General features: G+C 45.0%; 1 protein-coding gene across 1 annotated transcript; it reads right to left on the reverse strand.

Annotated features, from left to right (window-relative positions):
- Positions 1-36,325: 36,325 nt before the first annotated feature.
- LOC123151501 (uncharacterized) lies at positions 36,326-39,273 on the reverse strand. Its single transcript, XM_044571197.1, has 3 exons — positions 38,448-39,273; positions 37,976-38,273; positions 36,326-36,772 (listed from the first exon to the last, which is right to left on the reverse strand). Exons 1-3 carry the CDS (start codon positions 38,946-38,948, stop codon positions 36,732-36,734), a joined length of 840 nt encoding a protein of 279 aa, XP_044427132.1. The 5' UTR covers positions 38,949-39,273; the 3' UTR covers positions 36,326-36,731.
- Between the last annotated feature and the right edge of the window lie 32,816 nt (positions 39,274-72,089).

A 72,089-nucleotide genomic window follows, 5' to 3' on the forward strand; every position in this document is an offset into this window, starting at 1 on the left:
GATACTAATATTTTGCAGGAGCCTATGGAAGAAGAAATTAACGACATTGTGAGCTCATTGGATGAAAAAGATGATGAGGAGAGCGAAGAACAAAAGGAGGAAGAGCGGATTAGCTACCCGTGCCCACCTTCTAATGAGAGTGACTCTTCAACTCATACATTGTTTAATTTCCCTTCGTGCTTACCGAAGGATGATTGCTATGATAACTATTATGATCTTGTTGATTCTCTTGAAATATCCCTTTTTGATGATGCTTGATATGCTTGTGGCCAAGATGCCAATACGAATTATGCTTATGGAGATGAACTTGCTATAGTTCCTTATGTTAAACATGAAATTGTTGCTATTGCACCCACGCATGATAGTCCTATTATCTTTTTGAAATCTCCCAACTACACTATATCGAAGAAGTTTACCCTTCTTAAGGATTATATTGATGGGTTACCTTATACCGTTGCACATGATGATTTTGATGAATATAATATGCATGTGCTTGCTGCTCCTACTTGCAATTATTATGAGAGAGGAACTATATCTCCACCTCTCTATGTTTCCAACATGATAAAATTGCAAGAAACTGTTTATACTATGCATTGGCCTTTACTTTGTGTGCATGAATTGTTCCTTTATGACATGTCGATGCATAGGAAGAGAGTTAGACTTCGTTATTGCATGATATATGTTACTTTGTGCTCACCACTAAATTATAAATCATTGTTAATTAAAATTGGCTTTGATATACCTTGGGATCTGGGTGGATTCAATTCTTGAGCATAATATGCCTAGCTTAATGGCTTTAAAGAAAGCGCTGCGTGGGAGACAACCCGGAAGTTTTAGAGAGTCATTCATTTCTGTTGAGTGCTTCCATATAGTTTAAAAACAACAAAAATAAAGAGGGGAACCCAAAACTTTTTCAAAAAGAAAAGCGAAAGTGAGAAAGACAAGCATTGTTGAAGTGGGAGCTAGCCTTGAACTTTGTTCATGCTCACGGAAACTTTGTGAATCTTGATTACAGAAACTTTTCAATAAAAATAATTATAACCTTGTACAATTTCATTGTATTATAAAAATAATGTGCCAAGGTTTGCCTTTAGGATGTCTACAATGCTTGTTGGTTTGTACGGTGCAGGACAGAAACTTTGGCTGTAGTGCGCGATTTTTAAGTTTTTACTGGAACGTCAAACGGTTATGACTCTTTTTGCACTGTCTTTCTATAAAAATTGTTTATTTTTGCTAATTTTTGCAGAATTATTAACGTATCATAAGTATGGTGAATGTTCAGACTATTACAGACTGTTCTGTTTTAGCCAGATTTTGTTTTTGATGCATAGTTTGCTTGTTTTGATTAAACTATCGATTTATATCAGTGGATTAAGCCATGAAAAAGTTATATTACAGTAGACACAATGCAAAAAAATATGAATTGGTTTGCAACAGTACTTAGAGTAGTGCTTTGCTTTATTATACTAACGGATCTTACCGAGTTTTCTGTTGAAGTTTTGTGTGGATGGAGTGTTCGATGATCGAGAAGGTCTCGATGTGAGGAGAAGAAGGAGAGGCAAGAGCTCAAGCTTGGGGATGCCCAAGGCACCCCAAGTAAATATTCAAGGAGACTCAAGCGTCTAAGCTTGGGGATGCCCCGGAAGGCATCCCCTCTTTCTTCAACAAATATCGGTATGTTTTCGGATTCGTTTCATTCATGTGATATGTGCAAATCTTGGAGCGTCTTTTGCATTTAGTTTTCACTTTTATTTTATGCACCATGCTTGTATGAGATAGTCCTTGGTTTATTTATAGAATGCTCTTCGCACTTCACTTATATCTTGAGTATGGCTTTCTACAATGCTTCATGTGCTTCACTTATATCATTTGAAGTTTGGATTGCCTGTTTCTCTTTACATAGAAAACCGCCATTTGTAGAATGATCTTTTGCTTCACTTATATTTGTTAGAGCATGGGCATATCTTTTGTAGAAATAATTAAACTCTCCTGCTTCACTTATATCCATTTACAGAGATGACAGGAATTGGTCATTCACATGGTTAGTCATAAAATCCTACATAAAACTTGTAGATCACCGAATATGATATGTTTGATTCCTTGCAATAGTTTTGCGATATGAAGATGGTGATATTAGAGTCATTCTAGTGGGTAGTTGTGGATTAGTAGGAATACTTGTGTTGAGGTTTGTGATTCCCATAGCATGCACGTATGGTGAACTGTTATGTAACGAAGTCGGAGCATGAGGTATTTATTGATTGTCTTCCTTATGAGTGGAGGTCGGGGACGAGCGATGGTCTTTTCCTACCAATCTATCCCCTAGGGGAATGCGTAGTAGTACTTTGCTTCGAGGGCTAATAAACTTTTGCAATACGTATATGAGTTCTTTATGACTAATGTGAGTCCATGGATTATACGCACTCTCACCCTTCCATCATTGCTAGCCTCTTCGGTACCGTGCATTGCCCTTTCTCACCTCGAGAGTTGGTGCAAACTTCGCCGATGCATCCAAACCCCGTGATATGATACGCTGTATCACACATAAGCCTCATTATGTCTTCCTCAAAATAGCCACCATACCTACCTATCATGGCATTTCCATAGCCATTCCAAGATATATTGCCATGCAACTTCCATCATCATCATATACATGACTTGAGCATTTATTGTCATATTGCTTTGCATGATCGTAAGATAGCTAGCATGATGTTTTCATGGCTTGTCTGTTTTTTGATGTCATTGCTACGCTAGATCATTGCACATCCCGGTACACCGCCGGAGGCATTCATATAGAGTCATATCTTTGTTCTAGTATCGAGTTGTAATATTGAGTTGTAAGTAAATAAAAGTGTGATGATCATCATTATTAGAGTATTTCCCAAAAAAAGAGAGGCCAAAGAAGCCTAAATAAAAAATGGGGCCAAAGAAGCCCGCAAAAAAAGAAAAAGGGGCAATGTTACTATCCTTTTACCACACTTGTGCTTCACAGTAGCACCATGTTCTTCATATAGAGAGTCTCTTGAGTTATCACTTTCATATACTAGTGGAAATTTTCATTATAGAACTTGGCTTGTATATTCCGATGATGGGCTTCCTCAAATGCCCGAGGTCTTCATGAGCAAGCAAGTTGGATGCACACCCACTTAGTTTCCAGTTTGAGCTTTCATACACTTATAGCTCTTAGTGCATCCGTTGCATGGCAATCCCTACTCCTCACATTGACATCAATTGATGGGCATCTCCATAGCCCGTTGATTAGCCACATCGATGTGAGACTTTCTCCTTTTTTGTCTTCTCCACATAACCCCCATCATCATATTCTATTCCACCTATAGTGCTATATCCATGGCTTGCGCTCATGTATTGCGTGAGAGTTGAAAAAGCTGAAGCGCGTTAAAAAGTATGAACCAATTGCTCGGCTTGTCATCGGGGTTGTGCATGATGTGAATATTGTTGTGTGGTGAAGATGGAGCATAGCCAGACTATATGATTTTGTAGGGATAACTTTCTTTGGCCATGTTATTTTGAAAAGACATGATTGCTTTATTAGTATGCTTGTAGTATTTTTGTCTTAATGTCAAATGATAGACTATTGCTTTGAATCACTCGTGTCTTAATATTCTTGCCATGATTAGATTACATGATCAAGATTATGCTAGGTAGCATTCCACATCAAAAATTATCTTTTTTATCATTTACCTACTCGAGGACGAGCAGGAATTAAGCTTGGGGATGCTGATACATCTCCGTCGTATCTATAATTTTTGATTGTTCCATGCCAATATTATACAACTTTCATATACTTTTTGGCAACTTTTTATACTATTTTTGGGACTAACATATTGATCCAGTGCCTAGTGCCAGTTCCTGTTTGTTACATGTTTTATGTTTCGCAGAAACACCATATCAAACGGAATCCAAACGGGATAAAAACGGACGGATAATATTTTTGGAATATTTGGAAAATTCCGGAAGAAGAATCAATGCGAGACGGTGCCCGAGGGCGGTACGAGGCAGGGGGTGCGCCTGTCCCCCTGGGCGCGCCTGCCCCCCTCGTGGGCCCCCCGTAAGACGGTTGCTACTCTACTTTGGCCGCAAGAAAGCTAATTTTCGGAAAAAAATCTCGGCGAAGGTTTCAATCCAATCGGAGTTACGGATCTCCATATATATACGAAACGGTGAAAGGGCAGAATACCAGAATGCAGAAACAGAGAGAGACAGATCCAATCTCGGAGGGGCTCTCACCCCTCCCATGCCATGGAGACCAAGGACCAGAGGGGAAACCCTTCTCCCATCTAGGGAGGAGGTTAAGGAAGAAGAAGAAGGAGGGGGCTCTCTCTCCCTCGCTTCCGGTGGCGCTGGAGTGACACCAGGGGCCATCATCATCACCACAATCTTCACCAACAACTTCACCGCCATCATCACCAACTTTTCCCCCCTCTATGCAACGGTGTAACCCCTCTTTTACCGCTACTTAAACATGGTGCTCAACACTATATATTATTTCCCAATGATGTATGGCTATCCTATGATGTTTGAGTAGATCCGTTTTGTCCTATGGGTTAATTGATGATCGTGATTGGTTTGAGTTGCATGTTTTATTATTGGTGCTGTCCTATGGTGCTCTCCGTGTTACGCAAGCGTGAGGGATCCATGCTGTAGGGTGTTGCAATACGTTCATGATTCGCTTATAGTGGGTTGCGTGAGTGACTGAAACACAAAGCCGAGTAAGGGGGTTGTTGCGTATGGGATAAAGAGGACTTGATGCTTTAATGCTATGGTTGGGTTTTACCTTAATGATCTTTAGTAGTTGCGGATGCTTGCTAGAGTTCCAATCATAAGTGCATATGATCCAAGTAGAGAAAGTATGTTAGCTTATGCCTCTCCTTCAAATAAAATTGCAATAATGATTACTGGTCTAGTTATCGATTGCCTAGGGACAAATAACTTTCTCGTGACAAAATGCTCTCTACTAAAACTAATTTGGTTGTGTCCTTATCTAAACAGCCCCTACTTTTTATTTACGATCTCTTTATATTCTTGCAAACCTATCCAAATACACCTACAAAGTACTTCTAGTTTTATCCTTGTTCTAGGTAAAGCGAACGTTAAGCGTGCGTAGAGTTGTATCGGTGGTCGATAGAACTTGAGGGAATATTTGTTCTACCTTTAGCTCCTCGTTGGGTTCGACACTCTTACTTATCGAAAGAGGCTACAATTGACCCCATATACTTGTGGGTTATCAGGTAGTACTTTTCTTGTAGAGCTCTCCGTCGTGAACCTTGTAGGCCTTCGAACGCCGGACAATGCGGCGAGCCTCATTCTGATCTTCGGGTAGTTCTTTCCAACTATGGTAGGCCAAGAAGGGTTCGGTCCATGGGGCGATGACTGCCATAATGAGATGGGCTGACGGTGTTATTTCTGTGGCTGAGCCCCCGATGATATCGGTGTGTTCGGAATCTGGGGCTGTGTTCGGATCTGGACTGTTGTTGCCGCCCTCCCCTTGCCACACCACGGATGGCTTAAAAAGCCTTTCCAAGAAGATGTTAGGTCGGACGGGGTCGCGCTTGGCGCTAATGCGAGCAAGGACGTCCGCCGCCTGATTACTTTCTCGGGCGACGTGATGAAATTTGAGCCCCTCGAACCGAGCCGACATTTTTAGGACGGCATTATGATAAGCTTCCATCTTTGGATCTTTGGCATTAAAGTCTCCATTTATTTGAGATATTGCAAGGTTTGAGTCCCCGCGCACCTCCAGGCGTTGTATGCCCATGGAGACAGCCATCCGGAGACCATGCAATAAGGCCTCGTATTCGGCTGTGTTATTGGAGTCTGTGTATAATATTTGGAGTATGTACTGGACGACATCTCCAGTGGGGGACGTTAACACGACGCCCACTCCTAGCCCTGCCAACATTTTGGAGCCATCAAAATCATGACCCAATTGGAATATGTGCCGTACTCTTTAGGGAGTTCGGCCTCTGTCCATTCGGCGGTGAAGTCAGCCAGTACTTGGGATTTAATGGCTCGGCGTGGTTTGTATGTTATGTCAAATGGAAGGATCTCAATGGCCCATTTGGCGATTCGACCTGTAGCGTCGTGGTTGTTTATTATGTCATTGAGTGGTACTTCAGAAGCCACCGTGATCGAACACTCCTGGAAGTAGTGTCGTAGCTTTCGGGATGCCATGAAGACCATGTATCCTATCTTTTGATAGTGGGGGCACCGGGATTTGCATGGTGCGAGAACAGTAGATACGTAGTATACTGGTTTTTGGAGCGGGAATTTGTGTCCGTCCTGTTCTCGTTCAATGACGAGCACGACGCTCACCACCTGATGTGTTGCCGATATGTATAGTAACATGGGCTCGACGATGTTTGGCGCGGCCAGGATTGGGTTGCTTGCTAGAAGGGCTTTTATTTCTTCCAGTCTGGTCGTCGCCGCGTCAGTTCACTCAAAGTTATCAGTGCACCGTAGAAGGCGATAGAGTGGTAGTGCCTTTTCTCCCAATTTGGAGATAAAGCGGCTTAAAGCTGCCACACAACCAGCGAGTTTTTGGACTTGTTTAAGGCCTATTGGCGTAGCCAATTGTGACAGAGCTCGGATTTTGGCTGGATTTGCTTCAATTCCTCTATTGGAAACAATGAAGCCCAGCAGTTTTCCAGCGGGTACGCTGAAAACACACTTTTCCGGATTGAGCTCATTGTCATACGCGCGGAGGTCGTCGAATGTGAGACGTAAATCGTCTATTAGTGTTTCGACGTGCCTAGTTTTGATGACGACATCGTTAACATAAGCTTCAACTGTCTTGCCGATCTGTTTCTCCAGGCATGTTTGAATCATGCGTTGGTATGTGGCACCGGCGTTCTTGAGCCCGAAGGGCATGGTGTTGAAGCATAATGGCCCATATGGGGTAATGAATGTTGTTGCAGCTTGATCGGACTCCTTCATTTTGATTTGATGGTATCCGGAATATGCATCAAGGAAACACAATGAGTCATGTCCTGCGGTAGCATCAATGATTTGATCAATGCGGGGGAGGGGGAAGGGATCCTTAGGGCAAGCCTTATTGAGGTCTTTAAAATCGACGCACAGGCGCCAGGATTTGTCCTTCTTTGGTACCATCACCCGGTTTGCTAGCCAGTCCGGCTGTTTTATTTCTCTAATGAATCCGGCCTCAATTAGCTTGGCTAGCTCCTCCCCCATAGCTTGGCGTTTGGGTTCGAAAAAGCGCTGAAGTGTTTGTTTGACTAGTTTGTATCCCTTTAATATATTGAGGCTATGTTCGGCCAGCTTGCGTGGGATTCCAGGCATATCAGAAGGGTACCAGGCGAATATATCCCAGTTTTCGCGAAGGAAATCCCGTAGCGCGGCGTCGACTGTTGGGTCTAGTAGTGCTCCAATAGATGTTGTCTTCTTGGGGTCCGTTGGGTGGACCTGGAATTTGACTATTTCTTCTGCCGGTTTGAAGGAGGTGGATTTGGGTCGTTGGTCTAAGATCACATCGTCCCTATCCACAGAGGAGCACGGCGTGGTTAATTCTTCGGCCGCGAGGCCTTCAGATAATGCCTCAAGGGCCAGGGATGCGGTTTTGTTTTCGGCGCGGAGTGCTATGTCCGGATCACTGACAAGAGTGATTATGCCATTGGGCCCGGGCATTTTGAGCTTCATGTATCCGTAATGAGGTATAGCTTGGAAGCGTGTAAAAGCATCTCGCCCCAACAGGGCGTGGTATCCACTGTTGAAAGAAGCCACTTGGAAGGTTATTTCTTCGGACCGATAATTCTCCGGCGTGCCGAATACTATGTCAAGTGTGATTTTTCCCGCACACCGCGCCTCCTGACTGGGAATGATTCCTCGGAAGGTCGTGCTGCTTTGCTCGATGCGGCTCCTGCCTATTTCCATTTTGTTGAGTGTATCCTCATAGATGAGGTTTAGTCCACTGCCGCCGTCCATGAGGACCTTGGTGAGTCGAAAGTCGTCCATGATAGGACTGAGGACTAATGCAGCTGGCGCTCGGACTGTCCTGTATTTTGGTTCGTCACCGGCATTAAAGGTTATAGTCGTGTCGTTCCAAGGGTTTATTGCGGCGATTTGACAGACTTCAGCAAGGTCGCGGAGTGCCCTTTTGCGCTTGTTGTTTGAAGCGAATGTCTCAAAGACCGTCAATACTCTAGGGTCATCATCTTCTGGAGGGTGTTGCTCTGGGGCGTTTTTGGTAAGGATGTCCTCGCCGCTCTTGGCTACCTGTCGGAGTATCCCACATGCTCTAAGGCTGTGGGTTGATATGGTATCCGGTGTTGTGTGTATTTTGCATGGGCCATCGAGCCATCCCTCCAGCACGGTTCCGTGCCGCGTAATGGGTTTATATTTCCTGGCTATTGGACTAGGCGTGCCACGAGGGTGCGCCCTTTTCGCCTGGACAAGAGGTTGAGTTGGGACCGGCGGCTCCCAGCGAGCTGCCTGAGCTTTCCAGGCGCTTTCAATTGCATTGTACTTCTGTATGATAGTTGCCAAGTCAGTGAAGTGTAGTATGCAGCGGCGATTAATGGCGTTGAGGATTCCTTCGTCCGTGCAATTGTTGCAAAACGCTGATATCGCGTCCTCGTCGCGGCAATCCTTAACCTTGTCCTTGACAAAGAGGAATCTGGCCCAGAAGAGGTGGAACATTTCCTGAGACTACTGTTGTATGCACATAAGGGCGCTTATGTCTGGGTGGGTGGGTGGAATTGAATCCTGACCCGATCGATAATCCGGAGTCCGAAGATCTTCCCGGCTTAACAGTCCGGGCTCCGGAGTATCTTCTGATTGCTTAGGCCCGCCATCCGATTCTATGTTCGGAAGGCAGGTCACATCCTTTCGCTGGTGGGTATCTGGCTCTTCAGGGTCGGCAATCCGAACATAGTCCGTCATGGGTATAGAGGAAGAGTCTCCATATTGCTCCTCGACTACCGTTATCTGGAGGGTGACCGGTGGAGATTTGATTTCTCTCTAATCGGGTTTAAGCCCAATCCGATCGTAATCTATGGCGATTCCCAGGGCGGCGATGTGATCAAGGAGCTCGTTTAAAGACGAAAACTCCGTCGGATCCATCTGCTTGGAGTTTTTGGAGTCGATACGAAGGGGATTCTCGATAGCCCGAGAGGTCATCGTCGGCTTAACGGTCGAACGGGCGGTCATGGTAAAGCCGCCTAGCCGGAGGGTTTGGCCTGGGGCCAGTCCTCGTCCGGCGGCGATATTGTCTTTAAGGACGAGGCGAGTCATTGATCTTGTCGTCAATGTCACAGTGGGACTCTCAATGAAATCACCAATGTCGGTGTCAAAACCGGCGGATCTCGGGTAGGGGGTCCCGAACTGTGCGTCTAAGGTCGATGGTAACAGGAGACAGGGGACACGATGTTTACCCAGGTTCGGGCCCTCTCTATGGAGGTAATACCCTACTTCCTGCTTGATTGATCTTGATGAATATGAGTATTACAAGAGTTGATCTACGACGAGATCATAATGGCTAAACCCTAGAAGTCTAGCCTGTATGACTATGGTAATGAATCTCCCTCCTTCCGGACTAAGTCCTCCGGTTTATATAGATACCGGAAGGATCTAGGGTTTACACCAGGTCGGTTACAAAGAAAGGAATCTACATATTTGATCGCCAAGCTTGCTTTCCACGCCAAGGAGAGTCCCATCCGGACATGGGTGCAGTCTTTGTATCTTCACAGCCCATCAGTCCGGCCCATGGCTAACAGGCCGGACGCCCGAGGACCCCTTATTCCAGGACTCCCTCGGTAGGTAATTAAGGCGGTGGCTTTCCCTAAGCATAATGTGAGCAAATATAGCGAAACTGACAAAAATATGAGTTACACCTTATATAAAACGAAGGGGTGAGGGGAGGAGTGCTTTCTCTGACTTTGTGACCATTGAGAAAATAAAAATAGGCAGATGGGTAAACCACCTGAACAGTGGCACTTTAGTCGAAGAGATCCAGATTTGTCAAACACTAACTCGACTAGCTCCGCAAGGACACTATAGAACACACCACAAATACTAAAATGAAGCCGAGAGGTTCTTATTGGTTGAGTCATTGCCCCACCGCCATAGCCATGTCATACTGAATAGAAAACTTGAAAGTCTACAACTAAAAACACACCAAACAAGTTGATCCATGACCTGTTCCTCCTACTGGGGCCAAAACGACCACTGAAGGCGACAAATACCAATCAAAGAATAGCTTCCTGGCAATGCCCTTGATAATCCCATGCGAGCGGTCTGGTTTATCACTAAGCAGAATACATCAAATTAAAGAAACATAAACAAATATCAAAACAATTCAAGAAACTAAAATACACATCAACATTTGTGTAAGACATTGTCCATCTACCCCTGACCTTTCGCATCTCTACTTTCCTAATATTTGGTAAGGCAAAAGGTCAGCATGCATGTCTTGGATATACATGGAATCTACATGAGTCACCGACTCATGAATTCTAAGATTGTTGGCGCTTTTTCCTTTGAATTGCAAGCCACCAAATCGGTTTTGTCGCTGGGGAGTTGTGACGCCCGGATAATTAAGCTACAGTGATCCCTCACTAAGGATGGCACGTCACCTCGGTTACTGTAGATAAACTCGTGTCAATTCGAAACCCAGTTCAAATTTCAAATTTAAAACAAAGGCAAACAAATAAAAGTTTTCAAATATTAAAACCAAATTGTTCTAGTAGTAACAGATAATGCATAAGTAGTAATGGTGGAGAAACCAACATCTTTAAAAGTGTTTGAATGTTCTAAAATAAATAAAACAGTAGCAAAAGAATTAATTGAATGCCTTTTATAGTTATTAAAATGTTAAACTATTTTAATTAGAGGTTTAAAATTTTTGTAGTAGAGGTATAATTAGTGGTACTAATTTAGGTACAAACTTTATGATTTATAAATCTAAAATAAAATAATAGAAAAGGGTAATAATAAATAAAAGGTAAAAGACAAAATAGTAAACGAAAAGAAAAGAAAAAGAGAACCCCTCCCCCCCCCCCACCACTAGGCCTCGGCCCAGCTGGCCATCGGGCCAACCAGGCCAGCCCATCCGCGCCTACGAACCTCCCCCACCCCCCGAAACCCTAGCGCACACCACCCCACTTCCCTCGCTCCTCCCTCTGCTCCGCCCGATCCAGACCGGATCGGGCGCTCGACCCCGTCGCCCCTGATCCCGCTCGACCCCGCAGCTCCTCCCGCTAGCCACGCCCTGCTCCTCCCCTGAGCTCGCCTCTCCCTCCCCTGCACCCACCTCCGTCGCCATTCCCGCGCCAGAACCCTCCCCCGCCGACGCATCGCCAAGCCCGACGCCGCGCGTCGTCATCGCCGGTGCTAGGGCTGCCTCATCGGACTGCCTCCCCGTCTACAACGCCGTCGTCTCCGTCCTCCTCCCCGCGCCCCGCTGCCCGGTCCCCTATGAACGCCCGTGAGGCCCCCTCCTTCTCTTCTTCCCCGCACCACGCTGGTCGCCATCGCCGCGGACACCGCGCCCCTCGTTCGCTCCCGAGCACGTGCCCGCCCGCTCCCTACCTTGTTCTGCTCACTTCCTAGCCGCCCCGTGCGCGTCCCCAACTGCGCGCCCATGTGCCTGCTAGGCCCCGGCCAAGCCCTGCATCGCGCCCGTGCGCGGACGGTCGTACTCATCCGCCGTCGCCGCTGCCGCACCCCCCCCCTGCACCCCCTGCTTGCCGCGCCATGGCCGGCCCGAACGCGCCGCCCTGGTCCCTGTGTCCAGCTACCCGCACTGCTCGCCTCCCCTGCTGCAGGCGCCTCGCCACCACTCGTCGCCGGCCCCGCACTCCGTTTCCCCCACGCCGGCGGGCCACCGCGGCCGCCCTGGCCACTGGCCTCGTCCCGCCGCACTCCCTGCGGGCGAGCGCCCGTCCAGGCGCCCGTAGCCCCCTTCCCGTGTGGACTCGAGCGCACGCCCGGATGCCCGTAACCGCGTGCCCGCTAAGGCCTCCCCAGGCCTATGACAAGTGGGCCCAGCCCCTGTGAATGTTTTATTAAAAAAAGAATTAAATTAATAATAACTAAAATAATTAATTAATTAATCTTGTTTAATTAATCTAATTAACTAGTTAGTTTAATTAAACCGTAATTAGATTAGTTAAACCGTAATTAGACTAAACAGTCAATGACCAGTGGGACCCACACGTCAGCGACCCAGTCAGCACCTCTGTTGACTGCTCACGTCATGATGACGTCAGCAAACACTGTTCTGGATAATGTTGTTTTAAAATAATTAAATAAATCCGAAAAATGAATTAAATCTTTTAAAATTAAAATAAACGAATCCGGATACGCAACCCGTTCGTCCGCCATACATCCCTAACATATCGAAGTCGCAACTTTCCCCCTCCGGTTCGTTTGTCCAAAACGCAAAACACCGGGAATACTTTCCCGGATGTTTCCCTCCTTCACCGGTATCACCTCATACCGTGTTAGAACACGTCTAGCTCTGCGTGTTGTCCTGTTATGCACTTGCTTGCTATGTATTTACTGTCCCCCCCCCTCTTCTCTTCGGTAGACCCCGTGACGATGCTGATGCCCCTGTCATCGACTACGTCACCGACGACCCCTCCTTCTTGTCTGAGCAACCAGGCAAGCCCCCCTGGTCACCAGATATCGCCTATTCTTCTCTATACTGCTTGCATTAGAGTAGTGTAGCATGTTACTGCTTTCGGTTAATCCTATTCTGATGCATAGCCTGTCATTGTTGCTACAGTTGTTACCCTTACCTGCTATCCTACTGCTTAGTATAGGATGCTAGTATTCCATCAGTGGCCCTACACTCTTGTCCGTCTGCCATGCTATACTATAGGGCCGTGATCACTTCGGGAGGTGATCACGGGCATATACTATTCACTTTGTACTGATACATTACTTATGATACTGTTCGAAGATGGGGGTTGAAGGGGCAGGTGGCCCCATCCCGGTAGAGGTGGGCCTGGGTTCCCGACGGCCCCCGACTGTTACTTTGTGGAGGGGCGACAGGGCAGGTTGAGACCACCTAGGAGAGAGGTGGGCCTGGCCCTGGTCGGCATTCACGGATACTTAACACGCTTAACGAGATCTTGGTATTTGATCTGAGTCTGGCCATTGGCCTATACGCACTAACCAACTACGCAGGAACAGTTATGGGCACTCGGCGTCGTGGTATCAGGCGAAGCCTTCGTGACGTCAGCGACTGAGTGGCGCGCGCCGGATTGTTCTGGAATGCCTGCTAGGCTATGTCTGCTTCCGGCCGCGTTCGCAACGTGCAGGTGTGCTAAGGGCGATGGGCCCAGACCCTTGTGCGCTTAGGATTAGACCGGCTTGCTGACCTCTCTGTTGGCCTAGGTGGGACTACGACGTGTTGATCTTCCGAGGCCGGGCATGACCCAGGAAAGTGTGTCCGGCCAAATGGGATCGAGCGTGTTGGGTTATGTGGTGCACCCCTGCAGGGAAGTTTATCTATTCGAATAGCCGTGATCTTCGGTAACAGGACGACTTGGAGTTGTACCTTAACCTTATGACAATTAGAACCGGATACTTAATAAAACACACCCTTCCAAGTGCCAGATATAACCCGGTGATCGCTCTCTAACAGGGCGACGAGGAGGGGATCGCCGGGTAGGTTTATGCTATGCGATGCTACTTGGTGAACTTACCATCTACTCTCTTCTACATGCTGCAAGATGGAGGTGGCCTGAAGCGTAGTCTTCGACAGGATTAGCTATCCCCCTCTTATTCTGGCATTCTGCAGTTCAGTCCACCGATATGGCCCTTTACATATACCCATGCATATGTAGTGTAGCTCCTTGCTTGCGAGTACTTTGGATGAGTACTCACGGTTGCTTTTCTCCCTCTTTTCCCCCTTTCCATTCTACCTGGTTGTCGCAACCAGATGCTGGAGCCCAGGAGCTTGACACCACTGTCGACGATGACTCCTGCTACACCGGAGGTGCCTACTACTACGTGCAGGCCGCTAACGATGACCAGGAGTAGTTTAGGAGGATCCCAGGCAGGAGGCCTGCGCCTCTTTCGATCTGTATCCCAGTTTTGTGCTAGCCATCTTATGGCATTCTTGTTTAACTTATGTCTGTACTTAGATATTGTTGCTTCCACTAACTCGTCTATGATCGAGCACTTGTATTCGAGCCCTCGAGGCCCCTGGCTTGTATTATGATGCTTTTATGACTTATTTTATTTTTAGAGTTGTGTTGTGATATCTTCCCGCGAGTCCCTGATCTGGATCGTACACGTTTGCGTGTATGATTAGTGCACGATTGAATTGGGGGCGTCACAAGTTGGTATCAGAGCCGACTGCCTGTAGGAATCCCCCTTCCACACTCCTTGGCCCAAGTCGAGTCTAGACATTGCAAATACTTTTACTAACATGGTTGTGTGTCTTACGGCCCCACGTCGCCATTGGCTGGAGTTAGGATCTTTTACTCCTCGTCTATACTCTGGGACTCTAATCTCTCTTCTAGTCGGGTTAAATGAATTTTGCTAAATCTAACATTAGGATCTCATTATCACTTTCACCCGGAGAGCCCCTTATTACTGATGATCGTCTGCTGCACGTGAAGACCCTGAAGATACTCTCCGCTGTTAACCCGAGAACTTGTGTTCATCGCGTTTGCAATTCCCCTCCCACCGTCAACCCTTATGGATAACTACATGCACTTGTTATTATTACATTCATCCCCAGTTGGTCTTGTTATTACGAGATACCCTGAAATACTCGTCGTTGTTTCGGTAATCCTTTGAGCTTACTGCCTTGCTGCTCTTTGTCACCTGAATACCCCTACGGATAATTCTCGCACTTATCGAGTATCCACTCATCCCCTAGTACTTCATGTGTTTCACAATGGTCTTCGAAATATTCGATCCTCCAAAAGTCCTTAGCAGCTTATTGCTCTGCAATACTTGTCTGCTTGCATGATGGATGCTTTCCATATGTCTGGCAATATTCGTTAGTATCCTTAGGCACCGTCATTTTGATCCTATTGATTCAACATGAGTGCGAATGCACGCAATCATCAGTTGATCCTTTTAAATTATATTTCCGGCTCAGACGTCATTTTAAAAATGAGCTGGTTCTCAACCAATCGTCGATTGTACCCCTAAGGCTATTCAATTTATCCATCCCTAATCAGAACATTGCTTCTGATCCCTTGATTTGAAAATCATAATTCCTTTGCATTTGAGCTCTGGATTAGTCAGTTGTTTCTATAGTCTGATCTCCTTGCATTGTTTTTTTCCTCTAGGTGAGTACCGATGCTCACATCAGATCCCTTGAGGCCCACCGGGTCCTTTGTGTTGGAAATATGCCCTAGAGGCAATAATAAAAGTATTATTATTATATTTCCTTGTTCATGATAATTGTCTTTTATTCATGCTATAACTGTATTATCCGGAAATCGTAATACACGTGTGAATACATAGACCACAATATGTCCCTAGTGAGCCTCTAGTTGACTAGCTCGTTGTGATCAACAGATAGTCATGGTTTCCTGGCTATGGACATTGGATGTCGTTGATAACGGGATCACATCATTAGGAGAATGATGTGATGGACAAGAACCAATCCTAAGACTAGCACAAAGATCGTGTAGTTCGTTTGCTAGAGCTTTGCCAATGTCAAGTATCTCTTCCTTTGACCATGAGATCGTGTAACTCCTGGATACCGTAGGAGTGCTTTGGGTGTATCAAACGTCACAACGTAACTGGGTGACTATAAAGGTGCACTACAGGTATCTCCGAAAGTATCTATTGTTTTATGCGGATCGAGACTGGAATTTGTCACTCCGTGTAAACGGAGAGGTATCTCTGGGCCCACTCGGTAGGACATCATCATTTGCGCAAATGTGACCAAGGAGTTGATCACGGGATGATGTGTTACGGAACGAGTAAAGTGACTTGCCGGTAACGAGATTGAACAAGGTATTGGATACCGACGATCGAATCTCGGGCAAGTAACATACCGATAGACAAAGGGAATTGAATACGGGATTGATTAAGTCCTTGACATCGTGGTTCATCCGATGAGATCATCGTGGAACATGTGGGAGCCAACATGGGTATCCAGATCCCGCTGTTGGTTATTGACCGGAGAACGTCTCGGTCATGTCTGCATGTCTCCCGAACCCGTAGGGTCTACACACTTAAGGTTCGATGACGCTAGGGTTATAAAGGAAGCTTGTATGTGGTTACCGAATGTTGTTCGGAGTCCCGGATGAGATCCCGGACGTCACGAGGAGTTCCGGAATGGTCCGGAGGTAAAGATTTATATATAGGAAGTCCTGTTTCGGCCATCGGGACAAGTTTCGGGGTCATCGGTATTGTACCGGGACCACCGGAAGGGTCCCGGGGGCCCACCGGGTGGGGCCACCTGCCCCGGGGGGCCACATGGGCTGTAGGGGGTGCGCCTTCGCCTACATGGGCCAAGGGCACCAGCCCCAAGAGGCCCATGCGCAAGGAAACTTGGAGAGGGAAGAGTCCTAAAGGGGGAAGGCACCTCCGAGGTGCCTTGGGGAGGATGGACTCCTCCCCATCCTTAGCCGCACCCCTTCCTTGGAGGAGGGGGCAAGGCTGCGCCCTCCCCCTCTCCCTTGGCCCTATATATAGTGGGGAAAAGGAGGAGCAATCATACCCAAGGCCTTTGGTTGCCTCCCTCTCCCTCCCGTGACACATCTCCTCTCCCGTAGGTGCTCGGCGAAGCCCTGCAGGATTGCCACGCTCCTCCATCACCACCACGCCGTTGTGCTGCTGCTGGATGGAATCTTCCTCAACCTCTCCCTCTCTCCTTGCTGGATCAAGTCGTGGGAGACATCGTCGAGCTGTACGTGTGTTGAACGCGGAGGTGCCGTCCGTTCGGCACTTGATCATCGGTGATCTGAATCACGACGAGTACGACTCCATCAACCCCGTTCACTTGAACGCTTCCGCTTAGCGATCTACAAGGGTATGTAGATGCACTCTCCTTCTACTCGTTGCTGGTCTCTCCATAGATAGATCTTGGTGTTACGTAGGAAATTTTTTTTTTTTGAATTTCTGCTACGTTCCCCAACAGTGGCATCATGAGCTAGGTCTATTGCGTAGATTCTTTGCACGAGTAGAACACAAAGTAGTTGTGGGCGTCGATATTATTCAATATGCTTGCTGTTACTAGTCTTATCTTGATTCGGCGGCATCGTGGGATGAAGCGGCCCGGACCAACCTTACACGTACGCTTACGTGAGACCGGTTCCACCGACAAACATGCACTAGTTGCATAAGGTGGCTGGCGGGTGTCTGTCTCTCCCACTTTAGTCGGATTGGATTCGATGAAAAGGGTCCTTATGAAGGGTAAATAGCAATTGGCATATCACGTTGTGGTTCATGCGTAGGTAAGAAACGTTCTTGCTAGAAACCCATAGCAGCCACGTAAAACATGCAACAACAATTAGAGGACGTCTAACTTGTTTTTGCAGGGTATGCTATGTGATGTGATATGGCCAAAAGGATGTGATGAATGATATATGTGATGTATGAGATTGATCATGTTCTTGTAATAGGATTCATGACTTGCATGTCGATGAGTATGACAACCGGCAGGAGCCATAGGAGTTGTCTTTATTTTTTGTATGACCTGCGTGTCATTGAAGAACGCCATGTAAACTACTTTACTTTATTGCTAAACGCGTTAGTCATAGAAGTAGAAGTAGTCGTTGGCGTGACAACTTCATGAAGACACGATGATGGAGATCATGATGATGGAGATCATGGTGTCATGCCGGTGACGATGATGATCATGGAGCCCCGAAGATGAAGATCAAAAGGAGCAAAAATGATATTGGCCATATCATGTCACTATTTGATTGCATGTGATGTTTATCATGTTTATGCATCTTGTTTACTTAGGACGACGGTAGTAAATAAGATGATCCCTCATTAAAATTTCAAGAAGTGTTCTCCCCTAACTGTGCACCGTTGCTACAGTTCGTCGTTTCGAAGCACCACGTGATGATCGGGTGTGATAGATTCTTACGTTCACATACAACGGGTGTAAGACAGTTTTACACAGCGAAAACACTTAGGGTTAACTTGACGAGCCTAGCATGTACAGACATGGCCTCGGAACACAGAGACCGAAAGGTCGAGCATGAGTCGTATAGTAGATACGATCAACATGAAGATGTTCACCGATGATGACTAGTCCGTCTCACGTGATGATCGGACACGGCCTAGTTTGACTCGGATCATGTAATCACTTAGATGACTAGAGGGATGTCTATCTGAGTGGGAGTTCATAAGATGAACTTAATTATCCTGAACATAGTCAAAAGACCTTTTGCAAATTATGTCGTAGTTCACGCTATAGTTCTACTGTTTTAGTTATGTTCCTAGAGAAAATATAGTTGAAAGTTGAAAGTAGCGATTATGCGGACAGTAGAAAGCTTATGTCCTTAATGCACTGCTCAATGTGCTGAACCCCAAACGTCGTTTGTGGATGTTTCGAACATCGAACATACACGTTTTGATAACTACGTGATAGTTCAGTTAAATGGTTTAGAGTATAGGCACCAAAGACGTTTTCGAAATGTCGCGGAACATATGAGATGTTTCGAGGGCTGAAATTAAGATTTCAGGCTCGTGCCCACGTCAAGAGGAATGAGACCTCCGACGATTTTCTTAGCCTGCAAACTAAGGAGAGAAGCTCAATTGTTGAGCTTGTGCTCAGATTGTCTGAGTACAACAATCACTTGAATCAAGTGGGAGTTGATCTTCCAGATGAAATAGTGATAGTTTCTCCGAAGTCATTACCACCAAGCTGCTAGAGCTTCGTGATGAACTATAACATATCAGGGATAGATATGATGATCCTTGAAATATTCGCGTTGTTTGACACCGCGAAAGTAGAAATCAAGAAGGAGCATCAATTTTTGATGGTTGATGAAACCACTAGTTTCAAGAAGGGCAAGGGCAAGAAGGGATACTTCATGAAACGGCAAATCAGCTGCTGCTCTAGTGAAGAAACCCAAGGTAAAACCCAAACCCGAGACTAAGTGCTTCTGTAATAAGGGGAACAACCACTGGAGCAGGATTACCCTAGATACTTGGTAGATGAGAAGGCTGGCAAGGTCGATAGAAGTATATTGGATATACATTATGTTAATGTGTACTTTACTAGTACTCCTAGTAGCACCAGGGTATTAGATACCGGTTCGGTTGCTAAGTGTTAGTAACTCGAAATAAAAGCTATGGAATAAACGGAGACTAGCTAAAGGTGAGCTGACGATATATGTTGGAAGTGTTTCCAAGGTTGATATGATCAAGCATCGCACGCTCCCTCTACCACCGAGATTGGTGTTTGCGTTGAGCATAGACATGATTGGATTATGTCTATCGCAATACGGTTATTCATTTAAGGAGAATAATGGTTACTCTATTTTTGAATAATACCTTCAATGGTCTTGCACCTAAAGGAATGGTTCATTGAATCTCGATCGTAGTGATACACATTTTCATGCCAAAAGATATAAGATAGTAATGATAGTACCACTTAATTGTGGCACTGCCATGTAAGTCATGATGGTATAAAACGCATGAAGAAGCTCCATGTTGATGGATCTTTGGACTCACTCGTTTTGAAAAGTTTGAGACATGCGAACCATGTCTATTGGTATATATGCATGAAGAAACTCCATGCAAATGGACCGTTTGAACTCACTTGATTTTGAATCACTTGAGATATGCAAATCATACCACATGGGCAAGATGACTGAAAAGCCTCGGTTTCAGTAAGATGGAACAAGATAGCAACTTGTTGGAAGTAACACATTTTGATGTGTGTAGTCCAATGAGTGCTGAGGCATGCAGTGAATATCGTTATGATCTCACTTCACAGATGATTCGAGTAGATGTTGAGAATATTTACTTGATGAAACACAAGTCTGAATTATTGAATGGTTCAAGTAATTTCAGAGTGAAGTAGAAGATCATTGTGACAAGAGGATATAATGTCTATGATATGATCATAGAGATAAATACCTGAGTTACGAGTTTTGGCACACAATTAAGACATTGTGGAAATTGTTTCGCAATTAATACCGCCTGGAACACCATAGTGTGATGGTGTGTCCGAACATCATAGTTGCACCCTATTGGATATGGTGCGTACCATAATGTCTCTTATCGAATTACCGCAATTGTCCATGGGTTAGGCATTAGAGACAACCACATTCACTTTAAATAGGGCACCACGTAATTCCGTTGAGATGACACCGTATGAATTATGGTTTAGAGAAACCTAAGTTGTCATTTCTTAAAGGTTTGGGGGTGCGACGCTTATGTGAAAAAGTTTCAGGATTAAGCTCGAACCCAAAGCGGATAAAATGCATCTTCATAGGAAACCCAAAACAGTTGGGTATACCTCCTAATTCAGATCCGAAAGCAATATGGATTGTTTCTAGAATCGGGTCCTTTCTCGAGGAAAAGTTTCTCTCGAAAGAATTGAGTGGGAGGATGGTGGAGACTTGATGAGGTTATTGAACCGTCTCTTCAACTAGTGTGTGACAGGGCACAGGGAGTTGTTCCTGTGGCACCTACACCAATCGAAGTGGAAGCTTATGATATTGATCATGAAACTTCGGATCAAGTCACTCCCAAACCTCGTAGGATGACAAGGATGCGTACTACTTCAGAGTGGTACGTAATCCTGTCTTGAAGATCATGTTGCTAGACAACAATGAACCTACGAGCTATGGAGAAGCGATGGTGGGCCCGGATTCCGATAAATGGCTTGAGGCCATAAAATCCGAGAACGGATCCATGGACTTTGGTGGACTTGCCCGATGATCGGCAAGCCGTTAAGATAAATGGATCTTTAAGAAGAAGACGGACGTGGATGGTAATGTCACCGTCTATGAGGCTCGACTTGTGGCGAAGAGTTTTTCACAAGTTCAAGGAGTTGACTACGATGAGATTTTCTCATCCGTAGCGATGCTTAAGTCCGTCGGAATCATGTTAGCATTAGCTGCATTTATGAAATCTGGCAGACGGATGTCAAAACGAGTTTCCTTACCAGTTTTTCGTAAGGAAAGGTTGTATGTAATACAATCAGAAAGTTTTTGTCGATCCTAAGGATGCTAAAAGGTATGCTAGCTCCAGCGATCCTTCTAAGAACTGGAGTGAGCATCTCGGAGTTGGAATGTATGCTTTGATGATGATCAAAGATTTTGGGTTTATACAAAGTTTATGAGAAACTTGTATTTCCAAAGAAGTGAGTGGGAGCACTATAGAATTTCTGATGAATACATGTTGATCAGAAATGATGTAGAATTTCTGGAAAGCATATAGGGTTATTTTGAAAGTGTTTTTCAATAGAAAGCCTGGATTAAGCTACTTGAACATTGAGCATCAAGATCTATAAGGATAGATCAAAATGCTTAATAATACTTTCAAATGAGCACATACCTTGACATGATCTTGAAGGTGTTCAAGATGAACCAGTCAAAGAAGGAGTTCTTGCCTGAGTTGTAAGGTACGAAGTTAAGACTTAAAGCTCGACCACGGCAGAATAGAGAGAAAGGACGAAGGTCGTCCCCTATGCTTAAGACGTAGGCTCTTCAGTATGCTATGCTGTGTACCGCACCTGAGGTGTGCCTTGCCATGAGTCAGTCAAGGGGTACAAGAGTGATCCAAGAATGGCTCACAGGACAGCGGTCAAAGTTATCCTTAGTAACTAGTGGACTAAGGAATTTTCTCGATTATGGAGGTGGTAAAAGAGTTCGTCGTAAAGGGTTACGTCGATGCAAGCTTGACACCTATCCGGATTGCTCTGAGTAGAGATACCGGATACGTATAATGGAGCAACAATTTAGAATAGCTCCAAGTAGAACAGTTATTAGGAATAGATCCAAATAGAGCGTGGTAGCTGCATCTAGGAGATGACATAAAGATTTGTAAAACACACACGGATCTGAAAGGTTCGGACCCGTTGACTAAAACCTCTCTCACAAGCAACATGATCAAACCTAAAACTCATTGAGTATTAATCACATAGTGATGTGAACTAGACTACTGACTCTAGTAAACTCTTGGGTATTAGTCACATGGCGATGTGACCTGTGAGTGTTAATCACATGGCGATGTGAACTAGATTATTGACTCTAGTGCAAGTGGGAGACTGTTGGAAATATGCCCTAGAGGCAATAATAAAAGTATTATTATTATATTTCCTTGTTCATGATAATTGTCTTTTATTCATGCTATAACTGTATCATCCGGAAATCGTAATACACGTGTGAATACATAGACCACAATATGTCCCTAGTGAGCCTCTAGTTGACTAGCTCGTTGTGATCAACAGATAGTCATGGTTTCCTGGCTATGGACATTGGATGTCGTTGATAACGGGATCACATCATTAGGAGAATGATGTGATGGACAAGACCCAATCCTAAGACTAGCACAAAGATCGTGTAGTTCGTTTGCTAGAGCTTTGCCAATGTCAAGTATCTCTTCCTTTGACCATGAGATCGTGTAACTCCTGGATACCGTAGGAGTGCTTTGGGTGTATCAAACGTCACAACGTAACTGGGTGACTATAAAGGTGCACTACAGGTATCTCCGAAAGTATCTATTGTTTTATGCGGATCGAGACTGGAATTTGTCACTCCGTGTAAACGGAGAGGTATCTCTGGGCCCACTCGGTAGGACATCATCATTTGCGCAAATGTGACCAAGGAGTTGATCACGGGATGATGTGTTACGGAACGAGTAAAGTGACTTGCCGGTAACGAGATTGAACAAGGTATTAGATACCGACGATCGAATCTCGGGCAAGTAACATACCGATAGACAAAGGGAATTGAATACGAGATTGATTAAGTCCTTGACATCATGGTTCATCCGATGAGATCATCGTGGAACATGTGGGAGCCAACATGGGTATCCAGATCCCGCTGTTGGTTATTGACCGGAGAACGTCTCGGTCATGTCTGCATGTCTCCCGAACCCGTAGGGTCTACACACTTAAGGTTCGATGACGCTAGGGTTATAAAGGAAGCTTGTATGTGGTTACCGAATGTTGTTCGGAGTCCCGGATGAGATCCCGGACGTCACGAGGAGTTCCGGAATGGTCCGGAGGTAAAGATTTATATATAGGAAGTCCTGTTTCGGCCATCGGGACAAGTTTCGGGGTCATCGGTATTGTACCGGGACCACCGGAAGGGTCCCGGGGGCCCACCGGGTGGGGCCACCTGCCCCGGGGGGCCACATGGGCTGTAGGGGGTGCGCCTTCGCCTACATGGGCCAAGGGCACCAGCCCCAAGAGGCCCATGCGCAAGGAAACTTGGAGAGGGAAGAGTCCTAAAGGGGGAAGGCACCTCCGAGGTGCCTTGGGGAGGATGGACTCCTCCCCATCCTTAGCCGCACCCCTTCCTTGGAGGAGGGGGCAAGGCTGCGCCCTCCCCCTCTCCCTTGGCCCTATATATAGTGGGGAAAAGGAGGAGCAATCATACCCAAGGCCTTTGGTTGCCTCCCTCTCCCTCCCGTGACACATCTCCTCTCCCGTAGGTGCTCGGCGAAGCCCTGCAGGATTGCCACGCTCCTCCATCACCACCACGCCGTTGTGCTGCTGCTGGATGGAGTCTTCCTCAACCTCTCCCTCTCTCCTTGCTGGATCAAGGCGTGGGAGACATCGTCGAGCTGTACGTGTGTTGAACGCGGAGGTGCCGTCCGTTCGGCACTTGATCATCGGTGATCTGAATCACGACGAGTACGACTCCATCAACCCCGTTCACTTGAACGCTTCCGCTTAGCGATCTACAAGGGTATGTAGATGCACTCTCCTTCTACTCGTTGCTGGTCTCTCCATAGATAGATCTTGGTGTTACGTAGGAATTTTTTTTTTGAATTTCTGCTACGTTCCCCAACACTTTGTTGGATTTTATCTGATAGTGTCCTTCATATTCAAATAACCTTGTGAGTCTTTCCACGGATATATAAAGCCTTGGGTAAATTGTATCCTCTGTTTTCTCAACCATGCTCTGTTTTCGAGCTGGTGGTATTTACTATTGAAGCTTGTGGTATATGTTTCCACGATACCCTGACGGGTTGAACCTATGCCTTCCTTAATATGTGTGAACTTGGAAGTTCTCACGAGTCATACTCATCTGGTATTTCACCAGGTAAAACTTTTAACACTAATGCCTTTATCAAAGCGAGAAGTGAATGGAAGGTTATACATTGAAGAAGTGGGAGTCAACCTCGAACCTTGCATTGATGCCCATGGACATGATGTATAACTTATCATGGAAGCTGCTCGTAAAAATAATTACCCCTTGTTATAAGTTCATCTTGTATCCGTGGTTCGATCATTTATGATCGTGGTTTCCGACCATGTTCTCCTTTAAATACCATTTTCTCGTGCAAGTTTGAGCACTTGTCTTCTGCAGAGTAATACCCCAGTCCAACCTCTACTTTGATTTGGCGTCGAGTATTACCCCCTGGTATCTCAAGATTATCACGGAACTGCATAACTTCTTATGAGTTCTTCATCAAGTGCTACATTCTCATTGATTCCAATTTTTCACGGGCTCTGAGTTATTAAACACTCAAAGACACCGATAACTGATTCGAGTCCGCATCGTGATTAAGCAACTCTTGGTAACCTTCATTACTTACGAGTTTGAACTCAATCACGTCATTCCTAGCCAGTTTGGCTATATCCTTGTCGTGCCGATTTTAACTGTGCTACCTGGTCCTTCCTGGAGCACAATTTTCGACGATGAGCTAAGCTTACGTCGATTTTCCTTGTCATGTCATTTCACCTTGAACGGCAAGCTTGATTTCAAGTTTGTATCGTACCTGTGCTTCCATTAACCTCCTGCTTCATCATTCCTTTGACTTGATGTCATCGCTGATCGATTACATCCTCATGAAATCTCTCGACAAAAATTGTCGTGGTCATCATCAACATTTTGAATCCTTCTAGGATACCAATGGAATTCTTGATGATAAGAGCCATCCTCGTTCCATGGTAATTTGGGTTACCATCGACAACATCCTTAGTTCCTTACCTTCCCTTCATCACAACTTGATCATGTTATGGAGCTCCTTGCTAACCAGCTTATGTTATGTTCTACCTTGGAGTATTACCATCTTTTATGTCAAGGATATTGTGAGAATTGCACCACCCTTAAGAATTCTTGATACAAGTGATACTTATTAACATCACCATTCTATTCTTGGTCCCCGTGTTGTTTCTAACCGGAATACCGACAAATGGTCTGTGATGTGTAAATTCTAAACTTCTAGCAACCCTATTTCTTAGAAGTTATTGGTCTATAGTTTCATTCTACGTCTATGGCTTATTGAATCATCATTCGAACATTGATCGTGCTACCTAGCCCATATTTCGGGTGCACATTTCAACCAATGTTTAACTGTGTATGGTTTCCTCGAGCATACATCATTAAGTCATTTGATCTAGATAATGGTATCTCCTTGTTCACATAGTTGGGGAAATCCATCTTTTGGAAGCCTCAATGGATTGTCGTTGAGTCATTCAGTCACCTCCTCACCTCTCCTTGATTTAATGGTGAACCCTTGTTCGGAACTCGCTCCCATAGTTCATTTCCCGAGAATCGTACAATGTCACCTCGACAATTTGTGTTGCACCTTTCTTCTCAGGCATCCTGAGTCTAAGGTATCTTGACACCAATCAGATCTGAATCTCGGTCAGATATGATGGTTGGAACATATTTCCAAGAGTTATAACAATGGTCTTTATGTGACCCGGTAAGGTGATGTCATGCCTAGCACACCTAGCCGGAGGCCCTATTGTTATAGATTCCTTTTCAGCAAGGTTATCCATTCTTCCATGAGGAAATCGTAAGACTTATTCTACAAGTTATTCCTGATGGATCCTTTGTGTATCCAAGGTCTGACCTTTGCTTGAAGACCCTATCAATGCTATCTCGAAGCATGTCCATGGTACTCCGTTTTTCAACAAGCACATTTGAAGCCCAATGCTAAAATTTTCTTTATCAATTATCCAAACACCGTTGTATGGGTAATGTCATGAAATTTCTCTCCCCTTTCCTAATTGGGTTTCTACTTTAAATCATGTCATGGATATATCATGCCCTACTTGTCCGTGGGAAGGATATACCCCGGGAATATGTGTTTTAACACATTTTTCTTTCCATTGTTCTGTCAATTTCGTAATCATATTTTCCTTTCCATTGTTTGGTTTAACCTTTCTTGTGATATATATGATCTAAGAAGTAACATCCTCCTGCTTATGTAAACACCTCGTCGTACAATTCTGTCGGCAAGACCCTGTTACTATTGTTGATGACATTCCAGTAGCCACCGATGGACGAGAACCTTGCTTATTGGTCCGCCTCGTTTCAACGAGCAGGAAAATGGTTCTCTTCGTTCCTCGCCCTTGGTACCGATGTTGTTGCTGACATAACTGACAGGCTACCCTTTGACATGCCTTGCCACCCTGACCGTGCGAGATGTCAGCGCCCTTCCTACTTTTAACCCACATGGTGGGCCCATAACCCATAGTTCCACAGGATTGAAACCTGACTCTCCTGTACAACCCTGTTTCTAATGGTTATTCTCCATGCTTGGCTTCGTACATAATTCATGGGCCAGCTTCCTAGTGCTCTATTCTGGTATCAGACGCAATACTTACTCTCGCTACTCTGAACCCCTTTCTCACTCTGGTTCAGACTTCGAGCAACTATCTATCCGCTTGGAACCTCTTATTGTACCTTCATACCTTACTCTCGATGTATTTCATATGTTCAACTCGAGAGATAATCTTACGCTCATTCATGGGTTAACCCCAGATTGTTTCCCTCAAAAGCATTCTGTCGTAGCTGAGCTGCCCCTTATCCTTTCGTAAGTACGATGGAGTTCCCGAAGAAATGACGACAAGTTTATCATGATGCATTGGAATAAAGAATTGAAGACATCAACGAAAGGATTAACTTCTTCGAGAAGATCCGTTAGAATATCGTAACCAGAACTTTCCCCCTTACTCCCCTCTTAAATCTCGGGACGAGATTTCTTGTGGTGGTGGAGAATTGTGATGCCCGGATAATTAAGCTACAGTGATCCCTCGCTAAGGATGCCACGTCACCTCTATTACTATAGATAAACTCGTGTCAGTTCGAAACCCAGTTCAAATTTCAAATTTAAAACAAAGGAAAACAAATAAAAGTTTTCAAATATTAAAACCAAATTGTTCTAGTAGTAATAAATAATGCATAAGTAGTAATGGTGGAGAAACCAACATCTTTAAAAGTGTTTGAATATTCTAAAATAAATAAAATAGTAGCAAAAGAATTAATTGAATGCCTTTTATAGTTATTAAAATGTTAAACTATTTTAATTGGAGGTTTAAACTTTTTGTAGTAGAGGTATAATTAGTGGTACTTATTTAGGTACAAACTTTATGATTTATAAATCTAAAATAAAATAAAACAGAAAAGGGTAATAATAAATAAAAGGTAAAAGACAAAACAGTAAACGAAAAGAAAAGAAAAGGAGAACCCCTCCCCCCCCCCCCCCCCCCCCCCCTCCCACTAGGCCTCGGCCCAGCTGGCCATCGGGCCAACCAGGCCAGCCCATCCGCGCCTACTAACCTCCCCCACCCCCCGAAACCCTAGCGCACACCACCCCACTTCCCCCACTCCTCCCTCTGCTCCCCCCGATCCAGATCGGATCGGGCGCTCGACCCCGTCGCCCCTGATCCCGCTCGACCCCGCAGCTCCTCCCCTGAGCTCGCCTCTCCCTCCACTGCACCCACCTCCATCGCCATTCCCGCGCCAGAACCCTCCCCCGCCGACGCATCGCCAAGCCCGACGCCGCCCGTCGTCATCGCCGGCACTAGGCGCCGCCTCGACCACGCCTCCCCACCGGACTGCCTCCCCGTCTACGACGCCGTCGTCTCCGTCCTCCTCCCCGCGCCCCGCTGTTCGGTCCCCTACGAACCCCCGTGAGGCCCCCTCCTTCTCCTCTTCCCCGCACCACACTGGTCGCCGTCGCCGCGGACACCGCGCCCCTCGTTCGCTCCCGAGCACGCGCCCGCCCGCTCCCTGCCTTGTTTTGCTCACTTCCTAGCCGCCCCGTGCGCGTCCCCAACTGCGCGCCCATGTGCCTGCTAGGCTCCGGCCTAGCCCTGCATCGCGCCCGTGCGCGGACGGCCGTGCTCGTCCGCCGTCGCCGCTGCCGCACCCCCCCCCCCCCCCCCCCAGCACCCCCTGCTTGTCGCGCCATGGCCGGCCCGAACACGCCGCCCTGGTCCCTGTGCCCAGCTACCCGCGCTGCTCACCTCCCCTACTGCAGGCGCCTCGCCAGCGCTCGTCGCCGGCCCCGCACTCTGTTTCCCCCACGCCGGCCGGCCACCGCGGCCGCCCTGGCCACTGGCCTCGCCCCGCCGCACTCCCTGTGGGCGAGCCCCCGTCCAGGCGCCCGTAGCACCCTTCCCGTGTGGACTCGGGCGCACGCCCGTAACCGCGTGCCCGCTAAGGCCTCCCCAGGCCTATGACAAGTGGGCCCAGCCCCTGAGAACGTTTTATTAAAAAAAGTAATAAATAAATAAATAAAATAATTAATTAATTAAATAATCCTGTTTAATTAATCTAATTAACAAGTTAGTTTAATCAAACCGTAATTAGATTAGTTGAACCCTAATTAGACTAAACAGTCAATGACGAGTGGGACCCACACGTCAGCGACCCAGTCAGCACCTCTGTTGACTGCTGACATCATGATGACGTCAGCAAACACTGTTCTGGATAATGTTGTTTTAAAATAATTAAATAAATCCTAAAAATGAACTAAATCTTTTAAAATTAATATAAAATAAACCGTAGCTCGGATGGAAAAACTTTGTACATGAAAGTTGCTCAGAACGACGAGACGAATCCGGATACACAGCCCGTTCGTTCGCCACACATCCCTAACATATCGAACTCGCAAGTTTTCCCCTCCGGTTCATTAGTCTGAAAACGCGAAACTCCGGGAATACTTTCCCGGATGTTTCCCCCCTTCACCGGTATGACCTCATACCGTGTTAGAACACGTCTATCTGCCTGTTGTCCTGTTATGCACTTGCTTGCTATGTATTTACTGTTTCTCCCCCCTCTTCTCTTCGGTAGACCCCGTGACGATGCTGATGCCCCTATGGTTGACTACGTCACCGATGACCCCTTCTTCTTGTCTGAGCAACCAGGCAAGCCCCCTCCCCCCCGTTGATCACCAGATATCGCTTATTCTTCTCTATACTGCTTGCATTAGAGTAGTGTAGCATGTTACTGCTTTCGGTTAATCATATTCTGATGCATAGCCTGTCATTGTTGCTACAGTTGTTACCCTTACCTGCTATCTTACTGCTTAGTATAGGATGCTAGTATTCCATCAATGGCCCTACACTCTTGTCCGTCTGCCATGCTATAATACAGGGCCGTGATCACTTCGGGAGGTGATCACGGGCATATACTATTCACTTTATATTGTTACATTACTTATGATACTGTTCGGAGATGGGGGCTGAAGGGGCAGGTGGCTCCATCCCGGTAGAGGTGGACCTGGGTTCCCGACGGCCCCCGACTGTTACTTTGTGGAGGGGCGACAGGGCAGGTTGAGACCACCTAGGAGAGAGGTGGGCCTGGCCCTGGTCGGCATTCACGGATACTTAACACGCTTAACGAGATCTTGGTATTTGATCTGAGTCTGGCCATTGGCCTATACGCACTAACCAACTACGCAGGAACAGTTATGGGCACTCGGCGTCGTGGTATCAGGCGAAGCCTTCGTGACGTCAGCGACTGAGTGGCGCGCGCCGGATTGTTCTGGAATGCCTGCTAGGCTATGTCTGCTTCCGGCCGCGTTCGCAACGTGCAGGTGTGCTAAGGGCGATGGGCCCAGACCCTTGTGCGCTTAGGATTAGACCGGCTTGCTGACCTCTCTGTTGGCCTAGGTGGGACTACGACGTGTTGATCTTCCGAGGCCGGGCATGACCCAGGAAAGTGTGTCCGGCCAAATGGGATCGAGCGTGTTGGGTTATGTGGTGCACCCCTGCAGGGAAGTTTATCTATTCGAATAGCCGTGATCTTCGGTAACAGGACGACTTGGAGTTGTACCTTAACCTTATGACAATTAGAACCGGATACTTAATAAAACACACCCTTCCAAGTGCCAGATATAACCCGGTGATCGCTCTCTAACAGGGCGACGAGGAGGGGATCGCCGGGTAGGTTTATGCTATGTGATGCTACTTGGTGAACTTACCATCTACTCTCTTTTACATGCTGCAAGATGGAGGTGGCCTGAAGCGTAGTCTTCGACAGGATTAGCTATCCCCCTCTTATTCTGGCATTCTGCAGTTCAGTCCACCGATATGGCCCTTTACACATATACCCATGCATATGTAGTGCAGCTCCTTGTTTGCGAGTACTTTGAATGAGTACTCACGGTTGCTTTTCTCCCTCTTTTTCCCCTTTCCATTCTACCTGGTTGTCGCAACCAGATGTTGGAGCCCAGGATCTTGACACCACCGTCGACGACGACTCCTGCTACACCGGAGGTGCCTACTACTACGTGCAGGCCGCCGACGATGACCAGGAGTAGTTTAGGAGGATCCCAGGCAGGAGGCATGCGCCTCTTTCGATCTGTATCCTAGTTTTGTGCTAGCCATCTTATGGCATACTTGTTTAACTTATGTATGTACTCTGATATTGTTGCTTCCGCTGACTCGTCTATGATCGAGCACTTGTATTCGAGCCCTCGAGGCCCCTGGCTTGTATTATGATGCTTGTATGACTTATTTTATTTTTAGAGTTGTGTTGTGATATCTTCCCGTGAGTCCCTGATCTTGATCGTACACATTTGCGTGTATGATTAGTGTATGATTGAATCGGGGGCGTCACAGGAGTTGAGGAAGGTGAAAAAACACACACCAATGTTGAATCAAGATGGCAATGGGGCGTGTTACCTTATCCTCGACGAGGATTTGTTCTATTAGGGAACATGTTTGTGCTATTTTGCTTCCTACGGGGTGTTGATGGTCCAAAATGTCCTCCCGTCAAGTTGGCGGGTTCGAAGGTGTTCCACTGTCTCTCATATCCGGTCCTCTAATGCCCCGTAAAGATGGGCCACGATACACACAAAGCTCATCTGCCCCAATGACCAAACAATAAATCCTCGTGAATCCACCTGCTCACACATAGTCATACTTCGCATCCATATGCCATCGCTGGCCACTACTTCCCCTTTTCCTTTCCCTCCCAAAGTATGATGCCTAGTCCTCTCAAGCTACGCTATTGGCCCTGCCATGCTACCCGTTGCTTCCCTAAACCACCATCAACAAAGAGCTACCCAAGTCCCCGTCAATGATGTCATCATGTCGCCTCTATTTTTTTGCTTCTGATCTCAAGCCTCCAAGTGTATGCACGTGTATCACTACCGGGGCGGGTCTCCCCACGGGGACCTAATACGCGTCAAGTGTCCAAGACGAGAAGAAAATGGCCCCAATGTCGGGATACGAGGTAGGTAAGGGGGCACTTTTACTAAGGGGGATGGGGAAGCAAGAGTGATCCCCTGGTGGGGATGCCCTTAATTGTTGCCATCTAGAATAGTGACACAAGATCACTAGACACCATGGCAATCTTAGCTGCAGAACCAATGACATTATTGTTGCCAAGATAGTCCGAGACAACCCATAAACATCCATGGAATATCAATAGTTGAGTCCCACTTCGGTACAACCCCCTCCTAAAATGTATAAAAGGGCAATATAGTCTTTTCGCACCTCCCCTATACATGCATTAGATGCCCCCCCCAATACAACGTGTGTTCTGTTCGACCGATGTCGCACAGGGAGAGCCTCCCGACTGGGCCGGACCATTATCCCGTGAAAACTGTGAAAACAAACACCCATAAAAAAATGACAAACACAAGGGTTCGAACCATGCACCTCATATGGTAACCGTTCATCGCTAGCCATTCCACCTGATAAACTCGCTGACAATAAAGAAACGCTAGCTACAAGAATGATCACAGCAACCGGTAGTGTAGCAAACCATTTTCCCCTGTTTCTTTTTTCCTCTTTCAAGTTTTTTCCAACAAAATGTTGATGCTTTTAATTTTGTTCAAAATTTCATAAAATGTTCATTTTTACCAATTTTGTTCATAAATAGAAAATAAATCACATTTTCAGAAAAAGTACATGAATTTTTTAAAAATATTCGTGTACTTAAAAGATTGTTCAGAATGATAAAACATGAATGTTTTTTGAAAAGTACGAAAAAATAAATTAAAACTAACAATTTTTGGAAAACACGAACAACAATTGGTATTTTCAAACATTTTTTCAATAAGTGAAAAAATATTGAAACCAAAAAGGTTTATTAAATTTCCTCAAACATTTTGCTGAATTTGCAAACAAAAATTGAAAGCATGAACATTTCTTAAATTCCAAAGAAATTTTGAAAGCGCGAATGTAATTTGAAACTCCACGAACATTTTTTGAATATGTGAATAAATTTTGGAAAAAGTGTACTTTTTGACTTTGTGAGAAAATTTTGTAAACTAGAACGTTTTTAAAATTGTGATTTTTTTTGTAAACATTTTGAAAGCATGAAATTTTTTAAACTAGAACGTTTTTTTTAAACTAGAACGTTTTTAATTTTGTAAACTAGAACGTTTTGAAAGCATGAACATTTTTTAAGAGTAAAATACACTATAAGTCTTAAAACTGTTCGGTGTGTGTCATATTAGTCCGAATACTATGAAAATGCATATATGGGTCCTAAAAGTTTGCCAGCTGTGTTGCCCACGGTCCTATCCACCCTGCATCAGTTTTGACTTGCATGGGGTGGGAGGTTGACTACTTCGGTGTGACACTTTTTGCACACCCCCTCCCAAAAGGTCATATGTTCTATTTTTGCGGCGTTCATACTTGCACACATCCTGCCCCCTTGTCCTCCTCTCCATATCCAACAGCCACTGTCCACCTCGGCCCCTGAGCGCCGTCAACAAGATGAGCTTCCTGCATCATGCGTTGGAACCACTCTGACACGTCTACCATTTCCGTCGAGGTGGGATCGTATATGTTGTGGGCGAAGTGGGGACGGAACCATTAAGACTACTGCATCATAGTGGAAGGAGGAGGACACAGGATGAAGCCCGTCGGCTGCTTGCCGCCGCCGCCGCCGCCCTCCCGCGTACGACAGTGGCGCCACAATCTTTATGGAAGGCAACAACCATCATGTGGGGAGGGGGCTTTGGGGCCGTCGCATGGGAGAGCACAAACCACGATGACACATATGCAGGATGGGAAACCTGCTTGCAAAAGTTGGGGTCCGTCCTGAGGTTTCCAATAAAATATCATGTTCAGCGGAGAGTGCTTGGATAGGCTAGAAGGGTTCGTTTGGAAGCAGCTCATTACTAGACATCCATTAAATGGCCCTGCATGACCAATTCAAGGCACCATGCCAAGTTTTTTGAGTTTTCGGCAATTCTTGCATTTTCTGGAGTTTTTTGGTGGAAAATGGCCAATAAATTGTCGGACGTGACGCAACTTGCATATGGTGTCAGAATTCGTTCAAACCTGTCATGGATGCCTACCATGGGAAATCTCACTTGCTTCCCAAAGTTGGGGTCATTTTATGCATGTCAAGAAATAGACCGTGTTCATGGCAGGCGAGACGGATCAATTTGGGAGCACTTCGTTTCTCAACATCTCTAAAATGGCTCCAATTTTTTTTCTCGGTATTGTATGACCAATTCAAGGCACCATGCCAATTTGTTTCAGTTTTCAACAATTCTTGCATTTTTCTGAAGTTTTTGATGATAAATTGCCGGACGTGACGCAACTTGCATACAATGTCCAAATTCGTCCAAAGTTGGCATAGTGACTACCATGGACATGCCCACCTGCTTGCAAAAATTGGGATCAGTTCATGCATGTAGAAAAATAGAACATGTTCAACGGAGGAAGTTCGAGTAGGCCAAAATGGTTCGTTTGAGAGTATGTTTTTGTTCATGGCCTTGTATGACCAATTCAAAGCACCATGCCAAGTTGTTTGAGTTTCCGGCAATTCTTGCATTTTCTGAAGTTTTCTCGGTGAAAAAATGGTCAATAAATGGTCGAACGTGACACAACTTGCATACGGTGTTGGATTCATTCAAACTTGGCATGGGTGGCTACGATGGGTATGTCCGCCTACTGGCAAAAGTTAGACCATTTTATGGATGTCCAAAAATAGACCATATTCAACGGAGGGTGTTCGGATAGGCGAAAGGGTCCGTTTGAGACCACATTATTTTCGGCATCTGTCACATGACCCAAATTATTCCATGAGCTTATATGGTCAATTCAAGGTACCATGCCAAGTTGTTTGAGTTTCCGACAGATTTTGCATTTTTTGGACATGCAAACAGTGTCGTAAGTCATTCAAATTTGGCATGCATGCCTCATATGTCTGTGCGAGGCTGCTGAAAGAATTTCGGGTCATGTATCCACAGTCCAAAAAACCACTAGTTGAGAGGAGTGTGCTAGACTAGGCCAAATGAGTGCATCCGTGAGCATTTAGTTATTTTTTCTAATTTGATTGCTTCATTTATTTGTAATTTCTGCCATTATCAATCAACAAGAACATTTTGTTATGCACTAATCATTTTATGAAATTTGTCAACAATTTTAAAATTTCAAATTGTGTATGACAATTTGACAAATTTGAACACCTTTTCCAAAATTGGTAACAAATTTCCAACAATTGATAAAATTTTTGAACAAAAATTAAAAACAATGTACTATTTTAAGAAATTATCAACTTTTTTTAAGCACAAATATTTCTTAGATCTGTGAACAAAATATTCGAAAATGTGATTTTTTTAATTCCAGAATATTTTAAAATTCTAAAAATATTTGAAAACAAGAACATTTAGGGTATTCCAAACAAATTTCCCAATTTTTGAACAAGTTTCAAAAAGAACAATAAAGTTTAAAAAGGAAAAAATGATATGTGTGTGTGTCTGCTTCTGTATTGTGTTTCACTAAAAGAAACTAGAAATTCAAGATAAAGGGGCTAAACGTCTCATGTAATGTTAGGAGGGGGCAAATCTACTAAATCTAACTAATTTCCTATGACAAGTGGACACTTAGGGTTAGGGAGCAGTATTTGTGAGAGCTTGGGGGCGCCACGACCCTGCCTGTCACCGGACATGATATTCAATCTGAATTTCCAACACGTTGGAGCTGATTTTCCGACATGCTTCGAGTTAAGACCAGGGGGACGGGTGCTAGTGGCTTCGTTGGAACCCATGGTGGAATGCAGGGGTAGTGGTCGAATTTCTACTGCTCCGGGTACAAACTTCCTACACGTGATTCCTGTAAAAACTGTGAAGAGGCCATTATCATGTCTAGGACCTCACACCAAGCGTCCACCGTCAAAAACGGGATAACAAAAACGCATATTGTGGCGACGTAGATTGTGATGCTAGTTCGTATAATAGTTTCGCCATGGGTTCCAACGAAGCCACTATCTGTAAAAATCAATAGGAAGTGTTTGATTTTCTCGAAGAAAAATATCAGAAGGTTAGTTTTTTTTTTGAGACAATTAGAAGGTTGGTTTTTTTGAATTTCAGAACTAACTGAGTTAGTAACTTCTGCTAACTGAGTTCCAGGGCCCAAGTGTCATCTTACTATCATCAGGAATTCAGAAAATTAAAACGTTACTGACAAATGCTAGCCATTTTTGGTAACTAAGAGCAAAGCTTACAGCTTCATTTTGGTGAATCTTGTTAAACCCTGTGAATATTTATTTTTGGTAATAAACCTCTCTGAACTACGATGAATCTTCTTAAGAGTAAATTGCTAAATAGAATACCACAAAAGGACCAGCTGTTGCACATAACCAACAAACAGGATTAGAAAGGGGGGCACCAAGTGCTCAACTCTCACAGCAAGAGACACCAAATCAATGTTTCAGATGCTTCATCTAAGAGAAATGCAGCTGGAAAGAAGACATTTTGGTGAACTAGTGTCTGCTCAAACAAGACAGCGAAAGAAAAAGAAGGCAGCTTATGTTCAAATCCTGAAAACAATGTAATGTGCAGTTTTCATTCTTGTAGTGCTGCTGTATAAAATCTGAATTTTGTTCATACGTTACAAATTCTTTTTCCTACTCCATTGCCGACACTCAAAACAGCACAACTAGAAGCACGATCAGCAGCTCACAGAAAGCCGCTACATTTTGCATTTTTAGTAAGTTCATAGCCTAGCAGAAACACAAGATCATCAACTCATTACTGGCAAGAACCACTGCCTTTTCATTTATACTTGGTGCATCATCATCCAAAAAAGAAATGAAAGATCATCAACCCATCGCAAGAACCCCTACAGGTAAATGCTTCATTCGGGAAGCACCACAGAGATGAATGCCAGAAGAACGATACTCCATGGCTGGAGGCAACGATTTCAGAAGTTCTGAATCATAGAACCGTGAGGCCATAACAGACAGGTTCCCCCCTGTCTCGTCGACAAAACGGAGCAAGTTTTAGTTAGCAGTAGAAACACAAGAGCTCATAAGTTTTCTCGACCTATTTCTATCTATATGTAAAAGTAGGCATCTAGCTCTGCTGTCATTGTGCCGAGCCAAAATTCTGAGGAGGTGAACTCTCACGACTCCTGTTCCGACCTTTCTCTACTCTGCGTGGACATCCGGGTATCGCAGCCTACCATAGACTGGATAAGCAGAAATAATGAGTCAGTTAGGCATCAGACCATTAATCAGTAACAATATAAATGACAAGATCAAGAAGTCAAAACCTGAAACAATATAATTTGCAAGGAACTAAGCTTTTATGCACTATCTATTGTAGGATACTATCTGAATTTTGTTAACAGGTTAGAAACTTAGTATCTTCTATGCAAAGATGAAACGAGATGACTGAACTTGATTTGGCTTTTTTGGGTTCCATAATTTCTAATAGCGGCAAGATGTTACGAAAAGGACGAACTGAATTATCAGACAATCTTTTACCATGTGTACACAGACTGATAAATCCACATGGCACTGGCACCTACTATTCCCATTCAACTACTTTTACCTTTCTACAGGACTACATCAGTTTCAGAAAAGTGCCTATCATAATATCCTTTTTCCAAGCATGATCAGACTAGCACTCACTAAAGCAAGACTCTAAATATTTCTTTTGCATCTTAAGACTGTAAATATCATGTTCATGCAGTAAGCAATATCTAATCTAACATCTGCGCAAAAGATATTCAAGACCACCAGTACATTTCTCGGCAAAGAAGATCACTAGGAAGCAGACCAACAATCTAAATATCAAAAGTAGTGTAGGAACCAAAATTTGTTCACAGGTTATTCAACACAGGGAAAATGGGCTAAATCTTTTTCGTTAAGGCTGAAATAAGAGATGAATCAACTGATTTGGAATTTTAAGTTCCGTAATTGCACTGGCTTTACAAAAAAGAAAAGCATTACTGGCGGCGAATAGGACCAAATAGAGGAACTGAATTGTCTGAATCAAGTTTGACTGTAACCAGCACTTTCCATATCTGAATCAAGTATGGAAAACACTTTCCACATCAAGGTTGAGTGGAAGCATGTTACTTGTGAAATGATTTGTTCCCCATATATAGAGCACCTTTACTTGTGTAGTACGTACAAGACTACAGCAGTCGCAGACAATTGCCAACTCCGAACAGTTTCAGACACCCCCCCAAAAAACAGTTTCAGACCACAGCAGATTCAGTTAACTATTACTAACAAAGACTTTAGCAGTTTCAGTAAACTGTTTCTCAAGCACAAGCCGATCATGGACATTCAGGAAATCGACACCAAAATCTGTTCATTGTGCCTAACAAATTTAATCAAGATGATTAGGAACTTAATTAGGACATGGAGAGGGAGGCTCTGACCAGGAGTCCCGCACTGGACGACGACGATCTCGAGGGTTTCCCCGGCGCCGCCATGGGGCAGGTTGGCGACGAGCGGCGTCGGCCTCCCGTAGCGGCCCGCTCGAACGCATGCGACGAGGTCGAAGATGTGCAGGTTGACGCGGGTGGACAGCTCGTCCCTCAAATGGTGCACGGACCTCCCCCTGAAAGGGAAGGCATCCCAGCCTTCCTCCTCGGCGTAGAACCCCTCTCCGTTCGCCCGCACGAACCGGATTGTCCGCCACACCCCCGGCCTGAGCCCGAACCAGTCGCCGGGGGGCTGCAGTAGGAGTCACAAACAACGATGGTTATGTTCAGGAGCAGAGATCAAGAACCATGGTTATGTTCAGAAGAAGTCAAGAAACGGAGCAACGGCAAGAACAGAACCAGAAATTGCTCCCCAACTAATGAAATGAAAGTAACTAATGAAAGAAGCGGGTCATGGCGAACTCACGCGAACAGGATAATGAGGGATAGGCACATCCATTCTGGAGGGGACGGTCTGGAGGGTCCAGCACATCATGGTGCTGGTGTTGTTGGCGTCGTCGACGCTGACGCGGGTGTTCCAGGGGAGGTGCCTGCCGTTGGCGCGGAGGTAGCGGCCGCCGGCGTTGCGTAGCATGACGTCCCCGCCGGAACCCGCCTCCACGGCCCGCCACATGATGGCCCCCACCTCCGGCTGGTCGTAGTCGCGCAGCTCGGCGCGGAAGCCGAGGTGGCCGAGCGCGAGCGGCGCCCGCGTGGCCGTGGCGGCGAGGTAGCGGCCGTAGGCGGCGCTGTGGAGGAGCAGGTACGTGCCGTCGTTGCCTCGGTAGATGTGCACCGTCCACGCCGTCTCCAGCGTCGCGCGGCGACTGCGGAGGGAGACGCTCCGCCCGTCGTCGTTGGCGTGGAGGTAGGTGCCGTGCACGCGGCTCCGCAGCCGCACGTGCTGCCTGTCGTGGAACCTGTCCATCGCTCGCCGGCGCTGGAGAGCAGAGGCGGTGGGCGCTGCTACGCGGTGGAGAGAGGTGGGGTTTCTTGGGGCTCCGGCGAGCTCTGTTGGCTGTTGGTTGAGGCGGTTACGCCGGGCGCCAACGCGAAGGCGGGTATTTGAAGGTGCCTGACACCATCGCCGTCCAGGGCTTTGGGTTTCGGCCCGTTTACTCGGCCCGGCCCACACTCCCGAGAAAGGCCTCGCTTGCGATCCCCAAACAGGGAGCTCCTATTGGACGCTCTTTGCGTCAAATTGGTGGCCAGACGCACAGGGGCAGCTCGACTGGGCCGGCCCATGAAGCTTCACCGCGGGACGAAAAAATGGCAAAAAGAAAGTCAGGCGCGATGAGGATTCGAACCTGTGACCAAGTGCTTGCGACCGCGCACACGTCGCCAACACAGTAGACTAGCACAGTTGGTTAAAAAGCAGCGCACGTATTAAAGAACTAAACCTGACTTGTGCACTGTAGCGAACAGTAACCAATTACTGCAGTGAACCCAAAATTACGTGTTGTATTGATTTGTTTTAAAGTATAGTTTCTTTGAATGCGTCTCTTTAAAAATGTGCGCACATTCTTTTAATTCATGAAAAAGTAGAGACAAGAACATTTTTCGAATATGTGATTTTTTCTTTGAAAAGACAGAAATTGTTTTTGTGATAACGTGAACAATTTTTTGAATTTGTGAACAAATTATGAAATTCCAAACAAATTTGAAACAGTGTGAACAAATTATGAAATTCCAAAGAAATTGTAACCGCGAACATTTTTTGAATATGTGAACAAATTATGAAATTTCAAACAAATTTGAAACCGTGAACATTTTTTGAATTTGTGAACAAATATTTGAAAAATAGAATATTTCGTGATATTCTGAACAAAAATTCAAACAGCAAACATTTTTTGAATTGGTGAAAAAAAATTAAAAATGGAAAATTTCGTGAAAGTATGAACAAAATTTTATAAGCACAATTTTTTTAAAAAAATACTTGAACATTTTCTAAATTTCTTTCCAAATTTTGAAAACGTGAACATTTTTTGAAAATTTGATTGTTTTTTGAAAAACACGAACAATTTTCGAAAATTGGGAACAAATGTGAAATTCAAAAGCTATTTTGAAAATTTGAACAAATTTGAAAATGCGAACATCTTTTGAAAATCACGAGCAAATTTTGAAAAATGAGGACAAATGTGAAATTCCAAAACTTTTTGAAAATTTGAACAAATTTGAAAACGCGTACATTTTCTGAAAATCACGAACAAATTTTGAAACACCGAACACATTTTGAAACACAAACAAATTTTGTACATCTTTTTGAAAAGAACGGAATGTTATTTGAAACCTGAACAAAAAAAACAAACATTTTTTATAAAAAGCCGAATAAAGTATTGAATATATTGAACTTTTTTGAAATTCCGATATTTCTAAACAAAAATAAAATATAGAAAGAAAGAAACAGGAAAATGAAAAACGAAAAAACGTGAAAGAAAGGAACATATAATAGGAGATATCCTTGCACTTACAGGACACTAGTGTTGTTAAGGTCGAGTGGCTAGACTCTCATCTCCAGAAATGGAAGGTTTGAGGTTCGAGTATTCCCTCTCTTCTTTTTCTAGCGATTTTCTCTGTACGATGCATCCGACATGGGCCGGCCCACGAACGGTCGATGGGTGTGCGGCAGGTCGACATTTTGCCGCAAAATGCGGCGAATAGGAAATTCCCCCAAACACGCGCGTGGCGGCGGCGGCCGGCAGCGCCCCAGCGGCCAGCGCGCCGGCGCGGCGAAGAATTGGCCGGTGGCATTGCTTCCTCTCCTTGCCCTGCCCCGGCACGCCCTCCCGGCACCAGCAAAGCGAGGTAGAGCGACAATGGTGAGGAGGCAAACCACCATCAGATCCGGCGAGAATGCTGCTGCTTGCTGTCCTCCTCTGCCCTGTGCTAGCCTCTGCTGCGTGTGCGTGCGCTGACACCTGGTGGTGTGATGGTGTTTGTCCTAGCCTCATCTGATCTCAGTTTCTCATTATTTTGATGTTTCCCTTTGTCTTCTGTAATTGTGGTCATGTGGAGTTATCAATTGTTGTAAAATTGTGTGAGAGCAACTCCAACGTAATGACCCAAACGGACACGAATTTTGTCCGCATTTTGTCCGTTTAGGTCGCATATCCGCCTAGCGGACATGAGGCGGACCGGGGCTGGCGGTGGATGAGCCCAACGCAAGGTCAAAAAGCGGACACGCAAAGGAGCGGAGGAGGAGTCCTCGACGGAGGCGCTGCTGGCCTGGAGCTACGGCGGGAGCTCGTCCTCTACCTCCCGCAGGGCCACCTCGACCACCTCGGTGCTGCGCCCGCGCCGTCGTTGCCCGGCCCCAAGCTCGCTCCGCCGCGCCCGGCCCGAGCTCGCTGCGCCGTGGCCCAGGTGTGGCGCGGCAAGGAGCCCGACGGCGACTGACCCCGCGGCGGCCAGCCGACAGTGGATAGACACGCCAATGGCGACCCCGCGCCCGGCGAACACGGTGACCTGGACCGCGGCGAGCGCGAACCCGCCGTCCCCACTCCCCTCAACCACCGGAAGCCGCGACACGAGCGAGTAGAGCCGGGCGACGTCCCGGGGCCCGTCGCCGGAGAGCTCGTCAAAATCATCCTCGCTCTCGGCGACGGTGAGCTGGACGGTGTCACCGCCCCCTCCTCCCGCGGGCAAGAAGAACTCGTACCTGGCGCCATCCGGGCAGGGTCGGACGCGGTTGGGGAGCGGGTAGAAGTCCCGCAGCGTGGCGGAGAGGAAGGAGATCCAGCGCAGCACGGGCCGATGAAGATCCAGGGCAAGTCGAAGAAGGTGAGCGGCAGCGCGCGGCCGCCCCCGCCGGCCTCCGCCGCGACGGCGAGCGTGTCGAGGACCCTGGTGGCCATGGGAGGGAGCTCGATTCCCTCCCCGAGCTCTAGTCCAGGAACGCCGCGCCCGGCCCCGAGCTCGCCGCCGCCGTAGCTAGCTTCTGCGGCCCTCGATTTGTGGGAAGAAAAGGGGAAGGCGCGGGTCGCTGATTTGTGGGGCCATGGCGGACACGAGAGGCCACCAGGCGGATGGGAGCGGACGATGGGAGCGCTCGCTTTTGTCCGCCGCGGACCCATTTGTTTCCATATAGTGATGCATGTGTGTAAGCCTAAAGGCTTAGAGGCCGAAAGCAAAAAAACAGTGGCAGCGGGATGACAACGTCGACCGGGGCTTGGGTTGCTCCTTGGTGAGGGTGGACTATCGAGGCGATGAGCAATGTGGCAGGGTCAATGCCATAGCTTGAGATGACTAGGCATCATGCATGGGAAAGGGAGGAAAAAGGAAGTAGTGATCACAAGCAACGTATGAATGTCAAGTGTGACTGTGCGTGGATTCATGGGGATTCAGAGTTTGGTTACTGGTCTCGATGGGCTTTGTGGGAATCATATCCAATCTGTACACACTTTTACGGGGTTTCATGGGGTTCAGGTACGGTGGACAATAGGCCCCATGCGTATGTGGCCACTTGGTGGTCTTTTCTCTGTTTCTTGTATACTTATCCAGCAGGATCCTCTTTATTGTTGAACTTTCAACTTTTGTATGGACGTGATGTTGGCCTTATTTATAAAATGGGGCGAAAGGCTATTTCCACAGTGGACCCGTAAAACCCCGACAAGGAAACATTTGGACATCAACAACCCCTCAGGGAGCAAAATGAGCCCAAACCATCCCTAATAGAGCAATTCCCCGTCGAGGACCGAGTAATCAGGCTTGCTTTGCCATCTTCATTCACTATTGTTGTGCTTTTGGTCATCTTCCTTGACGCCACGGTAACATAAAGGCGGTTTGATGACCTGCAATTCAAAGGGAGAGCCCCAACGATCTTAGGATTCCATAGTGGGCAACTCATGCATGTTCTTCGAAGTCATTTAGGAAAATCCAAGATGTGCATGTTGATCTTATCTACCAAATCCCATGAAAGCCGAGATGTGAAAAAGGTTTGGATAAAGGGACGACGTCTCACATGAATGTTTTTTTAACACAGTACAAACGCAAGTGCTTCTATACACGTGCATACATTCACCCCTATGAACGCACACACGCACACCCTACCCCTATGAGCACCTATGTTGATGTATATTTTCATTTATTGGATTATTTTCATAATTATTTATGTTCCTTTAATTTAATTTAGGTTGCTTAGTTAATCGATAAAATCAGACTGTTTGTATGTGGTCATCAAGGGCATCGCCATGAAGTTAGTTTTTCACCCTCATATTGATTCTATTTGTTGCCCCTCGTGGTTATTCCGACCCCAATAGGTGGAAGAGGCAACATGTTGGATGTGTTTTTAGTTCTAGACTTTCAAGATTTCTATTTGGCATGACGCCACCATGCATGACGTTGGGGGTAGTGACTCAATGAACAAGAGCCTCTCAACTCTATTTGAGTATGTGTGGTGATGCTTTATAGTGTTGGTGTGGAGCTAGTGGAGTTAGAGCATCCCAATAGACGGTCCAAATGTAAAAATACCTAACTTTTGGATCGTCTGGGGCAAAAAACGCTGCTCCAATAAACGGTCCATATGCAAACAAAATTGGACCGTTGCCTCCTCGTGATGTAAAATACAACACCTCGCGGTGTAAATATACATCATGAGATGCATCTGGTCCAAAACCAGCCGCCACCCGCGAACGCCCAACCGCCACTTCATTTCCTTTTCCGCCCGTCCACGCCCGTCCGCCCGCCCGCGACCCTCCTGGCCGCCGCCGCCCCCCGCCGTCCGGCGCCACCATGGCCGATGCCGACGACCCCGCCACCTTCTCCGCCGCCGCCGCAGCTGGTGGGCTGACCCACGTGGCCGCCGCCGCTGCCATCTCGCCCGCAACCGCGGCCATGCCGCCCCCCCCCCCCGCCCGCCGGCCCGAATTGATGCCGCCCCGGCCGGTGGCCACCGCGCAGGCGGCGAAGCCGGCGAAGGGACGAGGAGGCAGCGTCAAACGGCCGACCAACCGCAGCCGCAACCCGGCCGACAGTTCTACGCGGCCGGCGAAGGTCTCTAAGGAGACCGCGGCGGCTCGGGGCGACGACTCGCAGACGGTGCGGCCGGCAGCCTCCTCCAGCAGCCACACTGTTGGGGAACGTAGTAATTTCAAAATTTTCCTACGCACACGCAAGATCATGGTGATGCATAGCAACGAGAGGGGAGAGTGTTGTCTACGTACCCACGCAGACCGACTGCGGAAGCGATCACACAACGTAGAGGAAGTAGTCGTACGTCTTCCCGATCCGACCGATCCAAGCACCGTTACTCCGGCACCTCCGAGTTCTTAGCACACGTACAGCTCGATGACGATCCCCGGGCTCCGATCCAGCAAAGCGTCGGGGAAGAGTTCCGTCAGCACGACGGCGTGGTGACGATCTTGATGTTCTACCGTCGCAGGGCTTTGCCTAAGCACCGCTACAATATGATCGAGGTGGAATATGGTGGCAGGGGGCACCGCACACGGCTAAGGAACGATCTCAAGGATCAACTTGTGTGTCTAGAGGTGCCCCCTGCCCCCGTATATAAAGGATCCAAGGGGGAGGGTGCGGCCGGCCCTATGGTGGCGCAGGAGGAGTCCTACTCCTACCGGGAGTAGGACTCCCCCCCCCCAATCCTAGTTGGAATAGGATTCCTCGAGGGGGGGGGGAAGAGAGAGAGGGGGGCCGGCCACCTCTCCTAGTCCTAATAGGACTAGGGGAGGGGGGAGGCACGCGGCCACCTTGGTCTGCCCCTTTCTCCTTTCCACTAAAGCCCACTAAGGCCCATATAGCTCCCGGGGGGTTCCGGTAACCTCCCGGTACTCCGGTAAAATCCCGATTTCACCCGGAACACTTCCGATATCCAAACATAGGCTTTCAATATATCAATCTTTATGTCTCGACCATTTCGAGACTCCTCGTCATGTCCGTGATCACATCCGGGACTCCGAACTAACTTCGGTACATCAAAATGCATAAACTCATAATAACTGTCATCGTAACGTTAAGCGTGCGGACCCTACGGTTCGAGAATAATAAAGACATGACTGAGACACATCTCCGGTCAATAACCAATAGCGGGACCTGGATGCCCATATTGGCTCCTACATATTCCACGAAGATCTTTATCGGTCAGACCGCATAACAACATACGTTGTTCCCTTTGTCATCGGTATGTTACTTGCCCAAGATTCGATCGTCGGTATCCAATACCTAGTTCAATCTCGTTACCGGCAAGTCTCTTTACTCGTTCTGTAATACATCATCCCGCAACTAACTCATTAGTTGCAATGCTTGCAAGGCTTATGTGATGTGCATTACCGAGAGGGCCCAGAGATACCTCTTCGACAATCGGAGTGACAAATCCTAATCTCGAAATACGCCAACCCAACATCTCACTTTGGAGACACCTGTAATGCTCCTTTATAATCACCCAGTTACGTTGTGACGTTTGGTAGCACCCAAAGTGTTCCTCCGGCAAATGGGAGTTGCATAATCTCATAGTCATAGGAATATGTATAAGTCATGAAGAAAAGCAATAGCAACATACTAAACGATCGGGTGCTAAGCTAATGGAATGGGTCATGTCAATCAGATCATTCAACTAATGATGTGATCCCGCTAATCAAATAACAACTCTTTTGTCCATGGTTAGGAAACATAACCATCTTTGATTAACGAGCTAGTCAAGTAGAGGCATACTAGTGACACTCTGTTTGTCTATGTATTCACACATGTATTATGTTTCCAGTTAATACAATTCTAGCATGAATAATAAACATTTATCATGATATAAGGAAATAAATAATAACTTTATTATTGCCTTTAGGGCATATTTCCTTCAGTCTCCCACTTGCACTAGAGTCAATAATCTAGATCACATCACCATGTGATTAACATCGATAGTTCACATCATCATGTGATTAACACCCATAGTTCACATCGCCATGTGACCAACACCCAAAGGGTTTACTAGATTCGGTAATCTAGTTCACATCGCTATGTGATTAACACCCAAAGAGTACTAAGGTGTGATCATGTTTTGATTGTGAGAGAATCTTAGTCAACGGTCTTTTACATTCAGATCTGTTATGTATTTTGCAATTTTCTATGTCTACAATGCTCTGCACAGAGCTACTCTAGCTAATTGCTCACACTTTCAATATGTATCTAGATCGAGACTTAGAGTCATCCAGATCAGTGTCAAAACTTGCATCGACGTAACCCTTTACGGCGAACCTTTTTGTCACCTCCATAATCGAGAAACATATCCTTATTCCACTAAGGATAATTTTGACCGCTGTCCAGTGATCTACTCCTAGATCACCATTGTACTCCCATGCCAATAAGTGTAGGGTATACAATAGATCTGGTTCACAGCATGGCATACTTTATAGAACCTATGACTGAGGCATAGGGAATGACTTTCATTCTCTTTCTATCTTCTGTCGTGGTCGGGCTTTGAGTCTTACTCAACTTCACACCTTGTAACAAAGGCAAGAAACTTTTTCTTTGACTATTCCATTTTGAACTACTTCAAAATCTTGTCAAGGTATGTACTCATTGAAAAACTTATCAAGTGTCTTGATCTATCTCTATAGATCTTGAAGCTCAATATGTAAGCAGCTTCACCGAAGTCTTTCTTTGAAAAACTCCTTTCAAACACTCCTTTATGCTTTACAGAATAATTCTACATTATTTCCGATCAACAATATGTCAATCACATATACTTATCAGAAATGCTGCAGTGCTCCCACTCACTTTCTTGTAAATACAGGCTTCTCCGAAAGTCTGTATAAAACCAAATGCTTTGATCACACTATCAAAGCGTTTATTCCAACTCCGAGAGGCTTGCACCAGTCCATAAATGGATCGCTGGAGCTTGCACACTTTGTTAGCTCCTTTTGGATCGACAAAACCTTCCAGTTGCATCATATACAACTCTTCTTCCAGAAATCCATTCAGGAATGCAGTTTTGACATCCATCTGCCAAATTTCATAATCATAAAATGCGGCAATTGCTAACATGATTCTGACAGACTTAAGCATCGCTACGGGTGAGAAGGTCTCATCGTAGTCAACCCCTTGAACTTGTCGAAAAACTTTTGCGACAAGTCGAGCTTTGTAGACAGTAACATTACCATCAGCGTCAGTCTTCTTCTTGAAGATCCATTTATTCTCAATTGCTTGCCGATCATCGGGCAAGTCAACCAAAGTCCATACTTTGTTCTCAAACATGGATCACATCTCAGATTTCATGGCTTCAAGCCACTTTGCGGAATCTGGGCTCACCATCGCTTCTTCATAGTTCGTAGGTTCATCATGATCTAGCAGCATGATTTCCAGAACAGGATTACCGTACCACTCTGGTGCGGATCTCGCTCTGGTTGATCTATGAGGTTCAGTAGTATCTTGTCCTGAAGTTTCATGATCATCATCATTAGCTTCCTCACTAATTGGTATAGGTGTCGCAGAAACAGTTTTCTGTGATGTACTACTTTCCAATAAGGGAGCAGGTACAGTTACCTCGTCAAGTTCTACTTTCCTCCCACTCACTTCTTTCAAGAGAAACTCCTTCTCTAGAAAGGATCCATTCTTAGCAACAAATATCTTGCCTTCGGATCTGTGATAGAAGGTGTACCCAACAGTCTCCTTTGGGTATCCTATGAAGACACATTTCTCCGATTTGGGTTCGAGCTTATCAGGTTGAAGCTTTTTCACATAAGCATCGCAGCCCCAAACTTTAAGAAACGACAACTTTGGTTTCTTGCCAAACCACAGTTCATAAGGCGTCATCTCAACGGATTTTGATGGTGCCCTATTTAACGTGAATGCGGCCGTCTCTAAAGCATAACCCCAAAACGATAGTGGTAAATCAGTAAGAGACATCATTGATCGCACCATATCTAATAAAGTATGATTACGACGTTCGGACACACCATTACGCTGTGGTGTTCCGGGTGGCGTGAGTTGCGAAACTATTCCACAATTTTTCAAATGTACACCAAACTCGTAACTCAAATATTCTCCTCCACGATCAGATCGTAGAAACTTTATTTTCTTGTTACGACGATTTTCAACTTCACTCTGAAATTCTTTGAACTTTTCAAATGTTTTAGACTTGTGTTTCATTAAGTAGATATACGCATATCTTCTTAAGTCATCTGTGAAGGTAAGAAAATAACGATATCCGCCACGAGCCTCAATATTCATCGGACCACATACATCGGTATGTATGATTTCCAACAAATCTGTTGCTCTCTCCATAGTACCGGAGAATGGTGTTTTAGTCATCTTGCCCATGAGGCACGGTTCGCAAGTATCAAGTGATTCATAATCAAGTGATTCCAAAATCCCATCAGCATGGAGTTTCTTCATGCGCTTTACACCAATATGACCTAAACGGTAGTGCCACAAATAAGTTGCACTATCATTATTAACTTCGCATCTTTTGGTTTCAATCATATTCATGCTCAACGCAAACACCAAATAACACTTATTTAGGTTCAACACTAATCCCGAAAGTATAGGGAGTGTGCGATGATGATCATATCAATCTTGGAACCACTTCCAACACACATCGTCACTTCACCCTTAACTAGTCTCTGTTCATTCTACAACTCCTGTTTCGAGTTACTACTCTTAGCAACTGAACTAGCATCAAATACTGAGGGGTTTCTATAAACACTAGTAAAGTACACATCAATAACATGTATATCAAATATACTTATGTTCACTTTGCCATCCTTCTTATCCGCCAATCACTTGGGGTAGTTCCGCTTCCAGTGACCAGTCCCTTTGCAGTAGAAGCACTTAGTCTCAGGCTTAGGATCAGACTTGGGCTTCTTCACTTGAGCAGCAACTTGCTTGCCGTTCTTCTTGAAGTTCCCCTTCTTCCCTTTGCCTTTTTCTTGAAACTAGTGGTCTTGTCAACCATCAACACTTGATGTTTTTCTTGATTTCTACCTTCGTTGATTTCAGCATCACGAAGAGCTTGGGAGTTGTTTCCGTTATCCCTTGCATATTATAGTTCATCACGAAGTTCTACTAACTTGGTGATGGTGACTAGAGAATTCTGTCAATCACTATCTTATCTGGAAGATTAACTCCCACTTGATTCAAGCGATTGTAGTACCCAGACAATCTGAGCACATGCTCACTAGTTGAGCGATTCTCCTCCATCTTTTAGCTATAGAACTTGTTGGAGACTTCATATCTCTCAACTCGGGTATTTGCTTGAAATATTAACTTCAACTCCTGGAACATCTCATATGGTCCATGACGTTCAAAACGTCTTTGAAGTCCCGATTCTAAGCCATTAAGCATGGTGCACTAAACTATCAAGTAGTCATCATATTGAGCTAGCCAAACGTTCATAACGTCTGCATCTGCTCCTGCAATAGGTCTGTCACCTAGCGGTGCATCAAGGACATAATTCTTCTGTGCAGCAATGAGGATAAACCTCAGATCACGGATCCAATCCGCATCATTGCTACTAACATCTTTCAACACAATTTTCTCTAGGAACATATCAAAATAAACACAGGGAAGCAACAACGCGAGCTATTGATCTACAACATAATTTGCAAAATACTACCAGGACTAAGTTCATGATAAATTTAAGTTCAATTAATCAAATTACTTAAAGAACTCCCACTTAGATAGACATCCCTCTAATCCTCTAAGTGATCTTCCAAATCAACTAAACCATAACTGATCATCACGTGAGATGGAGTAGTTATCAATGGTGAACATCGTTATGTTGATCATATCTACTATATGATTCACGCTCGACCTTTCGGTCTCCGTGTTCCGAGGCCATATCTGCATATGCTAGGCTCGTCAAGTTTAACCTAAGTATTCTGCGTGTGCAAAACTGGCTTGCACCCGTTGTAGATGGACATAGAGCTTATCACACCCGATCATCACGTGGTGTCTGGGCACGACAAACTGTGGCAACGGTGCATACTCAGGGAGAACACTTCTTGATAATTTAGTGAGAGATCATCTTATAATGCTACCGTCAATCAAAGCAAGATAAGATGCATAAAAGGATAAACATCACATGCAATCAATATAAGTGATATGATATGGCCATCATCATCTTGTGCTTGTGATCTCCATCTCCGAAGCACCGTCATGATCACCATCGTCACCGGCGCGACACCTTGATCTCCATCGTAGCATCGTTGTCGTCTCGCCAATCTTATGCTTCCATGACTATCACTACCGCTTAGTGATAAAGTAAAGCATTACATCGCGATTGCATTGCATACAATAAAGCGACAACCATATGGCTCCTGCCAGTTGCCGATAACTCGGTTACAAAACATGATCATCTCATACAATAAAATTTAGCATCATGCCTTGACCATATCACATCACAACATGCCCTGCAAAAACAAGTTAGACGTCCTCTACTTTGTTGTTGCAAGTTTTACGTGGCTGCTACGGGCTTAAGCAAGAACCAATCTCACCTACGCATCAAAACCACAACGATAGTTTGTCAAATAGACTCCGTTTTAACCTTCGCAAGGACCGGGCGTAGCCACACTCGGTTCAACTAAAGTTGGAGAGACAGTCGCCCTCAAGCCACCTATGTGCAAAGCACGTCGAGGGAACCGGTCTCGCGTAAGCGTACGCGTAATGTTGGTCTGGGTCGTCTCGTCCAACAATACCGTCGAACCAAAGTATGACATGCTGGTAGGCAGTATGACTTATATCGCCCACAACTCACTTGTGTTCTACTCGTGCATATAACATCAAACCATAAAACCTAGGCTCGGATGCCACTGTTGGGGAACGTAGTAATTTCAAAATTTTCCTACGCACACGCAAGATCATGGTGATGCATATCAATGAGAGGGGAGAGTGTTGTTTACGTACCCACACAGACCGACTGCGGAAGCGATCACACAACGTAGAGGAAGTAGTCGTACGTCTTCCCGATCCGACCGATCCAAGCACCGTTACTCTGGCACCTCCGAGTTCTTAGCACACGTACAGCTCGATGACGATCCCCGGGCTCCGATCCAGCAAAGCGTCGGGGAAGAGTTCTGTCAGCACGACGGCATGGTGATGATCTTGATGTTCTACCATCGCAGGGCTTTGCCTAAGCAGCACTACAATATGATCGAGGTGGAATATGGTGGCAGGGGGCACCGCACACGGCTAAGGAACGATCTCAAGGATCAACTTGTGTGTCTAGAGGTGCCCCCTGCCCCCGTATATAAAGGATCCAAGGGGGAGGGGTGCGGCCGGCCCTATGGTGGCGCAGGAGGAGTCCTACTCCTATCGGGAGTAGGACTCCCCCCCCCCCAATCCTAGTTGGAATAGGATTCCTCGAGGGGGGGGGGAGAGAGAGAGGGGGGCCGGCCACCTCTCCTAGTCCTAATAGGACTAGGGGAGGGGGGAGGCGCGCAGCCACCTTGGGCTGCCCCTTTCTCCTTTCCATTAAAGCCCACTAAGGCCCATATAGCTCCCGGGGGGTTCCGGTAACCTCCCGGTACTCCGGTAAAATCCCGATTTCACCCAGAACACTTCCGATATCCAAACATAGGCTTCCAATATATCAATCTTTATGTCTCGACCATTTCGAGACTCCTCGTCATGTCCGTGATCACATCCGGGACTCCGAACTAACTTCGGTACATCAAAATGCATAAACTCATAATAACTGTCATCGCAACGTTAAGCGTGCGGACCCTATGGTTCGAGAATAATGCAGACATGACTGAGACACATCTCCGGTCAATAACCAATAGCGGGACCTGGATGCCCATATTGGATCCTACATATCCCACGAAGATCTTTATCGGTCAGACCGCATAACAACATACGTTGTTCCCTTTGTCATCGGTATGTTACTTGCCCGAGATTCGATCGTCGGTATCCAATACCTAGTTCAATCTCGTTACCGGCAAGTCTCTTTACTCGTTCTGTAATACGTCATCCCGCAACTAACTCATTAGTTGCAATGCTTGCAAGGCTTATGTGATGTGCATTATTGAGAGGGCCCAGAGATACCTCTCCGACAATCGGAGTGACAAATCCTAATCTCGAAATACGCCAACCCAACATCTCCCTTTGGAGACACCTGTAATGCTCCTTTATAATCACCCAGTTACGTTGTGACGTTTGGTAGCACCCAAAGTGTTCCTCCGGCAAACGGGAGTTGCATAATCTCATAGTCATAGGAACATGTATAAGTGATGAAGAAAAGCAATAGCAACATACTAAACGATCGGGTGCTAAGCTAATGGAATGGGTCATGTCAATCAGATCATTCAACTAATGATGTGATCCCGCTAATCAAATAACAACTCTTTTGTCCATGGTTAGGAAACATAACCATCTTTGATTAACGAGCTAGTCAAGTAGAGGCATACTAGTGACACTTTATTTGTCTATGTATTCACACATGTATTATGTTTCCGGTTAATACAATTCTAGCATGAATAATAAACATTTATCATTATATAAGGAAATAAATAATAACTTTATTGTTGCCTCTAGGGCATATTTCCTTCACACACATCCATTCCTCAACCTCCCCCGCCGCCACCGCCGGCCATGGAGGAAGATGTGGCCACGCCGACGGCCACCGCCTCCAACATGTTCGACGAAATGTCGCAAAGGTATAAATTTTGCGGTTGTGCTCCCGTTTGTGCTCTCGTTTGTTGTTTCAAATTTTTTGTGTTCTTGATTGTTTGTGCATGCAATTGTAGTGTTGATGATGAAGCTTTCATGCACGCAACAAACGTGGCAAATTATGATTACATATATGAGTCACAAGAATATGAAACCCAATATGATGATGACAATCTTGATGTGGACGATGAGGGCTTCATTGTCAAGGGAAGAAGTGGAAATTATAGCACCATGGAGGATGTGTTGATATGCATCGCTTGGAAGAAAATCTCTCAAGATGCAAGCGTTGGAAGCGACCAAATGGTGAGCACCTATTGGAAACACATCAAGGAGTATTTCGATGAGCGCAACATGCTACCTCTTGAGCACTGCGTTGGATTTCCCCGAAGAGGAGAGGATGATGCAGCAAAGTAGCATAAGTATTTTCCTCAGTTTTTGAGAACCAATGTATCAATCCAGTAGGAGGCCACGCGCAAGTCCCTCGTACCTACACAAAAACAATAGCTCCTCACAACCAAAGCGATTAGGGGTTGTCAATCCCTTCACGGTCACTTACGAGAGTGAGATCTGATAGAGATGATAGATAATAATTTTGGTATTTTTGGTATAGAGATGCAAAGTAAAAAGTAAAAGGCAAAAGTAAAAGCAAATCAATAATAAAGTGACGGAGATTGATATGATGAGAATAGACCCGGGGCCATAGGTTTCACTAGTGGCTTCTCTCAAGAGCATAAGTATTCTACGGTGGGTGAACAAATTACTGTTGAGCAATTGACAGAATTGAACATAGTTATGAGAATATCTAGGTATGATCATGTATATAGGCATCACGTCCGAGACAAGTAGACCGACTTCTGCCTGCATCTACTACTATTACTCCACTCATCGACCGCTATCCAGCATGCATCTAGAGTATTAAGTTAAAAACAGAGTAACGCTTTAAGCAAGATGACATGATGTACAGGGATAAATTCATGCAATATGATATAAACCCCATCTTGTTATCCTTGATGGCAACAATACAATACGTGCCTTGCTGCCCCTTCTGTCACTGGGAAAGGACACCGCAAGATTGAACCCAAAGCTAAGCACTTCTCCCATGGCAAGAAAAACCAATCTAGTAGGCCAAACCAAACTGATAATTCAAAGAGACTTGCAAAGATAACCAATCATACATAAAAGAATTCAGAGAAGATTCAAATATTATTCATAGTAGACTTGATCATAAACCCACAATTCATCGATCTCGACAAACACACCACAAAAAGAAGATTACATCGAATAGATCTCCACGAGAGAGGGGGAGAACATTGTATTGAGATCCATAAAGAGAGAAGAAGCCATCTAGCTAATAACTATGGACCTGAAGGTCTGAGGTAAACTACTCACACTTCATCGGAGAGGCTATGATGATGTAGAAGCCCTCCGTGATGACGGCCCTCTCCGGCGGAGCTCCGGAACAGGCCCCAAGATGGGATCTCGTGGATACAGAAAGTTGTGGCGGTGGAATTAGGTTTTTGGCTCCGTATCTGATCGTTTGGGGGTACGTAGGTATATATAGGAGGAAGGAGTACGTCGGTGGAGCACTGAGGGGCCCATGAGGCAGGGGGCGCCCCCACCCTCGTGACCGCCTCTTTGATTCCTTGGTGTAGGGTCCAAGTCTCCTGGATCACGTTCGGTGAGAAAATCACGTTCCCGAAGGTTTCATTCCGTTTGGACTCCGTTTGATATTCCGTTTCTTCGAAACACTGAAATAGTCAAAAAACAGCAATTCTGGGCTGGGTGATACGTCTCCAACATATCTATAATTTTTGATTGCTCCATGCTACATTATCTACTGTTTTGGACTATATTGGGCTTTATTTTCCACTTTTATATTATTTTTGGGACTAACCTATTAACCAGAGGCCAAGCCCAGAATTGCTGTTTTTTGCCTATTTCAGTATTTCGGAGAAATAGAATATCAAAGGAGTCCAAACTGAATGTAACCTTCGGGAACGTGATTTTCTCACCGAACGTGATCCAGGAGACTTGGATCCTACTCCAAGGAGTCAAAGAGGCGGTCACGAGGGTGGGGGGCGCGCCCCCCTGCCTCGTGGGCCCCTCGGTGCTCCACCGACGTACTCCTTCCTCCTATATATACCTACGTACACCCAAACGATCAGATACGGAGCCAAAAACCTAATTCCACCGCCGCAACTTTCTGTATCCACGAGATCCCATCTTGGGGCCTGTTCCAGAGCTCCGCCGGAGAGGGCTGTCATCACGGAGGGTTCTACATCATCATAGCCCTCCGATGAAGTGTGAGTAGTTTACCTCAGACCTTCGGGTCCATAGTTATTAGCTAGATGGCTTCTTCTCTCTTTTTGGATCTCAATACAATGTTCTCCCCCTCTCTTGTGGAGATCTATTCGATGTAATCTTCTTTTTGCGGTGTGTTTGTTGAGACCGATGAATTGTGGGTTTATGATCAAGTCTATCTATGAATAATATTTGAACCTTCTCTGAATTATTTTATGTATGATTGGTTATCTTTGCAAGTCTCTTCGAATTATTAGTTTGGTTTGGCCTACTAGATTGGTTTTTCTTGCCATGGGAGAAGTGCTTAGCTTTGGGTTCAATCTTGCGGTGTCCTTTCCCAGTGACAGAAGGGGCAGCAAGGCACGTATTGTATTATTGCCATCGAGGATAACAAGATGGGGTTTCTATCATATTGCATGAATTTATCCCTGTACATCATGTCATCTTGCTTAAAGCGTTACTCTGTTTTTAACTTAATACTCTAGATGCATGCTGGATAGCGGTCGATGAGTGGAGTAATAGTAGTACGTAGGTGCAGGCAGGAGTCGGTCTACTTGTCTCGGACGTGATACCTATATACATGATCATACCTAGATATTCTCATAACTATGCTCAATTCTGTCAATTGCTCAACAGTAATTTGTTCACCCACCGTAGAATACTTATGCTCTTAAGAGAAGCCACTAGTGAAACCTATGGCCCCCGGGTCTATTCTCATCATATCAATCTCCATCACTTTATTATTGCTTTGCTTTTACTTTTGCCTTTTACTTTTTACTTGGCATCTCTATACCAAAAATACCAAAAATATTATCTATCATCTCTATCAGATCTCACTCTCGTAAGAGACCGTGAAGGGATTGACAACCCCTAATCGCGTTGGTTGCAAGGAGCTATTGTTTTTGTGTAGGTACGAGGGACTTGCGCGTGGCCTCCTACTAGATTGATACCTTGGTTCTCAAAAACTGAGGGAAATACTTACGCTACTTTGCTGCATCATCCTCTCCTCTTCGAGGAAATCCAACGCAGTGCTCAAGAGGTGGCACTGGGCCTCCGGTTAATAGGTTAGTCCCAAAAATAATATAAAAGTGGAAAATAAAGCCCAATATAGTCCAAAACAGTAGATAATATAGAATGGAGCAATCAAAAATTATAGATACGTTGGAGACGTATCAGGCATCCCAAGCTTAATTCCTGCTCATCCTCGAGTAGGTAAATGATAAAAAGAGAATTTTTGATGCGGAATGCTACTTGGCATAATTTCAATGTAAATCTTCTTAATTGTGGTATGAATATTCAGATCCAAAATATTCAAGACAAAAGTTCATGTTGACATAAAAATAATAATACTTCAAGCATACTAACAAAGCAATTATGTCTTCTCAAAATATCATGGCCAAAGTAAGTTATCCCTACAAAATCATATAGTCTGGCTATGCTCTATCTTCACCACACAAAGTATTTAAATCATGCACAACCCCGATGACAAGCCAAGCAATTGTTTCATACTTTAACATTTTCAAAACTTTTTCGATCTTCACGCAATACATGAGCGTGAGCCATGGATATAGCACTATATGCGGAATAGAATGGTGGTTGTGGAGAAGACAAAAAGAGGGGAAGATAGTCTCACATCAACTAGGCGTATCAATGGGCTATGGAGATGCCCATCAATAGATATCAATGTGAGCGAGTAGGGATTGCCATGCAACGGATGCACTAGAGCTATAAGTATATGAAAGCTCAACAAAATAAACTAAGTGGGTGTGCATCCACCTCGCTTGCTCACGAAGACCTAGGGCATTTGAGGAAGCCCATTGGAATATACAAGCCAAGTTCTATAATGAAAAATTCCCACTAGTATATGAAAGTGACAAAATGAGAGATTCTCTATCATGAAGATCACGGTGCTACTTTGAAGCACAAGTTTGGTAAAAGGATAGTAACATTGTCCCTTCTCTCTTTTTCTCTCATTTTTTTATTTGGGCCTTTTTATGGCCTCTTTTCTCTTTTTTTTCATCCGGAGTCTCATCCCGACTTGTGGGGGAATCATAGTCTCCATCATCCTTTCCTCACTTGGGACAATGCTCTAAAAAATGATGATCATCACACTTTTATTTTTCTTACAACTCAACAATTACAACTCAATACTTAGAACAAAATATGACTCTATATGAATGCCTCCGGTGGTGTACCGGGATATGCAATGAATCAAGAGTGACATGTATGAAAGAATTATGAACGGTGGCTTTGCCACAAATACGATGTCAACTACATGATCATGCTAGCAATATCACAATGAGGGAGCGTGTCATAATAAACGGAATGGTGGAAAGTTGCATGGCAATATATCTCGGAATGGCTATGGAAATTCCATGATAGGTAGGTATGGTGGCTGTTTTGAGGAAGGTGTATGGTGGGTGTATGATACCGGTGAAAGGTGCGCGGTATTAGAGAGGCTAGCAATGGTGGAAGGATGGGAAAACGTGTGTTAATCCATGGACTCAACATTAGTCATAAAGAACTCATATATTTATTGCAAAAATTTAGAAGTTATCAAAGCAAAGTATCACGCGCATTGGGATAGATTGGTAGGAAAAGACCATCGCTCGTCCTCGACTGCCACTCATAAGGAAGACAATCAATAAATAAATCATGCTCCGACTTCATCACATAACGGTTCACCATATGTGCATGCTACGGGAATCACAAACTTTAACACAAGTATTTTTCTCAAATTCACAACTACTCAACTAGCATGACTCTAATATCACCATCTTCATATCTCAAAACAATGATCAAGCATCAATCTTTTCTTAGTATTCAATGCACTCAAAAGAAAGTTTCACAAATCTTGAATACCAAGCATATTATTATTATTAAGCAATTTACCATGCTATTAAAGACTCTCAAAATAATCTAACTCAAGCATGAGAGATCAATAGTTTCTTTAAAACAAATCCACCACCTTGCTCTAAAAGATCTAAGTGAAGCACATAGAGCAAAATTATAAAGCTCAAAAGATATAAGTGAAGCACTAGAGCAAAACTATACAGCTCGAAAGATATAAGTGAAGCACATAGAGTATTCTATCAAATTCCAAATCATGTATGGCTCTCTCAAAAGGTGTGTACAGAAAGGATGATTGTGCCACACTAACAAACAAAGACTCAAATAATACAAGACGCTCCAAGCAAAACACATATCATGTGGTGAATAAAAATATAGCTCCAAGTAAAATTACCGATGAAAGTAGACAAAAGAGGGGATGCCTTCCGGGGCACCCCCAAGCTTTGACTTTTTGGTGTCCTTAGATTATCTTGGGGGTGCCATGGGCATCCCCAAGCTTAGGCTCTTGCCACTCCTTGTTCCATAATCCATCAAAAGAATTCACCCAAAACATGAAAACTTCACAACACAAAACTCAATAGAAATCTCATGAGCTCCGTTAGCGAAAGAAAACAAAAGACCACTTCAAGATACTGTAATGAACTCATTCTTTATTTATATTAGTGTTAAACCTACTGCATTCCAACTTCTCTATGGATTATAAACTATTTTACTAGCCATATAGTCATCAAAATAAGCAAACAACACACGAAAAACAGAATCTGTCAAAAACAGAACAGTCTGTAGTAATCTGTAATTAACGCAAACTTCTAGAACTCCAAACAATCTACCAAAATAGGAAGACCTAGAAAATTTGTTTATTGATCAGCAGCAATTGGAATCAATATTTTATCACGTTCTGGTGATTTTTAACAATTCGGGCACTGAGCACAAAGTTTCTGGAAATTACAGCAAGATCAAATAACTATCATCCAAGAAGATCCTATAGGTCTAACTTGGCACAAACACTAATTAAAACATAAAACCACATCTAAACAGAAGGTAGATGGATTATTTATTCCTCAACAGAATAAAAAAACAAAAAACTAAAAATAAAATTGGGTTGCCTCCCAACAAGCGCTATCGTTTAACGCCCCTAGCTAGGCATAAAAGCAAGGATAGATCTAGGTATTGCCATCTTTGGTAGGCAATCCATAAGTGGCTCTCATGATAGATTCACATGTTAATTTTATTTTCTATCTAGGTAAGTGTTCCATTCCCTTTTTTAATGGAAATTGGAATCTAATATTCCCTTCCTTCATATCAATAATTGCACCAATCGTTCTAAGGAAAGGTCTACCAAGAATAATAGGGCAAGAAGGATTGCAATCTATATCAAGAACGATAAGATCTATGGGCACATAATTCCTATTTGCAACAATAAGAACATCATTAATTCTTCCCATATGTTTCTTAATAGTGGAATCCGCAAGATGCAAGTTTAGAGAGCAATCATCAAAATCACGGAAATCTAGCAAATCACACATAGTTTTGGGAGACACCAGCACCCAAATCACATAAAGCATAAAACTCATGATCTTTAATTTTAATTTTAGTAGTAGGTTCCCACTCATCATAAAGGTTTCTAGGTATAGAAACTTTCAACTCAAGTTTTTCTTCATAAGATTGCATCAAGGCATCAATGATATGTTCGGTAAAGACTTTATTTTGACTATAAGCATGAGGAGAATTTAGCACGGTTTGCAACAAGGAAATACAATCAATTAAATAGCAACTTTCATAATTAAATTCCTTGAAATCCAATATAGTGGGTTTATCAACATCTAGGGTTTTATTTCTTTCAATCCCACTTTCATCAATTTCATCATCAAGATCTAAATACTCCGAATTTTTGGAACGCCTTCTAGGTAAAGGAAGATCATATTTAGTTTCATCAATATTCATATTGCAAAACAAAGATTTAATAGGGGACACATCAATAACTTTTAGATCTTCATCTTGATTTTCATAGGAATTGGAAGAACACGCTTTAATAAAGGCATCTTTCGTAGCACGCATCCTAGCGGTTCTTTCCTTGCACTCATCAATGGAAATTCCCATGGCTTTGAGAGACTCATTGATATCATGCTTAGGAGGAGTAGATCTAAGCTTTAAAGAATCAACCTCAAGAGAAATTTTATCAACGTTCCTAGCCAAATCATCAATCTTAAGCAATTTCTCTTCAAGCAAAGCATTAAAATTCTTTTGTGAATTCATAAACTCTTTAACACTATTCTCAAATTCAGAGGGCATCTTATTAAAATTTCCATAAGAGTTGTTGTAGGAATTTCCATAATTATTAGAAGGATTACTAGGATAAGGCCTAGGATTAAAATTCCCTCTATACGCGTTGTTACCAAAATTATTCCTACCAACAAAATTCACATCCATAGATTCATTATTATTCTCAATCAAAGTAGACAAAGGCATATCATTAGGATCAGAAGAAACACTCTTAGTAGCAAACAATTTCATAAGTTCATCCATCTTTCCACTCAAAACATTAATTTCTTCTATCGCATGCACTTTTTTATAAGTAGATCTTTCAGTGTGCCATTGAGAATAATTAACCATAATATTATCTAGGAGTTTAGTATCATCTCCAAAAGTGATTTCCATAAAAGTGCCTCCCGCGGCCGAATCTAAAAGATTTCTAGAAGAAAAATTCAACCCGGAATAATTTTTTTGTATAATCATCCACAAATTCAAACCATGAGTAGGGCAATTACGTATCATTAATTTCATTCTCTCCCAAGCTTGTGCAACATGTTCATGATCAAGTTGCCTAAAATTCATAATGTCGTTTCTAAGAGAGATGATCGTAGCGGGATGAAAATATTTAGAGATAAAAGCATCTTTGCACTTGTTCCAAGAATCAATACTATTTTTAGGCAAAGACGAAAACCAAGCTTTAGCACGATCTCTAAGCGAAAAAGGAAATAGCTTCAATTTAACAATATCATTATCGACATCTTTCTTCTTTTTCATATCACATAAATCAATGAAGCTATTCAGATGAGTAGCGGCATCTTCACTAGGAAGGCCGGCGAATTGATCTTTCATAACAAGACTCAACAAAGCAGTATTGATTTCACAAGATTCAGTATTGGCAAGAGGAGCAATCGGAGTGCTAAGGAAATCATTATTGTTGGTATTGGTGTAGTCACACAATTTGGTATTATCTTGAGCCATCGCGACAAACAAGCAATCCAACACACGAGCAAACAAAAGGCAAGCAAAAAAAGGCAAACAGAAAAGAGAGGAGGAGAAAGGGAAAGAGAGGGCGAATAAAACGGCAAGGGTGAAGTGGGGGAGAGGAAAACAAGAGGCAAATGGCAACTAATGTAATGCAGGAGATAGGGATTGTGATGGGTACTTGGTATGTTGACTTTTGCGTAGACTCCCTGGCAACGGCACCAAAAATTCTTCTTGCTACCTCTTGAGCACTGCGTTAGATTTCCCCGAAGAGGAGAGGATGATGCAGCAAAGTAGCGTAAGTATTTCCCTCAGTTTTTGAGAACCAAGGTATCAATCCAGTAGGAGGCCACGCGCAAGTCCCTCATACCTACACAAAAACAATAGCTCCTCGCAACCAACGCGATTAGGGGTTGTCAATCCCTTCACGGTCACTTACGAGAGTGAGATCTGATAGAGATGATAGATAATATTTTTGGTATTTTTGGTATAGAGATGCCAAGTAAAAAGTAAAAGGCAAAAGTAAAAGCAAAGCAATAATAAAGTGATGGAGATTGATATGATGAGAATAGACCCGGGGGCCATAGGTTTCACTAGTGGCTTCTCTTAAGAGCATAAGTATTCTACGGTGGGTGAACAAATTACTGTTGAGCAATTGACAGAATTGAGCATAGTTATGAGAATATCTAGGTATGATCATGTATATAGGTATCACGTCCGAGACAAGTAGACCGACTCCTGCCTGCACCTACGTACTACTATTACTCCACTCATCGACCGCTATCCAGCATGCATCTAGAGTATTAAGTTAAAAACAGAGTAACGCTTTAAGCAAGATGACATGATGTACAGGGATAAATTCATGCAATATGATATAAACCCCATCTTGTTATCCTCGATGGCAATAATACAATACGTGCCTTGCTGCCCCTTCTGTCACTGGGAAAGGACACCGCAAGATTGAACCCAAAGCTAAGCACTTCTCCCATGGCAAGAAAAACCAATCTAGTAGGCCAAACCAAACTAATAATTCGAAGAGACTTGCAAAGATAACCAATCATACATAAAATAATTCAGAGAAGGTTCAAATATTATTCATAGATAGACTTGATCATAAACCCACAATTCATCGGTCTCAACAAACACACCGCAAAAAGAAGATTACATCGAATAGATCTCCACGAGAGAGGGGGGGAGAACATTGTATTGAGATCCAAAAAGAGAGAAGAAGCCATCTAGCTAATAACTATGGACCCGAAGGTCTGAGGTAAACTACTCACACTTCATCGGAGAGGCTATGATGATGTAGAAGCCCTCCATGATGACGGCCCTCTCCGGCGGAGCTCCGGAACAGGCCCCAAGATGGGATCTCGTGGATACAGAAAGTTGCAATGGTGGAATTAGGCTTTTGGCTCCGTATCTGATCGTTTGGGGGTACGTAGGTATATATATAGGAGGAAGGAGTACGTCGGTGGAGCACCGAGGGGCCCACGAGGCAGGGGTCGCGCCCTGGGGGGGGGGGGCGCCCCCCACCCTCGTGACCGCCTCTTTGATTCCTTGGAGTAGGGTCCAAGTCTCCTGGATCACGTTCGGTGAGAAAATCACGTTCCCGAAGGTTTCATTCTGTTTGGACTCCGTTTGATATTCCGTTTCTTCGAAACACTGAAATAGGCAAAAAACAACAATTCTGGGCTGGGCCTCCGGTTAATAGGTTAGTCCCAAAAATAATATAAAAGTGGAAAATAAAGCCCAATATAGCCCAAAGCAGTAGATAATATAGCATGGAGCAATCAAAAATTATAGATACGTTGGAGACGTATCACAACACAAGTGGTATCTTCCGTTCGAGCGACTCTCTACGCCAACGCTGGTCCACCATCAACGCCGAATGCTCAAAGTGGGCCGGTCGCTTGTCAAACATTGCTCGCATGACCCAAGTGGTTGCGGTGATAGTGATTCGGTAAATATTTCCTCTTCGTCCATGCTTTGTCAAATATTTCCTCTTTGTTCAACATGTTGATGATGATATGTTTTATTGTAGAAAATGATTGCACAAGGATTGTTTCGGGAGAGGAACATGAAAGGCGAGAAGAATAAAAGGAAAGGAAAAGCTTTCACTTTTCATCATTGCTACAAAGAGCTCAAGGATGTGGAGAAGTGGAAAACTAGAGAGACTTTTGAACCGTCGAAGAAGAAGAGTGTGTTGGTTGAGGATGAAGAAGATGTCGCCATTGAGGAGACGAGCCCCACTCCTCTCTCTACGACAAAATCGTATAGGCCTGATGGAAACAAGAATGCGAAGGGAACCAAGGCCGGAGACAATGATCTCAAGGAAGGATTTGATGCCATTGTCATGGCAAGGAAAGAGTATGCCAAAGAGAAAAGAATGTTGAAGCTCAAGGAAATAGAGGAGAGGAGTGAGGCCGAGCGGCGAAGGGCGGCGGCCGAGGAGAAGTGGGTGGCAGCCGAGGAGAGGTTGGCCGCGACCGAGGAGAGGAAGGTGGACCTAGAGGAGAAGAAGGCCGCGGCCGACGAGAGGAAGATGGTAGAAGAGAGGACACTCAAGTTTATGTTTATGGACACATCAACTCTTGATGCCAAGGCAAAGGCATATGTTGAACTTTGTCGCGATGAAATGCTCATGAAGAAGCAAATGCTCATGAGGCAAATGATGATGGGAGGAGGCATGGGAGGTGCCATGGGAGGAGGCATGGGAGGTGCCATGGGAGGTGCCATGGGTGGTTACATGAACATGATTGGAGGTTCCATGAGTGGTGCATTTGGCGGAAACATGGGAGGTGGCTTCGGTGGCAACATGGGAGGTGGCTTTGGCGGCATGGGAGGTGCTTTTGCCGGCAACATGATGGGTGGCTTGGGAGGTGGCTATGGCGGCAACATGAGTGGTGTTGGAGGTGGATATGGCGGCAACATGGGACGCAATGAAGATGGTTCCGGTGGTGCTCACGGCAACGAGAGTTCGCCGCTTGTTGAGAACATCGACAAAGACGGTGGTGGAGATGATGATCGTACCACGGTTCACAACACCGGTGGTGTTGATGACCCGCATGAGTAATATTAATGTGCATTTCAATTTCTAGGGCCAAAAATTCTAATTGAGACGATGCTCTTTTGGTAGACGAATTTGATACTATGATGGTGATGCACTTTTGATTGAAACTATGATGATGCACTTTATTTTCAAATTTTAGTTGCAATTTCAATGCAAAACCGCGGCTGAACAGTGGCTGGCAGCAGCCGCGCGGCCGTTTTCATATTTTTTTACATCTTCATTTTGGACCATCTATTGGAGTTGCAAATTTGGATCATCTGTTGGACTTGAGCTTTTTTCAGAGCTCCAAAACGCACTTTTTGGCGGTTCAAATTTTAGATCTCCGGTTTTGGACCGCCAAATTTTGGACCATCTATTGGAGATGCTCTTAGAGTTTGACGAGCGAGCCATTGTTTAAGTGGTTTGTCCCATTTTCTTCTTCTTCTCTTGGAAATGGTGGTATATGTGTCTTCTTCTATATTATGTTTCGCTAAAAGAAACTAGAAATTCGAGATAAAAGGGGGCTAATCATCTCATGTAATGTTAGGAGGGGCAAATCAATTCAATGTACTAATTTCCTATGACAAGAGGACAATTAGGAAGCAAGTATACATGTATGTGTGAGAGCTTGGGCAAAAATCATTGCCAAGATGATGGCCTCCAGGCTTGCTCCTTTCATGAACAAGCTCACCTCCCAAGCTCAGAGTGCTTTTATCAAGACAAGGATCATCCACACAACTTCCTTTTTTGTTCACAACTATGCTCGTAGGCTCTAGCACACAAAAACTTGGCCCTGTTGTGCAAGCTCGACATCAAGAAAGCCTTTGGCTATGTCAGCTAAGAGTACATGTTTGACCTATTGCGGCGGCTGGGTTTTCCTTCGCGTTTCAGAGATTTGCTTGCTGCATTATGGTGTTCTGCCTCATCCAGAGTCATCCTTAGTGGGATCCCGGGTCAGCCTCTCGCTCATGGACGTTGCTTGCATCAGGGCGACCCATTGTCGCCTTTCCTCTTCATGCTCGCCATTAATCACCCGCAGCACATTCTTGAGATTGCCACCCGCCACGATGACTTGCATCGGCTGCGCGGGAGTCGCCCTTTCCCGCGCGCCTCGCTCTATGTCGATGATGCCGCCATCTATTATTGATCGGAATGATGTAGAATTTCTGAAAAGCATAAAGGGTTGTTTGAAAGGAGTTTTTCAAAGGAAGATATGGGTAAAGCTGCTTACAAATTGGGCAACAAGATCTATAGAGATAGATCAAGACGCCTGATAAGACTTTCACAGGGCACATACCTTAACATGATTTTGAAGAAGTTCAAAATGGATCAGTCCAAGAAGGAGTTCTTGCCTGAGTTGTAAGGTGTGAAGCTGAGTAAGACTCAAAGCTCGACCACAGTAGAAGAAATAAAAATGGCGAAGGTCATCCCATATGCCTCAGCCATAGGCTCTATATGGTATGCCATGCTATGTACCACGCCTAATGCATGCCTTGCCACATGTCTGGTAAGGGGGGGTACAAGAGTGATCCAGGAGTGGATCACTGGATAGCGGTCAAAATTATCCTTGGAGGAATAAGGAAATGTGTCTCGGTTATGGAGGTGATAAAGAGTTCGGTGTAAAGGGTTACGTCGATGCAAGCTTTAACACCTATCCGGATGACTCTGAGTAGCAAACCAGATACGTATAGTGGAGCAACAATTTGCTCCAAGTGAAGCGTGGTAGCAGCATCTACAATATGACATAGAGATTTGCGAAGTACATGCGGATCTGAATGTTGCAGACCTGTTGACTAAAACCTCTCTCACAAGCATAACATGATCAAACCCCAGAACTCATTGAGTGTTAATCACATGGTGATGTGGACTAGAGTTATTGACTCTAGTAAACTCTTTGGATGTTAGTCACATGGCGATGTGAACTATGAGTGTTAATCACATGGCAATGTGAACTAGATTATTGACTCTAGTGCAAGTGGGAGACTGTTGGAAGTATGGCCTAGAGGAAATAATAAATTAGTTATTATCATATTTCCCTGTTCACGACAATCGTTTATTATATATCCATGCTAGAATTGTATTGATCGGAAACTCAAATACATGTGTGGATACATAGACAACAACGTGTCCCTAGTGAGCCTCTACTAGACTAGCTCGTTGATCAAAGATGGCTATGGTTTCCTAGCCATGGACATGAGTTGTCATTTGATAACGGGATCACATCATTAGGAGAATGATGTGATGGACAAGACCCAAACTATAAACATAGCATGTGGTCGTGTCAAGTTTATTAATATCGTTTTTTGCATGTCAAGTATATGTTCCTATGACCATGAGATCATGCAACTCACTGACACCGGAGGAGTACCTTGTGTGTACCAAACGTTGCAACATAACTGGAAGACTATAAAGGTGCTCTACAGGTATGTTCGAGGGTGTCTGTTGAGTTGGCATGGATCAAGACTGGGATTTGTCACTCCGTATGACGGAGATGTATCTCAGGGCCCACTCGGTAATACAACATAACAACAAGCTTGCAAGCAATGTGACCAATGAGTTAGTCACGGGATCTTGTATCACGGAACGAGTAAAGAGACTTGCCGGTAATGAGATTGAACTAGGTATGGAGATACCGAAAATCGAATCTCCGACAAGTAACATACCGATAGACAAAGGGAACTACATATGGGATTAGCTGAATCTTTGACATCGAGGTTCGACTGATAAGATCTTCGTTTAATATGTAGGAACCAATATGGGCATCTAGGTCCTGCTATTGGTTATTGAATGTAGAGGTGTCTCGGTCATGTTTACATGATTCTCGAACCCGTAGGGTTGCACGCTTAACGCTCGGTAGCGCTAGGGTAGTATTGATATATTAATAGTGGAAACTCTGAAGGTTGTTCAGAGTCCCGATGGGATCCAGGAGATCACGATGAGCTCCGAAATGGTCTGGAGGTAAAGATTTATATATGGGAAGTCATATTTTGGGCTCCGGAAAAAGTTTAGTTTTTCCGGTATTGTACCGGGAAGGTTCTAGAAGGTTCCGGGAGTTCCACCGTGGGGCCCAATGACCTAGGAAGGGCCCACATGGACCGAGGGGTGGGGCTACAGCCCACTTAGTCTGGCCGCCCCATTCCCCAGAGCACATGTTGTTTAAATCTAGAGATAAGGTGTTATCTCTAAATTTAAAGGGTTGAATCTAGAGATAAGATGTTATCTCCAATTTTAAAGGGATTTCAACCTTGTGTCCGGCCCTAGATGGGTTTTGGATGCCCTCCCCTGCCCCCTAGCCTATATATAGATGGGGGAGGTGCATGGGGGCAGCCAACCCTTCACCCTTGCCCATTGCCTCTCCCAACTCCTCTCACGTTTCATCGGTACACGCTTGGCAAAGCCCTGCCGGAGTTATGTTGCCACCACCACCACCACACCATCGTGGTTCAGATTTCATCTACCTCCTCTCTCTCTCTCTCTCTCGCTCGCTTGCTGGATCAAGAAGGATAGGATGTCGCCGAGCCGCACGTGTGCACCTCGGAGGTGTCGTTCGTTCAACACTTGATCGGGGGTTTGTAGACGGATCGTGATTGGATCACGAAGACGTTCGACTACTGATACGTCTCCAACGTATCTATAATTTTTGATTGTTCCATGATGTTATATTATCAATCTTGGATATTTTATAATCATTTTATAGTCATTTTATATCATTTTTGGTACTAAACTATTGACATAGTGCCAAGTGCCAGTTGCTGTTTTCTGCATGTTTTTTACATCGGAGGAAATCAATATCAGAAGGAGTCCAAATGCAATGAAACTTTAAGGATATTTTTTTGGACCAGAAGGAACATAATAGGCCCTGGCTGCGCCTGGAGGGTGCCCCGAGGGAGGCACAACCCACCAGGGCGCGCCAGGAGGCCCAGACGCGCTCTGTTGGGTTGTGCCCACCTCGGATGCCCCCCAGACTGCCTCTTTGCTCTATAAATACCCCAATATTCCCAAAACCCTAGGGGAGTCGATGAAATATTCATCCAGCCACCGCAGAGTCCAGAACCACTAGATCCAATCTAGACACCATCTCGGATGGGGTTCACCACCTCCATTGGTGCCTCTCCGATGATGCGTGAGTAGTTCTTTGTAGACCTTCGTGTCCATAGTTAGCAGCTAGATGGCTTCCTCTCTCTCGCTGAATTCTCAATACAATGGTCTCTTGGAGATCCATATGATGTAACTCTTTTTGCGGTGTGTTTGTTGGGATCTGATGAACTTTGAGTTTATAATCAGTTATATCTTTTTATATCCATGAAAGTATTTGAGTTTCTTTGATCTCTTTTATGCATGCTTGCTTATAGCCTCACATTTCTTCTTCGATATTTGGGTTTTGTTTGGCCAACTTGATCTATTTATCTTGCAATGGGAAGAGGTGATTTGTAGTGGGTTCGATCTTACGGTGCTTGATCCCAGTGACGGGAGGGGAACCGACACGTATGTATCGTTGCTACTAAGGATAAAACGATGGGGTCTATCTCTACATAGATAGATCTTGTCTACATCATGTCATCGTTCTTATTGCATTATTACTCTGTTTTACCATGAACTTAATACACTAGATGCATGCTGGATAGCGGTCGATGTGTGGAGTAATAGTAGTAGATGCAGGCATGAGTCGGTCTACTAATCTTGGACGTGATGCCTATATAATGATCATTGCCTGGATATTGTCATGATTATTTGAAGTTCTATCAAATTGCCCAACAATAATTTGTTCACCCACCGTTTGCTATTTTTCTCGAGAGAAGCCACTAGTGAAATCTACGGCCCCTGGGTCTCTTTCTCATATATTTGCCTTGCGATCTACTTTTCTTTTGCATTTATTTTCAGATCTATTAAACCAAAAATAAAAAAATACTTTGCTGCACCTTATTTTATTTGCGATCTATTTATTCAATCTATTACAACTTTCTCCTGTCTTCACGCCGTTTCTGGCGCCGTTACCCGAAAGGGATTGACAACCCCTTTAACACGTCGGGTTGCGAGTGGTTGTTATTTGTGTGCAGGAGCTGTTTACGTTGTGTTGCATGGTTCTCCTACTGGTTCGATAATCTTGGTTTCATATCTGAGGGAAATACCTACCGCCGCTGTGCTGCATCATCCCTTCCTCTTTGGTGAAATACCGACGTAGCTTCAAGCGACATCAACTACATCAACCACATTTGTTAACGCTTCCGCTTAGCGATCTACAAGGGTATGTAGATGCAATCTCTCCTCTCGTAGTTGTTCATCTCCTAGATCGATCTTGGTGAGCGTAGGAAATTTTTTGTTTCCCATGCAACATTCCCCAACACCATCTTCCTGGAGCCCATCAAGGAGGACGTTGACACCCTGGTGCACATCCTCAATGAATTTGGACACATCACTGGCCGGGTCACAAATGTTCACAAGAGTATGGTTAGCCCTATCAGATGCTCCTAGATTGATCTTGATGTTGTGTTGGCAAACTCCCTGGGGGTGATCACCTTCCCGATGAAATACTTGGGGTTGCCTCTCTCCGTCCATCGTGTTAGAGCCATCAAAATTTAGACTTTTCTCGACAAAATGTGCACCAAGTTATGTGATGGAAGAGGGGCAACATCACTATGGCTAGTTGAAATACTTACGTCTAGTTGATCCTCACCTCTCAAGCTATCCACCACAAACCACCACCTCATCCCTCTGCATATGAAGAAAGGTGTTCTGTTAGATATCACTAAGATCGCAAGGGCGTTCCTTTTGTCTTTCACAAACAAGGTCAATGGAGGAAAATGCAAAATGAAATAGGAGACCGTGTGCAGGCCAACGTCCTTTGGGTGGTCTGGGCATCCTGGAGACAAATTCTCCCGTGCCCTTAGGTTGCATTGTCCTTGGTGGGAGTGGAAGGACCCAGGTAGAGCTTGGGTCGGGCTAGGTACACCTTGTGACGATAAAGGAATGGATATTTTCAACAAGGTCACTTCCATCACCCTTGGCGACGGGATGACAGCCAAGTTCTAGCACTCGCGTGCCTAGGTGGGATCAAGCCCAAGGATATTACACCATCCATTTCAGCATCTCCCGGTTCACAAAAGGTCGCGTCCAAAAATCTTTGCAAAAATGATTATTGGGTTCGTCTCATTGACACTACCAAGGTGACCTCCGTGCAACACATTCTCGAATTTGTGGCTCTCGAGACAGATTCTCAGAGGTTTCGGGTGTGTCAGGACCCCGACTCAATGCCACATCGATCTAGCATGTAACACCTCATATCACTTTGCGGCCTCACGCACGGTATTCCCACGGGTGTCGCCTTACCTTTGCCCGGGACCGTTTGCGTCTTTTGGCACACGTATATGATAGTGTCGCTAGCATCCATATGATAAGGAGCCCGGGCTGACATGGCTAGTCGTAAACCCAAAGTGGCACAAACTTACAGGGACATGCATCCATGACCCAACATCGAACATGTCGGTCATCAGCGAGTGAATCCAGGCTGTAGCACTGGGCTAGCAGGACTCCGGTGAACCGGGCTGTAGCGGGCTAACAGGACTCCGGTATTCATTGCGTGACATTTCCCCGAAGGGACAGACACAGGAACGAAGAAGGACACATGCCGGCCAGCCTAAGTGTTCCGGACCAGTAGCAAGCTACCCTGGCTCAGTGGAAACACTAGGAGACATTTCCCGGTAAGAGAGGCTACCAAGGATAAACAACTAGGTTGTCAGATCCCACACATACCAAGCATTTCAATAACATACACACAATATGCTCGATATGTGCAAATACAACATGGCATCACAAAATGACTCTACAACTCAAGTATTTATTAGACTCCGAGGAGAGAGATATTACAAACATGGGTCTCATGACCCAACATTCAGAGCATACAAATCAAAGCACATGCGGAAGCTTAACATGTCTGAGTACAGACATCTAGAAATGAAAAAGGCTGAGAAGCCTGACTATCTACCAGATCCTGCCAAGGGCACAAGATCGTAGCTGAGGTAACAAGCTAAACGTCGAAGTCCACGTGGAACTACTAGTGAGACTAAAGTCTCTCTGCAAAAACATAAATTAAGCAACGCGAGTACAAATATACCCAGCAAGACTTACATCAGATCTAACTACATATGCATCATTATCAACAAAGGGGTGGTGGGGTTTAACTGCAGCAGGCCAGCTTTGACTCGGTGGCTATCCTGAACTACGACTGCAAGTAACTCTTTTGAGGTGGCGCACACGAGTCCACATATTCACCATATCAATACACCACTATGGATCCGCTCCCGTATCCCTACGAGAACGCCATCCATAGCACTCACGCTTATCTTGCGTATTTTAGAGTATCCACTTTCACTTGTCTATGAACTGTACAAGGGGTCCAAGTTTCCATATCCGAGGAATCCGGCTATTCGAATAGATGATGTTAACCCTGCAGGGGTGTACTTCTTCACACACGCTTTCGCCACTTATCGCCCTGTACACGTCATGTACCTCGGCAACCTTCAAGCGGAAGCCGGGCGAGGGAGTCGGCCACGACCTGACTAACCGAACAAGTCTCTAGTCCAGGTTTATCGCCTATTCGGGTTCCATCCGTAAGGAGATCCGGCCGGGGTGTCGCTCACGGCCCCAAACAATGTGAGCAGGGTTCCCAAGCCCACCTCGACGGGTGGATCTACGCTTGGTACACCGTGCCACTGTGCCTAGTCTGTCCCAAGCCCACCTGTACCGGGTGCCACTTGGTAGACTACTAACACTACCTACAAACACCAGAAACTAGTTGCAACTCCTGGACAGAGATCATGTTGATTAATAAGTCGAGAGGGGTCGAGTTACCGGAACCCAATGTGTGGTAGTAACTGGTCATGGATCACAAACACAGAACTCAGTTCCTGAAGACGGCTGCAATGAGACTACCCACCATGTACTCCTACATGGCCTCTCACCGCTACCTTTACCAAATCATGTTCACACACTTAGCTCACATAGTAGGACATGTTCACACGCCTCTGA

The sequence above is a fragment of the Triticum aestivum genome, chromosome 7A (genome assembly GCF_018294505.1).
Source record: "Triticum aestivum cultivar Chinese Spring chromosome 7A, IWGSC CS RefSeq v2.1, whole genome shotgun sequence".
NCBI classification, from domain to species: Eukaryota; Viridiplantae; Streptophyta; class Magnoliopsida; order Poales; family Poaceae; genus Triticum; species Triticum aestivum.

Bases quoted from the DNA above. Each gene is read 5' to 3' on its own strand.
- LOC123151501 (XM_044571197.1), bottom strand. From the start codon at position 38,948: ATGGACAGGTTCCACGACAGGCAGCACGTGCGGCTGCGGAGCCGCGTG. The intron at 38,274-38,447 runs GTGAGTTCGCCA...CTCCTACTGCAG, and splicing joins TCCCTCATTATCCTGTTCGC to CCCCCCGGCGACTGGTTCGG. The intron at 36,773-37,975 runs GTCAGAGCCTCC...CTGCTTATCCAG, and splicing joins CGTCCAGTGCGGGACTCCTG to TCTATGGTAGGCTGCGATAC.